This window comes from Pinus tabuliformis, chromosome 8, assembly GCF_031772625.1.
Source record: "Pinus tabuliformis cultivar Carrire ecotype Pingquan chromosome 8, CPIR1, whole genome shotgun sequence".
NCBI classification, from domain to species: Eukaryota; Viridiplantae; Streptophyta; class Pinopsida; order Pinales; family Pinaceae; genus Pinus; species Pinus tabuliformis.
Window position 1 is genome coordinate 1,765,632,582 of NC_142294.1, and position 72,089 is coordinate 1,765,704,670.

General features: G+C 38.2%; 1 protein-coding gene across 1 annotated transcript; it reads left to right on the forward strand.

Annotated features, from left to right (window-relative positions):
- Positions 1–27,736: 27,736 nt before the first annotated feature.
- LOC149243202 (CBL-interacting protein kinase 5-like) lies at positions 27,737–29,733 on the forward strand. The gene has a single exon (XM_089374452.1). The coding sequence runs from the start codon at positions 28,152–28,154 to the stop codon at positions 29,442–29,444; it is 1,293 nt and encodes a 430-aa protein (XP_089230578.1). The 5' UTR covers positions 27,737–28,151; the 3' UTR covers positions 29,445–29,733.
- Positions 29,734–72,089: the final 42,356 nt, after the last annotated feature.

Consider the following 72,089-nt stretch of genomic DNA (forward strand, 5'->3'; position numbering starts at 1 on the left):
CTGAAATCCATTCTACTCCTCCCTTCATCCCTTCACTCCCTCTTCAATCAATCATCACTCAACACCCTACCACTACCTCTAGTTCTTCTTCCACAACCCAAACACCACCTGTTACCCCAACTCCTGCCCAACCTACAATCATGGCCAATAGATATGCTCCCCTTGTGTTGCTTGCTGCCCCAGGTGCTATGCCACAGGATTATCAGAGTAAAATTACTACTTTTGATGGCACTGGGACCTACACAGCTCAGTAGCATACTAGGAAAATGACAGACTACTTTGAACTTCATGAGATTGACACAGCAGATGTCCAAATGAGAATTTTCGTCCAAAGTCTAGCTGGAGAAGTTAGAACCTGGTTTATATCTTTAGCTCCCCAAAGCATAGACAGTTTAAGAGTCCTTTACCAACAATTCTTGAATAGGTGGGAGAAAAAGAAGGACCCCCTTTAGATTTTATCTGAATATGAGAACCTTAAAAGGGGGCCTCATGAAACCATTCAGGACTATTGCACTAGGTTCAATAGTGTTTATAGTGCCATTCCAGTTGACCTTAGGCCCCACTCGGTTTAGCCCTGATCAAATTTCCTGATGGATTTGATTCAGATATGGCTTTCCAATTAAGAGAAAGGAACCCCCCCTCTTTGGAAGAAATGCAAAGTGTAGCTGTAAGTGTTGAGGCTAACCTACTTTCCAAAAGAGCCAAAGCTAGAAATGAAAGAAGAATACCTGTAAAAGATGAAAGTACACCCTTTGAACAAAAGCTTGATGCTATTGTCAAAGGAATGGACAAATTGTTCGACAGAGTTGAAATTATCGAAAGGAAATCTCCTTGGGATGGCCAACAGGCTAATTCAGGGAGAAATCCTAACTTTAGGAAAAATCAGAACCAAAATGCTGGAAAGAATATTCCTGACCAGAATATCAGACCACCTTTCCAAGAAAACTATGCAGAGGCCTCCAATTCAGAAGACCCTGAACCAGACACTCAGATAAATTTAATGGGTCTAGATGATGAGGAAGATGTCTTCCTAACTCAGGATGACCAAGAGTCCCACATACTGCAACAATTCAAAACCCAAATAGGAGAGTCATTTGATTTCAGACAGGGATATGACTCTGCTATTTTTGAGGTACATAAGCAGTATAATTTAAGAAGCAGAAAAAGTACAGATGCCCCAGAAACAAATCAGAAAACAGGTCCTAATCAACCTAAAAAGGGTAAAACAGTTCCAGTGACCAAAACACTTCAGATCCTTTCAAGAACAAATCAAAATCCCTCTAGCCCCACCATAGAAGATGTTTCTGATAATCAGCCCAACAATGAACAACCTTCCACTTCACTTCCTTCCAAGGAAACAGTAGAAGAGCCTCCAAAGATCGGATTAGAAAAATCAGCAAAGAATGTCCAAAATCCTGAAAGAGAAGAAAACATAGAAAACGCTGCTGCTAGAAATCCAAAAGTTCAAACAGACAAAGTAATCCTGCCCTTTAATCTAGGAGCAGAGGTGGCCAAGCTTAAAATTTCAGTTCCTTTGACAGAATTGGTTAAACATGATATTTACAGGTCTCAGATAAACAAATCATTAAATATTATTGAAAATGCAGATTCTATAAATCTCTTTGATGACCAGCCCAAGTTGATTTTTGGCCCTGAAGTAAATGGGAAACCACTGGAAGGAGGGATACCACCTTTCTATGTCAGTCTCAATATCCATGATAAGATTTTGCATAATTCCATGTTCAACTCTGGTGCTTCGCACAACCTCATGCCCAAGTTTGTTATGGAGAAACTCAACTTAGACATCACTAGACCCTATAAGGATTTATTTTCCTTTGATTCGAGTCAAGTGAGGTGTTTAGGGCTTATAAAGGATTTATGTGTCTCTTTGGTTTAGTACCCTACCAAAACTATACTCATGGACATAGTGGTAGTAGACATTCCACCCAAGTATGGCATGTTGTTGTCCAGATCTTGGGGTGCCAAACATCAAGGGTCCCTACAATTAGACATGTCATATGCTACCATATCTGTTTTTGGACAACCAAAGAAACTATATAGAGAAACTTTAATGAAGTATGTAGTGAGTAGTCAGGAGAAGCCTCAAAACTTTCCCATTTACTCAGTGCATTCTGATATGGATTCCTTTATTCTCTATAATGCAGAAGCTGATTTAGATGATATTCCAAATGGTATAGCAGCAGAACCAAAAGAAATTAAAAAATCTAAAGACATAGCAACAGAACCAAAAGAAATTAAAAAATCTAAAGACATAGCAACAGAACCAAAAGAAATTGTAAAAGAAAAGTCAACTATCCGAATTCAAGAGATATCAAATGAAAAAGAAAATCCAGATACCTTAGCTAAGAAAGATCCCATTACTCTTGATACAAATTATGAACATGAAATCTTATGGCATTTAGAGTTTGATGGTTCAGTAAACAAACTAGGTGCAGGTGCAGGGGTATGGATCTATAACTTAGAAAATGATCATGCAGAGGGACACGCCTATAGGTTAAATTTCAAATGCACAAACAATATGGCAGAATATGAAGCACTCCTGCTAGGCCTCAAGCTAGTCAAAGGATTAGGAGCTATAAGGGTATCAATCATGGGAGATTCTGAACTGATAGTTAAACAGATTAATGGAGTTTACATAACCAGAGACCCTAGATTAGGACTTTACAGAGGTACAGTTGTAGAAATCCTTAACACTTTTTTAGAAACCAAGCTTGCAACTATTCCTAGAAAACATAACATGCAAGCTCATAGCCTGGCTATGTTTGCCAACACCTGCAAATTGCCTTTTCAGCCCAATCACCAGTATACTGCTGAGGTTAGGCACAGGCCAGCTATACCTGATAATCTTAAGAACTGGCAAGTTTTTGAAAACGATAAGCAGATTAATCACTTTCTGACATTAGATGAAGAATTTGCTAGCATTAATATAGATGTAGACATAGTTTCAGATTTTGATCACACTAATGAGTTAGACATTAACAAATTGGAAGAAAACTCAATAAACATGCTTCACCCTACTAAATTCATGAAAATAGATATTCAGGACTTAAAGCAAATGGATATTGATGAAATAATTGATGATGAAAATGAAGTCATAAATCTTAAAGATAACCAATTACCCAAGGGATTAACTCCTTTGGAGGACTTATTTGACTCTAATGATATTCCTAAAAAGCCTAAGATGGAGCCCTTGAAAGCAGACATTGAAGAATGCAACATAGGAACTCAAGAGAATCCTAAACTGATAAAATTGTCCAAATCATTACCCCTTGATGAAAAACTGAAATATATTGAGCTAATGAAAGAATTCTAGGATGTTTTTGCCTGGAGTTACGAAGACTTAAAATCCTATGATACCAATATCATACAACACACTATCCCTTTGAAAGAAGATCAAAAACCTTTTAGGCAAAAGCTAAGAAGAATTAATCCTGTTTTATTACCTTCCATTGAAAAAGAGATCAAACAAATGTATGAAGCAGGAATCATTGCTCCCATTAGGTTTTCAGATTGGGTGTCTAATCTTGTCCCCACAAGAAAGAAAACAGGAGAAATCAGACTGTGTTGACCTTAGAAATTTGAACAAAGTCTCACTCAAAGACAACTATCCCTTACCTAAAATGGATCACATACTACAAAGGGTAGTAGGTTCTACAAGGATTTCACTTTTAGATGGATTCTCAGGTTACAACCAAATTTTAGTCCATCCTGATGATCAAGCAAAAACTGCATTCACAACACCATGGGGCACCTTCATGTATGTCAAAATGCCCTTTGGATTGAAAAATGCAGGGGCCACCTTTCAAAGGGAAATGGATATTGCCTTTGCAAAGGAAATCCATGATTTCCTGGTTATATACCTTGATGATATAACAGTCTTTTCAAAGTCAGATCAACAACACCTGGATCATCTCAGGCAAGTTTTTCTTAAATGCAGAAAATTTGGCATTTCTCTGAACCCAAAGAAATCTTTATTTGGTTTGGAAGAAGGAAAACTATTAGGCCACATTATCTCTAAAGATGGAATCTGGATTGACCCAACCAGGATTGAAGCTATTTTGCAAATACCTCACCCAAGAAACATTAAAGAACTTCAAGCATTTTTAGGAAAAATAATTTTTTTAAGAAGATTCATCTCTAATTTAGCTGAACTAATCTGATTATTAAATAACATGTTGAAAAAACATTCGACTATTAAGTGGACAGTAGTGGCTAAAAAATCATTCGAAGGAATAAAATTAGCCTTAACTCAAGCACCAATCCTCACAAGCCCAAAATTTGACAGAGACTTCATTATCTTTTCCTTTGCATCAGAACACACCATAGCTGCAGTTTTACTACAAAAGGATGATCAAAGATGTGAAAAACCAATAGGCTTTTTTAGTAAAGCTCTTAGAGATGCCCCATTAAGTATAAAATAATGGAGAAACAAGCTTTTGCTTTGGTAAAAGCTATTAAAGATTTCAAAGTATATATTTTGTATTCTCATCTAGTGGCTTATGTTCCCAATGCTATAGTCAAAGCTATACTAACACAGGATGGAGTTGATGGCAACAAGGGAAAATGGATAGCTACTATTTTAGAATATGATATAGAGATAAAACCTACAAAGTTAATTAAAGGTCAGGGGTTGGCCAAACTTATGGCAGAAACAAATTGCCAAGCCCTAGACATAAATCTGATTGCAGAACTGGATAATGAACAGGAGATGGCGACTCCATAGATCAGCCAACCCTTTCTAGATTCCCCCTGGTATGCTAATATTATATATGTTCTACAAAACTTGCAGGCTCCTCCAGGGTTATCCAAAACTAAGAGTAGGTTTTTGAAAATGAAAGCTTCGAAATTTTGCATTATGGATAATACTTTATTTTGGAAAAATCATGAAGGCATTTTGTTAAATTATTTATTAAAAGAATAATCTGACAAAATACTCCAAGAATTTCATGCAGGGGATTGTGGTGGGCATCTCTACTGGAAGTCAACTACTGAAAAAATTCTAAGAGCTGGATTTTACTAGTCAACCTTGTTTTCAAATGTTAAAAAATTTGTAACTTCCTGCCACAAGTGTCAGATCTTTGAAGGAAAAAGAAAACTCTTACCCTTGCCTTTGAAACCTATTTCCACAGAAAAACCTTTTCAATAATGGGGTCTTGACTTCATTGGAGAAATCCATCCACCCTCATCTACTCAACATAAATGGATACTCACTGCAACTGATTACTTTACCAAATGGATAGAAGCTATTCCCTCTAGACAGGGCACTGATACTGTAATAATAGGTTTTCTAGAGTCTAATATTATGTCTAGGTTTGGTTTTCCTAACAAAATTATCACAGATAATTATGCAGCCTTCAAGTCAAAGAAAATGATTGATTTCTATCACAAATATCATATAACACTTGGTCATTCCACAACTTACTATCCTCAAGGGAATGGACTTGGGAAATCCTCCAATAAAAGTCTAATGAATATTATCCAAAAACTATTGGAAGACAATAAGAAAACTTGGAACAAGAAATCAACGAATGCTTTGTGGGCAGATAGGCTTACAACAAAGAAATCAATTGGAACCAGTCCCTATGAGCTAGTGTATAGAATGGAGGTAGTTTTCCCCTCATCTTTAGGAGTTCCAGTCATGAAGTTACTTCAGGAAGCCCAAGTGGAACCAAATGATATACAGAGGAGAATTAACCAGACTATCCATTTACAGCAAACTAGGGAGGAAGTATACAACAAAGCCCAAGTACTACAAGAAAAACTTAGGAGGCTTTTTTACAAAAGGACCAAAGCAGAAGACTTCTATCCGGGAGACAAAGTCTTGAAATGGGATTCTAGAAGAGAGGACAAAGGGAAACATGGGAAGTTTGACTTCCTGTGGAAAGGACCATACATTATATATGCCTTTAGAGGAAATAATTCATATTTTCTTAAAGAATTGAATGGTGCAGAGATTGAAGGAGGACCAGTCAATGGTCGAATGTTAAAGCACTACATTGACCCAATTTACTAATTTTACAAGTTCAGTTGTACATACTATATCCTTCATAATGTTCAGTGTTGATTGGATGGTAAAAGTTTTGAAGTTGAAGCCCGAAGAGAAGGCCCTAAGCTTCAGAAGTATTATTGTCATACATACCAATAAAGCAGCAGGGAAAAGGAAATTGCAGAGTAAAATCAAAGTCTTTCAAAGGCCATTGATCTACAGTTCTTGACTTTCCACCAGGAAAAGCCATCCCCAAGTGGAGCCATTGTTATGTTCCTATACCAATAGGTGTCATATATCATGATTGACTTGGTTTAGCTCTGAAATATGTACATACCTTTGCTTGTTGCAAATGTTTTCCATATTTGTAAAAAATAAAATAAAAAAATAAAAAAAATGTAAAGAGGGTATGCCCTAAAAGAAAAATCGGAGGGCAAAAGAATAAAGAAAAGGTCAAAAAAAAGAAAGGAAATGAACCCCAAGAAAAATAAAAAGACAATGAAAGTGTGCAAGTTCAAATGCCACTGCTATTTCACTTTTTGTATAAAATATTGTGTGCAACTTGTTACTTATGCCACACTCCATGGTAACCAAATAGTTTAATCTTGGTTATTCCATGTTTTAATTTCATGTTTATAGATATAGAGAATAAAATCTGTCCAAACTGTTTAATCTTGGTAGATACGTACATAGGTAGAATGAATAAAAGGAGCTCAACAGTTTAACCTGAGCCCTTAGATGTAATAAGGATAGACTTAGATAGATTTCCATTGTAAAAGAAAAGAAAAGTTTGATAAGGGTTTGCCAGTTTAAGTGCACCCTAATAAAAGAAGTAAAAATGGTAGGATGTGTATGTGGGTAAGTAGATGATTGGTTGCAGAATTATGTATGATGAATGGTTAAGTTAAAAGCTCAAATATTTTGCTTTCATCACTTTGACAAAGCATGGATGACAATGAAGACAGTACATCAGGGACAAAGTCAAACTAATTAACTTCCTCACTCATTTTTTCCCTAAATTTTACTAATTTCCCATAAGTACTAAAGGCACCAACAACTTGAAAGTTAAAGGGGCTCAGAGCATTTCTCTGACTTCTAGAGGGACCAGACCCTTGGCCCAATAACTTGTAAGGTCTAAGTGCTAAAACCCCTTCATCAAAATTCACCCCTTCCATAAATCACTCATCCCCTTCAAATGCTTTTCCTAAGTAAAATCGTTATTTTACTTAGGAAAAATAAATGATTCTTTATAAAACCCCCAAAATATATTTTAGCCTAAGTCATAATGTTGGATGATGAATGTATTTTCAAAAACATTTACTTAGTGCATTTACTTTTCCATGGTCATATTAAATTTTAATTTTTATTATTTAACTCCAGAAACAAATTACCCTTTCCCGTATTATTAATAAAAATCCCAAAATCAATAAATATCCCTTCCCAATGGTTTGAAAAATAAACCATAATAAAGTTAATTAAGTCGGATTAATTAATTGAACCGCGATTAGTTAAGAACCAAACCCCCCGTCGTGTTAAAAAGGGATTAATTAATCACCTGGATTAGTTAATAGCCTCTCCGCCAATCATATCACCCCCGATAAAATTAAAGTCATTTTAATTATGATTGGGCCCCTCCATTAACTCTCCACCACTTCCCACTGTCGACTACCATCCGATCGGCCTTCCCACATCCAACGGCTCTCGCCCATATCGCGCAGGCCTTTGGGTCGAATGTTAAACACGCAATGCAAGCGGTTTTGACTTTCCGTCGACGTTACGTGTCAGCCAGTTTGTGGCATCATGCAACCCCCTGCCAATACCACCAACCTCCCAAAAGCGGTGCAATAGAACCTGCTTACTGCCTCCACTAAACGACAAAGTGTCCCATTGGGTAGTTAAAGCCAACTGTCATTTTCATTCACCCGCCAAAAGTCATTGACTTTGTGCATAAAAACAAGAATATGCATTGTTTTCCCTTTTTACCGAGAAAGTGACTTCTGCCTTCCATGCACGCACAGAGTACATCCAGTCCAGCAACTGACTTCCAACCGTCAACCACCATCAGTTGCTGAACTCTAGGCCACTGCAGACTACTGTGTGCACCCTGCAAAGCCTTCATTGTAGCCATTTGTCTCGACAGTCAACCAAAAATAGGTATTTACCACATTTCCTTCTCAGAAACCTTGTTTTTGTATTGAACTTCCACTAAATTGCTCTAAACCCAAATAATTCAGTACAATTAAGCTGTTTTCTTAGTCCCAAGACTGCCCCAAGCACCTATTTTATTTGAAATCCTTGAAAACCCCAACTTCCTTCCTTGAATCCACAAGAACCAAGGATGGAAACTCCTGTCGCCCTAAATGTTGCACCAATCACTACTCCCCACAAGGTTTGTGACTACCTTCCCTTGGCCGATAAAGATTTTCAAATTAAGGACCTAACTTTTGATGAAACCCCCTTGAAAATATACTGTAGGTATCGAGACAATTATCTGAACAATGTCGATAAAATAGGCCTTTGGGAGTCCAACCTCCCCAAATATCAGTTCCCCACTGTCCATGTCTTCCTAGATATTGTCCACCAATGCCATGCAAACTACAACCCTAATCTGAGAGCTGTAATGTCCCCTAACCAGGAAGTTCTTCTCACCATTACAGCTGAGTCCATAAATGAAATGTTGCAATTACAGCCTGGCCAAAACCTCACTCCCCTTTCAATTGTTGATTTACTTGATAAATCTTCAAGGCTGTCCAATGCTCAAATCAACCAAGTTAGTCAAACTTTCATTGAAGAATAATACAGATAAAAAGACCCCCCTCCCTACATGGCATGTGCCTTTACCAGTCCGGGTAGGGATATTGTCACCATGTTTGCTTGCATTATGGGTTTTGCCACTAGTGAGTATGTAGATGAAATGACCTTTGCCTACATGACTATTTTTACCCCTGGCCAACCTCCTGCATGCAAATATGACTATGCTACATTCATTGCAGATAAGATGCATGACTAGTTCATGAGATTAGAGAATGAGAGGGTATTCAAATATTCTTCAGTCCTGTATCACCTTTTCCTTTACTATCAACATTGATAAATTCCCTTTCTTTGTACAAAATCTTGACACCAAAGGGAACCCTAGGTCATTCATCTTCTGAACTTCCATTTTTCATTATTCTCCTTCTTCTCTTCATCCTTACACACATTTTATTGATCAATTTGTTCATCCAGTAACTACTATGTTGATAGGAAGTCCCCGTCCTAGAATCAATGATGATATTAAGAGAATTCTTCAATTATCCAAGAAATACAAGGTTGGGGACTGGTACTTGTACCAAAACCATACCGAGATCAAGATTTATGGGTGTGAGCTGCCTCCCTTTAAACTGCCTAAATACATCACCATGAGATTATTTTCCCTGGAGTACTATAGGAAAATGATCAATTTTGATCAAATCCACTTTATGAAAGCTAAGAAGAAAGCTCAGTTAAGGATAAAAGATCACTTAGGCCCATTTGTTTGCAACAACAGAAGACTAGAGAAAGAGGCAGAGGAAATCCTTGAGAGAATGAGATTGAAAAAGAGTTTCACCTGGCCTTATGATCCTCAAAGCTTCACCTGTGAAAGAAGGCAAAAGCATAAGCTATCCCCCTACTTCCATCATAGAATTCCAGAGATAGAATAGTATGCAAATCAAAATGAGTGGGTGGAGGGAACACTTATAGAACAAGATAGTACACAAGTTGAAGTAGAAAATGTTATGAAAGATTTGGAAAGACAACTTGATCTGGATTCCTTTGTATAGGTGCCTGGAGAATCTTCACAGGAACCAACACAAGAGCATAGTACACAGACATTAGGACAACCAGAGACTTCAAAACAGAGAAAAGATTCAAGATCACAGAGCATTTCTGAGGAAGTGACCCAGACCGATACAAATATGGGCAATCCTCCAGTATTGCAGACTCCTCTTAATGAGGAGAGAATTCAAAAAAGGAGTAGGAGTGAGGCTAGTCCCTCTACAGTGCCATTGGACCAAGTATATGCGAAAAGGCAAAGATTGAATCCTCTGTCTGAGTAGGAATATGAAGAAACAAAAAGTGACATAGTGTAGACAACAATAGCAGGAGAGACACCATCTGCTTATCAAACACAAGCACTAAACAGGCAGCCAAGTGTAGCAAGTGTAGAAGTGTCATCACTGAGGACAGTTTTAGAGCAAAGCCAAGATTTGAAAGAAAAGTACAAGGAAATTAAGGCTAGGAATGAGCAGCTCAAAGCTCAAACTTATGCCAAATATCTGAAAATGGCTCTTACAAATCAGACAAGGTTGATGTCAGCCTTTGACATCAAAGAGGAAAAAATGTAGATGAGCTTTTTGAAGCCAACAGTACAACAACCAAAGTCTATGGCTGATTATTTGAAAACAGATTTTGAAGTTCTTGCCAGAGACATCCACCCAATTGATCAGATTGAGCTCCATAAGCAAACGGGTGAGATGGTTTATTCCACATTGACCAGTAAAGCCATGATTGCACATCAGTTGCAGAATTCTCTAAGTAACACTACAGCGCAGTTGCAGTTGGAAAAAGCCTCTTCTTAGGCTAAGGACACTAGGATAAAGTCATTAGAAGACCTGGTGATTGAGTTGGGTCATAATCCCAAAGATGTTAAAGCAGCTGAGAGTTTGATAAAGAAGAAGAATGAAGACATTGTTGCACTCAAGAAACAACTCAAACTTCCTCCCCTCATACATCCACAAACTGCAGAAGTCATTGAGAAACAAAATGAGGAGGAACTTATGGACTTGGTCCTTAAGTTGAATGAACAGCTGAAAGAAACAGAGCAAGAGTTGGAAAAAGCTTTGCAGTCTAAACAAGGTGAGTCAACCACCATGCCTCAGACTGTAGTACCCATAGTTTCTACAGCAGTGCCATCTACTATTGCAGTAGCTTTGGCACCCAACATTCCCCTAACAACAGCTCTTCCAGTAACAACAATAGCAGGTACATCAGAAGCAGCAGCAACTTCAACAAAGCAAATAGAGGACTTAATCAAGTCCATGGAGGAAATGAAAATCCAAGCAACTGAGATACATAAATTAAAAGAAATGGTTACTAGCTTGGAGCATAATTATGAGATATCACAGATTAACTACACTGAAGAAGAGAGAAAGAACAAAAGGATGACTGATAGAATAAAAACATTAGAGAAGGACTTAACATTTGAAATCCCTTAAGAGATATTAGAGAGATTTTATGGACCAATATCATTGATTCCATCAATGATATTTGGTCTTCTATTCAGATCATTTTTTAACAGATTGAGTTAGTTAAACTAGCTACTGAGGCCATACAAAAGACCAGGGAAGAATTGGGAGACAAGCCTAAAGAGGCAACTCAATTGATCAACTTTTTGAATAGCAAAAGTAGGGAACAACTGGAACAATGGGAAATTGAGGATCGAACTGGTACTATCCTTGAAGTGAAGAAAGTTCTTACTAAAAAGAACTTAATGCTTAACCTAGAAAGAAGATGTCAAAGTATTCAAGAGGACATAGATGATTTCATGGTAAAATTTGACATTTTAAGGGATAAAGGACTTCCAAACCCACTGGTCATAAATGACAAGCTGATGACTCAAGTAGACTACATTGATAAACTGCACCAGCAAGCCAAAAGTCAAGCCAACTCTTCCACAGTGAAAGCACTACCAACTAGAAAAGTGTTGTATGATGGTTTAGAAAATATTTTCTATATTAAGCATGAAGTGAAACACTTGTTCATAGCGTAGCCCAATTTTGCAAAGCACACTGAGGCTAATGAAATATACAGGAAATTGACCAGGATGAAGATACCCAATGAAGAATGGTGGACCAATATGCTCGAAATCCTATAATTTACTATGGTAACTCTGAGGTAAATAGAAAATATTTACTGAGGTAAAGTCTGGTAAACAGGTAAAGAGTATTAGGAACAGGTAAAGAGTATCAGTAGGGAAAAGTAAGCAAGGATCCAACACACAATTACTAAAGCAACAGCAAGAGGCAAATTCGAGGTTCAACCTCCAGCTCTTCCATGAATAAAGGGACAGCAACAATCAATTTTACATCTGTCTCTATATTTTTGTAAAAGATATTTTGTATTCCCTAGAATAAATCTCATGTAGTTATGAGATATTTTGATGTAATTTTTGTATAAATACTTCTCCATTCGAAGTATTGAGGGTGGATTCTATAACATCTCTGTAAGCCTATGCTGTTAAGTTAAGAAAGCTGTTGTACTCAAATCTGGATTTTTGTTGGAAAAGGAATGAAAGTTGAGGACATTTCATCAGATTCTCGTGCAATATAATTGCAAATAAGTATTCTATCCTTGTGATTTTATGTGTTTTCAATATGTTTCAATGTTTCATGCATCTGAAATCTAAATGGTAAAATAGTCAAAGTATATCAGAATTAGCTTTATTGCTCTCTGCTATCAACAGTCTACCATTTAAATGTTTTCTTCTAAACTATCTCAATAAAGGAATTCTTAACTGCTCCTCTATCCCTATAGTTTTTCTCTAATAAGTCCCTGGTATAGGATTCTTAATTGCCCTTTGCTAGTTGACCTATCTTCCTTTCCTCTTTCTAATCCTAACTTGAGGATTCTTGATTGCCCTCTAGTTTTGAGCAGAACTATCATCCATTCAAGCCCCAAAGTTTGTTTTTACTCTGTTATCCTACCTGTTGAAATCCTACCTCAGCAATTTGACTTATTCCAATGAACTATCCCTATTTGACTCCATAGCCCAATGGCCTAAAATCCTAGTTTTCCCATTTGTTTCAAAACTCCACCACTCTCAAACAAAACAACCTCATTGAACATTAATACTAGCCTAAAATCCTTTCAAACATAGCTAAATCATAAAGAGAAAGCCCGCTCTGGACTAGGTGGGCTAGCACCTAAGCCTAAAAGTTGGTTTGTGGTTACCTCAGATCCTTTCCTTCTTCCAATAACTTTTAAGGAAAATCTGAGTGATAACATATCCAACAAAGTAAAAGGTTTTGGATCTAGTGTGATCCATTGTGCTATAAATATATTTACATATACTGCTTATTAGTCCCTGCCGCAGGCATGGCAGGGACTATTGTAATTGATAAAGTGATGCTAAACATTTGTCTAGTTGCTTGTTCGTCTTCCCGATCAAGTATAAACGGAGTTTAAGCAAAGTTTTCAGGCACAAACAATTTCACTATCTTATTTGGCCTCTTACCAAGGCTGACTATATATTATGTGCATTTTTGGGCCGTAGGTTCATAGTGTAGACAAATGCTAACAGACTAAAGCTAACATTAATCTACAATACTAAATGCTAAGTTATAATATTTTGGCAGCAACACTTATACTTGTTTAGGATAATTCCCACTGCCACTTGTTTAGGGTAATTCGCACTGTCGCTGCATCCCACTGCCACCTGCACACCCATGCAAATTTCATGTGTTTGGTGGCCTTCACCGCCATGGAAAACTCCGGTGGCCGCCATGGAAAACTCCAGTGGCGGCCATGGAAAACTCTCATGTCTGTCTTAGCTTTTCCTTTTGTTGCAGGGGAATTGGCTTGCCAGAAGAAGGTGGTACCTTCGGGAAGCTAATCTGAAGATGGATGAAGACCTAGTCTACACTTTAACCTTGTTCAAAAGCTAATCTGAGGACGAATGAAGACCTGGTCTACACTCTAACCTTGTTTTATTACTCTAACTTTATTTTATTCTGCGAGCTCCAGGTTCTTTCCTGGTTATTTTTTCATGGCAAGCTCCTGGTTCTCTTTTTCATGGCCAGGCTGGTGGCTGGACAAAATTCAAGCCACAGAAAAGATTATCCAGATATTGTTAAAATGGTATGAATTTCTCTATTTTTTAATCCTATTCTTGAATTTGAATTTTTGTATCACAAGATACTATTAACTTGAATTTGAATTTTTAAGCTCGAGTTAATTACAGAGATGATCTCGTTGGATAGGTTCAATGGACACTTTTGGTGCTACCATAGTTTTCAGTGATATTACAGTGAACAAGAGAAGGGATAACCTAGGAGAGAGAGCACTAGACAAAGTTTGAGTCTTGAATGGTGGAACCCCACCCCAAGCACGACAACAGTGATAACCTAGGAGAGCAAGCACTAAGCAAACTTTGTGAAGAAAGAAAAAGAACCCAAATGTTGGTCGAACCTGTTATGCGAGGACTATGAAGCCACTTTTGGTTGAACCTTTTATGCGAGAAATGCCAAGACAATGGCTAGACACGTTTTCCGATAGAGCATAGTTACCTATCACATGAGGCAAGACGCTAGACAAACAACGACTGTTACAGTATGCTGACTATGTGCAGTTTCAACTATGTGCATGCAACCGGGCTATGTGAGTGATACCATCACACTTCACCCATTGAAACAATGAAACAATGACATTGAGCAATGTTTTGATCTTAAGAGCATATCAATTGAGACATGTTATCACGAGAGAGATTAAGTTCACAAAAGAAAAGGAAGTGTGGGTAGAGAGCTTAATATTATGCTGATGTTGCTTACCATGTTGGAGTGGAAAGAGAGGATGGATGCTTGTGATTAATAGAAACACACTCACAAAAATGTGGGATTCCATGACCATGGAAATAAGGGAAATAAAGGATTTGTGGGAGCCTTTCCCGGGTGCCCTGCAGAGGCTCATGAATAGGCCCCCCATAAAATGGTGGCCTCATTTTCCTCTTCTCATCAAGATTCAGAGATTTGGCATCATCTGGAATGACGGAAGCCTGAATAAAGCATATGGTCTGCTCGCACCTTCCAAGCTTTCTTCTGTTTCGATAGAACCAAGGGTTGTTCATTGCAGCCTCCTAGCCTCTACAAACATCCATGAGATTGCGGTGGGATTTATGAGACTCTCAATAGACATTCTCACCCTATTTCCCATTGAAGACCTAGAAAAAGCTCCATATCTAATCAACAGCGGACTAGATTAAAAATTGATACAGTCGCTGGTTATAAACTAAAGTTGCAATTTGGAAAATAGTTTAATTTTCCTGTGCATGACTCGGTTAAATCTATAAGCGAGTCAATATTCCACTTCCTATTGCATCAATATATATATGTTCAATGTCTATTGCATCTTCATTACTTCCTGTTGCATCAATATATGTTCAATGCCTATCGCATCTTCATTGTTGCATGGTGCAGTCGAGGGGACGATGGTTGAGCTATGTTCCATTGGAAAAATAAAGTGCTGAAGGGAGCCAAGAGCACAAAAGATCACATGGAAACCATTCCATCACATGCTCATTGGAAAATGCTTCGTATAGTTAGTGTCATGGCGTTTCGAATGCTTCGTATAATTAATGTCATGGAATTCATACAAGTGTGGGAATTGTGGGAATTCAAATAGTTAATGTCAAGACGCTCATACAAATTTAATACATGCAGATTGAGGTCACATCTGACACAGTTCGTGATCCACCCTCACCACAAGTAAAAAACATAATCAAAATTCCATGTTCGGTGTTAAGAGCACTTTGTTCACGCTTATACGATCTAACGTCTACATACTCCATCATCACAAGCTTATGGTTCAGCTATAACTAAGACCTTTAGTTAATTGTGATATCGACAAATAAAAACCCATAGATAGAACATTTGGTATAATGCGAGAGATTGAGGGAAGGATTTGATTAGATTGGAGGGGCTCTTTTTTTCACATGAGTTTGAGAACGCGACCTTATTATTTATTAAAATCTAGTGGCCTTTACGGTTTACAGAATGTCATTTCTCTGTCCCTGAATAGTGTTATTATCCGATAGCTCCACACATGATGGAAGCCATCCTAGGTTTCAAAGTTCCCGTCCTATCCAATATAGAAAATCCCCTAAGTGTTGTCATTTTTTCTTGCATGGATTAGTGTTCAGTAATCTTGTTCCAACATACACGAGTGAAGCCTAGAAGCCTCCCTCATGTATAGAGCCAAGTGCCACTGATCCGGATATTTGAAGAAGATGGAAAGCCAGTTATAACCTTGACTAGAGGGAGGGACCTAACTAGATTGTTTGAAAGTTTGGAAGGGACCCATAATTAACGAGGGAGGCAGCAGGGTGCTTCGAGGAGCTACTGGGCCCTAAACTCCCATCTGATGGAGCTGTTTTGAAATGAGTCAATTGTTAGAACTGATGGAATGGTTAGCTAAGCGCTATGCTTCTTCCTCTGTGGGTGAATCTTCTTCTTTATCTTGTGGATATGTGTTAAATCACTTAACCGATTCAACTATATGTAATTTCAAATAAACATGAACAAAAAGGACTTAAATATACTCATGTAAAATGATCGATCTTACCTATGCACCCACACCATTGATAGCACACACCTAGCTTCCCTAGCCCCCAAGCATTCAAAAGAACCAAGCTATGTGAGCCATTACTTTCTTACCCCCAAGCAATAGATAGTTAGGTGGAAGCTGTAAAGAAAATACTCTCGAAAATTCAAAGTTGTCTAACATGAACCTTACCTATTTACTGATTCATTGTGACTAACCCTCACCCTAAGCCATTGCTCAAGCAACCTGCGCTGATATCTTTCTTAGTCGAAGAGAGCAGATCATCTTGTGGGTCTCAGCTTGTTGGTTGTCTGCTTCCATCTTTCAATTCTGGGATTCAGGTCCAGTTACAGTAGTTCAAGGAAAGGAGCCGAGGGAAAGAGACAATTGGGAGGTCGTGCTTGAAAAAATAGAAACAAAAATAGTTGACAACACCCGGTAAAATGTCCCTCATTCACAACCGATCAATGTGGTCAAGTAGAATGCTCCTAAAATACGCTATTGGGCTACTTTAGGTGGAGCAGTTAATGGGATGGTTTAGGTGGAGCAGTTTACATGCTCAACATATAGTTGAGCTTGCCGAGCAACTATGAAGACCCGCTATTGGAAATTACTCCCCTAATAACAAGTATTTATTCAACCCGCTATGGCAATTACTCCTGCAATAACAAGTCTTTGGTGGTAGGGACTTGCTGCCTCCGCAACTTTCCTTGTTTATCTTGCAAAGCAAGAGGTATAATTCATTACTTTGACATTAATAAGATTTCATGGTATAGAGAATTGATATATTTGACTAGTTAATGATCAAGACAAATGGAACTTTGGGGTTAATAATTAATGTAGTCAACTTGATTCTAAGGTTAAACGGATTATTCATTCTCATCTATTGTGATGGCAAAGAATTGTCGATATTGATGTATTTGATCATTTTTTTATCTACATGATTGTTTAAATGTTTTTTTTGGTCATAATTTATGATTAAAATTTAGTTCGAAATTATTGGAATTGTAAATTTGAGATATTGAATCTGTACAATCTAAGTGTCTTAAGATTTTACAGGGAGTGAATTTATCTATGCATTCAAAACTATATCTTAAGTAATATATAACTATAATCTCACAAAAAATTATATAGCGGAATTCCAGTGAAATTACCAAAATGTAAAACATTTAGACTCCGCCATTATTTTGTTAGGATAGTTAGGGTAAACTTGACTTGGTCAGAGCCAAATTACTATTGGTGATTTATCAACTTGAGGATTTGGTAACCCATGGTTTTTCCCATGGTATTTTAATGTAATATGGGTTATTTAAAGGCATAGGACTCCAATGTTAATTGCCTTTAGGCCATTGTGAGAGCATGGTAAAAGGGAGGAGGATATTGTAAAAATTCCAAAGAGTTTGCTAATGATATAGTAAAAGACGTGGACATTTCTCCCTGGACTTAGTCCATATTGGGTAAACCACGTAAATTTTGTATCCTATGATTTGTCATGGTTTTTGTTTATTTGTGTACCTATTATATTTTAATCTTTCTCTCCTTTTTATAAAAACTAGTATCAAAACTAGCACCTGATCTGAAGTAGTTGGAGTATGAGAGAGGTACACAAGTGTGAGCCGTGATGAGATATATCAGAACATATAAAATTTGTTAGAAGCATTGTGAAATCTAGGATCTGTCAGAGGAGATCATCTGTGTGATATATGGTACTCTCACACCATTGTGGTCGCATATATGGGTGTGCATTAGGACTTCTAGTGGTGTTTTAGAAGTTTTGGACATGGATATGAGTGATAGGAGTTATCCCATATATGTTGGAGAACTACTAGATCTACTTTAAAGCCATGAGAAAGGATATAGGGTTCTTGTAGTAACAATTGCAACTGTTGGACCTCTTAAATGTATCTGTGACACTAAGGTGGCCATGTTGCAACAACGGACACACAAAGTGAACATATTAGATTAGAAGTGGGATTTTAAAATTGATGGAGCAAAAACAATATGTGAGCTATTATTGATCCAATAAATGACATCTGGAGTGGCTGGATCAAGGCTGAATTGTGGATGAGCGTGGAAATAAGAAGAAGGCTAGGATGGTTGTGTAAGTGTAGAACAAGGAAAAAGTTGGCTAAAAGCATTGTTCCTTATTTTGGATAACATTGTGATTTGCACTTTTGGTTTAATGTAGGGGGGTGTGTTTTTGCCTACATTTATGGGAAGCAATGTCCTTAAAATGTGATAATCACTAAAGTGGCTCCACTAGTTAAATGAGGTCCAGGAGCATCGGACCTTGGTAAGAAAGAAAATCAAGAGGATACATTTTGGTTTGGCTTCGTGGCATGGTCAAGAAGGTTATAGGCCTCAAGGATGTCATTGGTTGGTGTTGACAGTTAATGATATTGTTGAATGATGGATGGATCTATGTAAGATTATATTTGAGAGTTGGGCCAAGTAGAGATCGCATAGATCTAGCAAGCACAAATATGTTGGAAGGCCATGTCAAGATGAGAAGAGCATAATGGATGCACAATGAAAAGGTGCTCAAAAGCATGGGTAGTGAGAGAAAGGTTAGGTGGCTACATGGATGGAGAACGTAGATGGATTTGATGGTGTCAAGGCTTGGTGAAGGAGCTAGCATGTTATGAAGAGTCATAGTAGTGCTTGAACACCCTAGACTGTTTATTCCAAGCTATAAAACCTAGACATAGTTAGGAAGTATTCCCCAAGGTTGTTATAAGACCTGATTTAGGCATACATATTGTAGCATGATAACATATGATGTCATCCCTCTCATGCATAAAGAGGATGGAGATTCAAGTTGTAGAATGAACCACCTAAATAGATATGAGGGTGACAACTACACTCATATACTAGCTTGAGGTTAATTTGTTGTAAGACATGTTATTCAGGTATAAATGTTGTAGTATGGTGGTGCATGGAATTGTGTAAAATTAAGTTGTGGAATGGGAAAATTGAATAGGTACGAGGGTGGCAGGTATACTCATATGTTAACTTGAGGGGGGGAATTTGAGATATCAAGATGAGAGATGGTTGATGAACCATGTATCCTAGCGGATGGTAACTGTTTTACACAAAATTCAACAAAGATATTTGGACCAAGCTCATCACCCCAAGTTAAGTTTAGTGGGAGGGGAGAGAGACTTTTAGAGTAGTTAGGGTGAACTTGATTAAGTCAAAATCAATTTACTATTCACTGTTTATGGGCTCCAGATTTCTGTAACCCATAATATTCTAATGTAATTTAACATACTTAAAAATATAATGACTTTATTATTAATTGTCTTTAAACAATTATAAAAACATAATAAGAAAATAAAAAATATTATAAAAATACCCATTTATTTATTATAATTTATATTTTTTATATGGAAATTATATTTTATTTTTCCTCTCTTTTTCTAACATTTATATATATAATTTATAATTTATAGTTAATTCCATACCGTTTAAATTATATTAATCTCATTGTCTTTTTGAAGTCCACATCATATTTTTAAATCACTTCAATTTTTAAAGATTTTGTAATTTATTTTTTAATTTTTAATATAATATATTAAAATAAATAATCTCGAATATTTTTTTTAATTTACCTCATCAATAAATCTTTTGTTTTTTTTTTTTTTTTTTTTATTGAAATCTGAGTGTTAATCCATTTTAACTAATTTGGACAATATTTTATGCTTAATTAAAATAAACCTTCCCTAACTTTGATTTTCTTATTGATGTGACCAAGTTGCGTTGTCCAACCAATGTCTCCTAAAATTGAAAAGCACCTGGCAACCAAATTCTAGATCCTCAACTAAAATGGAAAAATTGATTTATCATTTGATTCGAGCTTTTTATAATAACATTCCATTAATTAGTTAGTTAGTTTTTTGTAACCATAATTCATATAATGCAATACCATCTTTATGATAAGAATCCCAGAGGATATGGAAACCTTTTAATTTTTAAGTAACAGTATGTGATATTTTTACTATTATTTTAATATATAAAATTAAATACTCTACAATGTTGAACTATTGATTTTGATATTCCTCGTTTAAATGGTTTTGATTTTTCATAATATTTTTTTAATAGAACATACAATGACATATGAACACATTGTGTGATTTATTAATATAAATATAACAATATCCTATGCTAATAAATTTTAATTAATAAAAAAATGATTTTATTAAAATGTATGTTATCTATTCAGCAGGAAAAACAAAAAGATAACACAGTTAATTTTTACAAAAACTAACAGCACCCTCAAACCAAAAGAATAAAATAAAGAATCTAATGACATATGCATTATGTATGAGATATGAACATATTTTATAATTTATTAATATTAAGATATTATTATTAGTATAGGTCTATTTTAAATATGGATTTATTTATCATGAAGTAATAGAGATTTAATTTTTCGCGTGTAATTTTTTTATGAATTAACATTATTTAAATGTTTTGTATAGTTATTATTTTATTTTTTTATAGATATTCTTTTTTAGTTTATATAACTAAAATTTCAACTCTGATAAGGAAAGGATAGCGTTACACATCATACTGGGCTGTAGAATGAGCCTCTCATCTCAATTATAGGTTAAAAGTGGATGATTATATGTGTTTAAACTATGTGGTAAAATTGTTTTTCTGGGCAAGTTTATGGGTTAAGGTAAAATTATTTGACAAGTTTTTATCTTAGATATCATTTTTTGGGAAAGTGCTTTAAGTAAGTCATTCATCTAATGACCATTTCCATGAGAGATAAGTCGTAAGTGACTAATTTCTCATGATTTTTGAATAGTCTACATAGGGGTGAAAAAGTGGGACTGAAACTAGTGAAATAAATCACATAGCATAAATCATCACTTCCCGTGCTACACCCAGTAACAAGAACTTCCTTGGAGTTCCCAAGAGGTCACCTGTAAGACCTTCGGAATGTCGGTGCGACGGGCGCCGGGTGAGGTCGTGCACGAGGGCGCGCGGGTAGGCACGCGGGCGTGCGGGCAGGCGCACGATGCGACGGAGCGACGGTGAAAATGTGACAATATGTGACGATATAAGAAACACTTAATTCGACTAAGTGTTGAAGCAAGCTTATATGCGATGGATAAAAGGAGGTAAAGCCGACTTGTTAAGAGAGCTTATGGGCATGCGTGGAGACTTTTGGGGGTCGGCCTAAGGGCTGCACACCCCTTTGCAAATCAACGCATGGAATGATATATATAAGGGAGCTCCAAGTTCATTTGGAGACAAGCAATTCGACTTAGCATTCGCTCTTGGCATCTACGCAAGGGAAGTGCGCAGTTTGGGTTGAGACATGCACATAACTCATGCGCATTGACTTGGAGAAGTGCGCAGGTGAAGTCTTGGTTGATGGTTGGAAGAGTGTGTCGTATGTTGGTCGATGAGTATGCAGTTTTGTGCAGAACTTAAGGTGGAGTTCTAGGTGACTCGGGTGAGCACCCTCCTACCGTGTGAGGTTGGCACAAGTATTGTAAAGGTTGTTCTATGCCTTGGTTGTAAAATATTCTAAGTATAGACTTGGAGTTTTGCCAAGTATACTTGATGATTGTATTATTGAAGAAATACTGATTATAATATATTGTTGGGCAGACTTGTTCGGGAGTTGCCCCTCCCCTTTATACTTGGTTGCAATTGTTATTGTTCTTGGTTAATTGCATGATGATAATGAATGAGTATGGGCTTCATTAAGTATAAAGGATAATTGCATTTTACTTGGTTGCGAAAAACAAACTAAGTAAGAACAAGTGAATTAGGCGTAGTCCACGAAGGTGAGTATTGGTGAAAAGAAAGCGTTCGGTGGTGCCGCACCTCGCTATAAGCAGTTGGAAGACTACTGCAGGTGTAGGGGCGTGACAGTTGGTATCAGAGCAAGGTTTGCTCGTGTTCAGGTTGATGATAAAGTGCTGATCCCACTGCACTATCGTGACAGGTGGTATCAGAGCTCGGTCTAGAGCTGGTGAGCAGGGTTTCTCGTGACAGGTGCTTGCAGGTGAAGGAAACCGTTTCACACGAAGTGGAACAAGGGTTGGTTCTAATTGCAGGTGACTTGGTGAAGCTGTTGGATGGTCGAAACTAGATTGCAAAGGAGAAAGAAGCTGTTAGAAATGGCAGTCGAATCTCAGGCTGGGTCTAGTCACGTTATGAAGGATACTACTATTGGGTTCATTGAAAAGGTGTTGGAAAAGATGGAGAGTATGGAGACTTCTTGGGATAAGAAGATGGACTTGTTTGCTAAAGAACAAGAGGCCAACTTGAAGACAAGGGAAGAGCTCGATGAACTCCGAACACAACATGATGAACTCCGAACACAGTATGAGTACACTGATCTTATGTGTACACAACTTGAAGTAAGGGTCAAGGAGGTTGAAGAAGCAAGGGATCAGGGTCTTGCAAAGATCGTGAACTTGAAGAAAACTCTTGACAAAGCCAAGGACGAGATAGCAGTGTTGAAGAAGGCAGTGAGGCATAACTCAGGTGGAGGAGTACCTCATGTGAAGGTCAAGGAACCGGAATCTTATGATGGCACAAGGAATGCAAAGACTCTTGGCAACTTTCTATGGGACATGGAGCAATACTTGGAACGGTTGGGTCTATCTGATGATGAGACAAAGGTCAAGGTAGCTGCTCAGTTCTTAACAAAGGATGCTAAGATGTGGTGGCGAAGGAGGTTGGATCAGATTGCCAATGGTAGTGCTGATGACATTACTTCGTGGGATGACATGAAGAAGGCTTTGCAGACTCATTTCAGTCCTCAAGATAAAACATGGGAAGCAAGGACGAAGATTAAGTACATAAAGCAGACCGGAAGCCTACAAGCATATCAACGGGAGTTTGCAAGTGCAGCTCTGGAACTTCCCGACATGGCGGAGAGGGACAAGGTGTTCAACTTCATTATTGGGTTGAAGCCTTGGGCACGCAATGAAGTGAAGAGGCAGAAGATTAGGACACTTGAAGAAGCTTTTGCTGCTGTTGACAGGTTGGTGGAGCATTATGATGAGACTTCTGATGATAGGAAGAAGAAGTCCGATAAACCGAAAGATAAGAAGAAGGAAGATGCTTCGAAATCGGATGATAGTTCGAAGACGAAGAAAGCCTTGAAGTGTTGGATATGTGCTAGACCACATACGGTGAAGAATTGTCCTTCTAAACCAAAGGTGGCTGCTATTGCACAATCTGATGCGAAGAATGAAGGTGCTTCTGTGGGGATGATGCAGATACTTGGTGCTTCTGCTACTACGGAGGTGGTCTCTAGAAGGGATCCTGAAAGGAACAGATTGGAGTATGTTCAGATGAAGGTTGGAGGTGCTGATATACTCACTATGGTGGATAGTGGGGCTTCTCACAACTTCATGAGCGAAGATGCTACGAGAAGAGTTGGGCTGAAGTTTGTACCAACAAAGGCACAAATGAAGACAGTGAATTCTCCTCCTATTGAGATTCTTGGTATAGCTGAGAGGGTGGACACTATACTTGGTGAATGGACCGGGAAGGTGGACTTCACTATAGTGTGGATTGATGACTATGAAGTTGTATTGGGGATGGAATTTATGAAACAATTTGAGGCTATGGTTGTTCCACATTTGAGGAAGCTCTACATTTATGATGGAAGGGAAGATGTACCCATTGGTGTTCCAACCATTGGTGTGACAAGACCTGATTGTAAATTGGGAGTGATGCAAATGGAGGATAAGGAAAAGGTGAATAAGCGATTGTCTACTATTGAGGCAAAGCTTACCGAGCAGTCATTGGTCATTAGATCACTTTCAGATAGCATCTTGGACTTGACAAGAAGGCTAGAGTTGGTGGAAGATGATGATGATGATGAGGAGGTGTATGTGAGGCCGGATGTCCAGAAGGAAGACCGGGTTGCTTATCTACAAAGGATGGAGATTGAGGATCCTGATAGATGGATTGAGTTGATTAGTGAGAGAGAGCCTTCAGGCTCTACTCCCTCTACATCTTCTTATATGGATGAAGAAGATGGGGCTCATTGTTAGCTACTCATGGCAGTGAGTCCTTAAACATGTTTGAGCAGGTATGATTGATGGTGCAGGGATGGCTTGGCATCAAGCATCATGACATGTTGCAGATGGATGGAGTTTCCATGGACCTGAGCATGGATTATGGTGGTAGATTCTTGATGAGTCGAGGATGTGGCAGATGTTTGAGGAACAACTGATGGTGGCATGAGGATGTTCACTCTCATGAATTGAGCGTGATGGTTGGATTAGCTACCCAACTAGTTCAGACATGGGTCGCGAAGTGTGCAGAGATATGTTGGCATTTTGTTGGAGTATCATGACAAAGGTTCACATGATGACACATGATGCGGTCGACACGAGATGTTGCAGTGGAGGTTGTGGCAGAGGAGTCGATGATCATGGATCGAGATGATATCTAGTGGGGAACATACCATGGAGGTGCATACCTTGGTATGGGTATCTTGGTGGCAGTTAGTCACTAAGGTGAGACATGATGGAGATGGAGTACTACACATGTTGCAGGGATGTTTGCCTTATGTGGAGGAGTCGACATCATGGATGATGATGATCTTGGTGGATGGCTACCGAAATGATATGTTGTTGAGGACGACAACGATTTCAGGTGGAGGAGGGTGTAAGACCTTCGGAACGTCAGTGTGACGGGCGCTGGGTGAGGTTATGCACGAGGGCGGGCGGGTAGGCACATGGGCGCGCGGGCGGGTGCACGAAAGCACGATGCGACGGAGCGACGGTGAAAATGTGACAATATGCGACGATAGAAGCGACGATATAAGAAACACTTAATTCGACTAAGTGTTGAAGCAAGCTTATATGCGATGGATAAAAGGAGGTAAAGCCGACTTATTAAGAGAGCTTATGGGCATGCGTGGAGACTTTTGGGGTCAGCCTAAGGGCTGCACACCCCTTTGCAAATCAACGCATGGAATGATATATATAAGGGAGCTCCAAGTTCATTTGGAGACAAGCAATTCGACTTAGCATTCGCTCTTGGCATCTACGCAAGGGAAGTGCGCAGTTTGGGTTGAGACATGCGCATAACTCATGCGCATTGACTTGGAGAAGTGCGCAGGTGAAGTCTTGGTTGATGGTTGGAAGAGTGTGTCGTATGTTGGTCGATGAGTATGCAGTTTTGTGTAGAACTTAAGGTGGAGTTCTAGGTGACTCGGGTGAGCACCCTCCTACTGTGTGAGGTTGGCACAAGTATTGTAAAGGCTGTTCTATGCCTTGGTTGTAAAATATTCTAAGTATAGACTTAGAGTTTGCCAAGTATACTTAATGATTGTATTATTGAAGAAATATTGATTATAATATATTGTTGGGCAAACTTGTTCGGGAGTTGCCCTCCCCTTTATACTTGGTTGCAATTGTTATTGTTCTTGGTTAATTGCATGATGATAATGAATGAGTATGGGCTTCATTAAGTATAAAGGATAATTGCATTTTACTTGGTTGTGAAAAACAAACTAAGTAAGGACAAGTGAATTAGGCGTAGTCCACGAAGGTGAGTATTGGTGAAAAGAAAGCGTTCGGTAGTGCCACACCTTGCTATAAGCGGTTGGAAGACTACCGCAGGTGTAGGGGCGTGACATCACCCATCCTAGACCCTGGTAACAAGGACTTCCTGGGAGGTCACCCATCCCAGATCAGATTACCTCCTGCTCAAGCGCCCTTAACTGTGGAGTTTTCCCCACAATCAAGCCCACTTAGCTTGCTACCCCATTTGCAAAACCTTAGCAAGCATTGTGCCTCATGAACTATTCAACTAGAGTTCCCTTCACTCTTTTGAATTAAGTATTGGGGGTTTTCGTAGTGCATTATATTAGATATCATTTTTTGAGATTCAACTATGTTAAGTAGGTCATTCATCTATGACCATTTCCATGAGAGGTAGTGGTAACTGAGTAATTTCTCATGATTTTTTAATAGTCCAGTTAGCACTCATTACATTGAGTGACGCTCACAAGATTTTTATTTTTTGCTTACAAAAAAAATATGTTAACCATCTAAAACCAATTAGTGTTGAGTAGAAATGAAATTCTATTCCTTTATAAATAACCAATCAAAATGACATAATTTCCATTCAACAAAATTATATGATGACACATCCCATTATTTAACCATTCCGTTTATAATGAATTTCCCTACTTTATTTAATTAAGAAAGGGAAAAAATTACACACATCACCATGATTTCATGATACCATGATTCTGAAAGATGATGACACATCCCATTATTTAACCATTCCGTTTATAATGAATTTCCCTACTTTATTTAATTAAGAAAAGGAAAAAATTACACACATCACCATGATTTCATGATGCCATGATTCTGAAAGATGAAGGTGGATATGAAAGCTCTGAAGTAGATGACAACAGATTGACTCACAATTGACACACATCACTGGATGGGTAAACTAATAGCCATGGGCTCCACAGTGCCATCATGGATTCTAAGGTGGACATCATTTGGAAATCTGTTGAATGATTGGGCGACATACGTGAGTAACAAGGACCCCAGTTTTGGATTGGAGAGCTTTCGAATTTGATTTTAATAATTCGTGGAGGAGAAAAAGGATCAATAATAAATGCATGCCATGGCTGGTACGCCTCTGTTATATTGTGGCGGCACCTGGTTTTGAGAATGAACCGTCCCGTTACATCTGCACCAAATATAACTTTGTAATTTGTTAAAGTTAAAGTGTTTAATTTCTTTTAACGATGTTCTAATTTATTTATACATTAATTTTAAACAGTTAAACTTTATAAAAAATTATATGAAATTCCAAAAAACTAAATTGTATTCATTTTAAAGTGTTACACTTTATTTATACATTCGTTTGAAACAACTAAATTTCACAATTTTACTAAAATTAATGTTGCCAAATCCCTAAACTCCAGAATTTCACCAAAAATAATATCACCAAATTCCTAAACTCCACAATCCGAATAAAAACCATGTCTCCAAATTTGATAAAATTCCAAAAAATAATATCGCCAAATTCCAACTCCAGAATTTTACCAAAAATAACATCACCAAATTCCTAAACCCCAAAATCTGACCAAAAATTTGACGAAATTCCTAGAAGAAACAGAAAAATAATAATTTGACTGTTCAGTCGAAGGTCTTCAACATTCTTAGAAATGGTTAAAAGCCTTTTCCTGGAATAATCTATGAAAGACCTAGCATTTTCACTTTTCTAGAAAAGGGTAAAAGCATTTTCCTGTAAGAATCTTTGAAAAACCTAGCATTTTCATAGAATAATCTATTAAAGGCCTAGCAGTTTCGTCGAAGAAATCAATGACTCAGTTGGAAGACACCTGCCCCCCCCCACACCCCAAAAATTGTCCACTTTCTCACCATACATGTGAAGGGTCCATAATAACTAGTTATCTTCTATAAATTGGTATTGTCCTTCTTCGTTCTCAGTGGAGTACTCCTGTACACTTGGAGTTCAGTGATCCGGCCCTCTGCTTTTCCCCATTAAAGTTATATTCACAGGAAAGCTTGTATATACGCTTAGTTGAAGTATATGCACAGATTCACTGTGTATATACAGAGAATGCAGTAAGATGCCCTTGCAGGATGTCTATGCTACTAGTCGCGGAGGTCCAGCACAGATCGCGTGCAAAGAGCAGAGGCAGAAGATAAGCCGAAACACTCAGAGATATTGGAATGGAGTTGATATTGGAGAGCAAGGTCTTGGATTAGAAATTGCACAGAGAGTGGATTGAATAGGGGTAAAGCTTTAACCCACACGAGTTTGTGGTGCGGAGATGGATCCGAAGCCCAATATTCTGATGGGGAGGTACGAATTAGGGCGCCTTCTCGGGCAAGGGACGTTCGCCAAGGTCTACTACGCCAGAAATCTGAAGACAGGGGAAAGTGTGGCCATTAAAGCTATGGACAAAGAAAAAATCCTCAAGGTGGGCATGATCGACCAAATTAAACGGGAAGTCTCGATTATGAGACTGGTCCGACACCCTAACATCGTCAGGCTCTACGAAGTCATGGCGAGCAAGACTAAGATTTACTTTGTGATGGAGTACGTTAAGGGGGGCGAGCTGTTCAACAGGGTTGCAGACAAGGGGAAACTGAAGGAGGAGGAGGCGAGGAAGTATTTTCAGCAACTGATTTGCGCGGTGGATTTCTGCCACAGCCGGGGAGTGTACCACCGGGACTTGAAGCCGGAAAACTTGTTATTAGACGACAACGGGAATGTTAAGGTCTCCGACTTCGGGCTGAGCGCGCTGCCGGAGCAGTTCAGGAAGGACGGCCTTCTGCACACAGCGTGCGGCACGCCGGCCTATGTTGCGCCCGAGGTTATCACGAAGAAGGGGTATGACGGTGCCAGGGCCGACATTTGGTCATGCGGAGTCATATTGTTCGTGCTCATGGCGGGCTACTTGCCGTTCCAGGACGCGAATCTGATGATCATGTATAAGAAGATCCACAAGGGAGACTACAAGTGCCCGCCCTGGTTTTCCTCCGAAGTCCGCCGGCTCGTCCTCCGGTTGCTAGACCCTAATCCCCGGACGAGGATCACCGTCCCGCAGCTGATGGAGGTCCCCTGGTTCCGCCGGGACTTCAAGCGCCCGCAGACCGATAGAGACGTCACTGTCGATCTCCTCGATGATGTTGACTCTGCGTTTTTCGTACCGAAGCCGGCCTGCCTGAACGCCTTCGACATAATCTCCCTCTCGCCGGGGTTCAATCTCTCCGGGCTCTTCAAGGACAATACCATGAAGCAGGAGGAGGAATCGAGGTTCACTTCGACTCAGCCGGCGTCGAACATAATGTCGAAGCTGGAGGAGATTGCAAGCCTGTTCCGGTTCAGCTTTAAGAAATCAAAAGACTTCAAGATGAAGTTGCAGGGGTCGGAGGAGGGACGGAAGGGGCAATTGTCTATTGATGCTGAGATTTTTGAGGTCACTCCGTCGTTTTTCATGGTAGAGCTTCGGAAAACCGGCGGGGATACACTGGAGTACAGTAAGTTCTGCAGCCAAGATCTGAGGCCCGGCCTCAAAGACATTGTGTGGGCATGGGATGGCAATAGTCAGGAGAAATAATACATCAATTTCCATGATCTGATTTGTATCATTGGCGTGTTATTTATCTGAGAAAGCAGTGTAGCCAGAATAGAATAAAACTTTCTCCTATCGAGAAGGACTGCGAGCTATGTTTGAAGCCATGAAACCTTCACAGTATGGAAGCGAAGTATCACATTCGCTAAGGCCGTAGTGTCAGATGAAATGTTTTACATTTAAGATTGTTTTGTTAAATTTGTGAAAAACAGATTATTTTCTTGTAAATTTGTTAAAACAGATGAAATGATTTACATTTAAGATTGTTTTTTTAAATTTGTAAAAACGGATGGAATGTTTTACATTTAAGATTGCTTTCCACTTGTTAGGACGGGGTATCCTTGGGATTCCCAAAATATTTATATTTATGAATCCATGTCTAGGAATTCTCTATTGGGATTCTCAGAATATTTATGAATCCATGTTACTAAAATATTTTGGAATCCAACCGACAAGCAATTTATCTGGCCCATAATTCCACCATGTTCTAGGAATTTTCAAATGGGATTAAAGTAAGAAACATATTAATCTACCTCATACAGAAATTGAAAGTAAAAGAAAAATTCACAAAAGAAATATTTTATTATTATTCGATAATTAGAGATATGGTTTTGTAGTTGTTTAAAAAAAGGTAATTTAAGAAAACAACATAATTTAAACCTTTTTCAATGCTGCCAAATATGTCAAAATGAAATAGTTGGAAAAACATTAATCTACTATGAATGATTCCTTATTCCATTGAATACAAAATATTATTATAATATAGTGTGCAAAATTCTGTTTCAATTGTTTTTAATTAAAATATAATAATATTAAATAATTAAAGTTTATGTTCGTTTTTGGACTTATGGATTTTCACTTTTGGGGTGTCATGCTAAATGTTAGGCTTTTATAATACTAGTGATTCCCCATTACTATTGTCATTGTATCATTTGTTGTTATGATCGTGTTTTTATTGTCCCCATATTGTTATTAGAATGCCCCATAGAAACCTATTAGTGTTATTTTTGTATCTTATGTTATCATTGTTATGTCAGTTTGATTATATTATGACCCCTTAGACTCCTATATATAAAAGGGAAGTTTGGTCATTTGTATCATCCAAGAATTGTTCATTTGTGTAATGTAAAGGAGGTTGTCCCCTCGAAGAGGCTGAATTCTAAGGTGTTGATCTATCTTTTTGTGAGTTGGTTTCCTAACATTTGGTATCAGAGCTTTGAACTCTAAGGTTTTACTGCTCCAAACAAGTAATCGTGGCATTTCAGAAGCTACAAAAAAAATCCATTTGAGCCGAAATCATTCTGAACTTCGGGTCCGAATTTCAGAGCTTCTCTCGCTACTTGTAGAGATATGATCTGAAGAAGTTAGGGTTTTTGCAGACTCCCGAATTACATTCCAAATAGGTGACTTGGGGAAAATCATCATACCTTTTGTTTTGAGCATCAGATTGAAATTTCATAAGAAGTTTCAAAAAGAGGATAGCCTATAGTTTTCTATGTATTAGTTTTAGGTACTAAGGTCGAAACAATGACACGTGGCACGTCGTACAAGTCCGCTCTACTGAATTATTTTATTAGGTCACTGTGGGAGATTTGGCATAACTCTACCTTGGAGAATTCAATCTTGATCAGACTTGCGGGGTTAGAAAGAGGACTCAAAGGGCTACCACAGGACGAGATTTTAGATATTCGAGATCTGCAGTTATAGAGATACAACAGATTCAATATTGAGCCCTTACAAAGTGAAAAAAGGTGTGTAGTTTTTTTTAAATTTTGCATAAGATTGATTTGAAAAATTAGTTTAAAGGAATTCAAAGGGAATAATGAAGAATTATTAACATTAATTAATGCCCTGAAGAAAGAAAATGAAAACACCTAGTAAGAAACTTGAAAGTTATAGCATGACTTGTGAAGAAGATGAAGAAATGCAACATGATATATCAAAATTACAAGACCAAGTACAACAAATTTCACTCTCACTAAAGGTAAATGAAGCCAAGATGAATGGTGTGGAAGCTAATATGAATGGCATGCAAGTTAAGATGGAAGCTAAGATGGATGGCGTGGAAGCTAAGATGAATGGCATAGATGCTAAGATGAATGGCATGAACGATAAGATGGAAGAATTGAAGATAAATTTGAATAAATTGCTACAAGAAATGGTCACTAATGGTGAAAGGGTAGTAAAGGAAACTCATGATGAGAACAAAAGAAATTTTAGTCATGATTTTATAGACTCTAATGTTGGATTGAAGACCCAACATGTTCCAAAAATCGATATGAGGAAGTTTGATGGCAAGGATCCTGGAACATGGATACTACATATGGAGCAATTTTTCGATCTCCAAAACACAAAAAAGATACATATTGCAACTTTATATTTGGAACCAAATCAATTTGTATGGTATCGATGGCTTTGCTCTCGTAAACAAGTTGTCACTTGGGCAATTTTTACGGAGTAAATGATAGCACATTATGAAGATACAAAAAGCAACACCTTTTTTAGCCAATTGATAAATCTCAAACAAAAGGGTTCAATGATGGAGCACATTGAGGACTTCCAAAAATTGAACATAAGGGTAAAAGATATTCCATAAGAGCATATGATTGATGTGTTCATAGGGACTTTAAAGAATAATATTTAACATGAGGTTCACCTTTGAGAACCCGATTCATTGCAGAAGACATTCAAGTTAACAAAAAAATGGAAAGCAAAATTATGGCAACCAGGAAGCCTACCACTCACAACTATAAAGATGGAAGTGTTGTTGCCCCTAGCCTTCCACAACCAACAAAGTTGACATCACAACAATTGGAAAAAAAAGAGCAAAAGGGCTTTGTTACAATTGTGATAGCAAATACACTAAAGATCATAAGTGTGCTGAGAATAAATTATTCTACATAGATTGTAAAGAGGAGGAAGAAAAGGAACAAGAAATGTCAAAAGAAAAGGATATACTCCAAGAAAAAACCCTAGATAAAGAAGAAATGAATCCGACCATATCTTGTAATGCATTGGCTGGAATTACGACTCCTCAAATTATTAAGATAGAAGAACATATCAAGAAGAAAAAGGTAATAGTGTTGATTGATTCGGGAAGTACCCATAATTTTATTCATTGTAAGATAGTGAAGGAATTGAATTGCTTCCTATATCCAGCACCAAAGTTTTAAGTGATGGTTGCAAGTGGAGGAACCATAAATTGCTCTGGAAAGTGCCATAATATCAAGCTATCCATGGGAGAATATGTATTGAATAGCCCAATGCTTTCCATTCCAATAGGGGGTGTTGATGTTATACTAGGAGTCCAATGGCTACAATCCTTGGGTACAATAGCTTTTAATTTTCAAGAACTTTTCATGAAATTTTGTGCGGAAGGAAAGGAAGTTGAATTAAGAGGTATTGCAGGGAAATCAGGAAAGATAATAAGCTCTAACGGTATGACAAAGCTTCTAAAAAAAGAACAACGAGGTGTAATTTCACAATTATGTTCGCTAGAGGTTCCCACATTGAAATCATTTATTTCTCCAAATTTCCAAAAAGTCTTGGACAATCATTCCAAGGTCTTTGAGACTTCCAAAGGTCTCCCACCTATTCGTGATCATGATCATGCTATTCATTTGATTCTAGGAAGTGTTCCTCCAAACATCAGGCCATACAAATATCCCTATGCCCAAAAGTGTGAAATTGAACGTATGGTTGCATAAATGCTAGAGGCTGGTATAATTCAACCTAGTCAAAATTCTTTCTCTGCTCTAGTAGTATTAGTGCACAAAAAGGATGGATCATGGCGCATGTGTCCGGATTATAGGGAGCTCAACAAACTCACTATTAAAGATAAATTTGTTGGAAATAATACTGAGAGGGGGGTGAATCAGTATTATCATATCAATAATTGTATTTCTCAAACAGATTTATATACGTTACTTCAGTGAAGTGAACTAACGTGTATACGCAACTGTGATTAAGGAAACCAGCGTATAACTAGAGAACTTGTGATTTAGACAATTTATCATGTGTTGATCTTAAACCAATGCATCAGTAACTTATTAGACAGTGCAATAAAACCAGAATAAATCATCACACATAAGCAACACACATGAACACCAAGATTTAAGGTGGAAATCCAATGTGGGTGAAAACCACCTACTACTGTCGTCTCTGTCTTCTTTTAATAATAAGAAAATTTGTTTACAATCATGTACTGGTGCAGACTCATACCAGTACGCAGGCTTCTACCTACAGAAGGTTACACCCTTCTCTCGTTCTCCAGCTTCTGTTGGAAGTGAGCTACAACCCCTTAGCTTTTGTACTGGCCAATATGTTTACTAGTACGTAGGTGCCAGCCTACAGAAAAACTCCACTTTTCCACCAGGGACCACGTTTCATAAATTTTTAGACTCGATGTCATTGGCACCTTTCAAAACATATGAAGACCTTGATTCATCAATAACCCATCAGAAATTTAGAAACTCAAACTTCATCAACTAACATGCAGTTAATCTGAAACAATCAGATCATTGTCATCAGAACACTGCGTTGAACCCAGAAACTTGCATCAACATTCAAAACCAATAGAAACCTCAAAAATTCACATGTCAGACTGTATACGCTACTTCAATGAAGAGAACCTATATGTATACGCTACTTCCTTATGCCCAACCCGCGTATACCTCTAAAGATTCTGAATCATAAAATCTCTTAATCCCAAATTGTACTAACCAGCAGTATACTGAACATCTATTATCAACTTACAAAGTTTTACTCAGGCAAGCAACATTGATCAGGAGCTCAGTACCAAGTGTCGTAAAATGGTCAAAAATGAAAGTGCTCAGAACTGATTAGAACCTAAACGACCTGATAGAGCTCGTCTTCCTGATTCCGGCACTACAAACGGTTCGAAAAACGGTCGCCGTATGAGAAAGTTATGCCAAAAACAAAAACGCCCAATAACCCTTAATTTTTGAATTTAAAAAAAAAATTAATTAAAAAAAAAAAGAATATTCCATGGAATATTCCTTTTGGACAGCCAATCACAAGCCGCCACGTGGCAGGCCCGGAGGGCGCCACGTGTGTTACAGGGAAAAGTGTCTATTTAGAACTGCTCTATCCCACTAAGGTGTGACAGCTGCCTTAGAAACAAACAGAGAAAAACTACTTTTGTATTTCCTTTATGAATTATAGACAGAGAGGAATAGAAAGAACCAACCGGTGTCTTGTGCTAATCCTTTGATCCAATTCCTCTCTTCTTTGATAGTCTCCAGCTACCTGCTCCCTTGCTTGCCCAGCTTCACAAAGTACCTGTAAGATCACAGAAGAAGAGCACTATACAAAGACAAGGATCTATATTCATAAACAACTTAGGATCAGATTTAAGTTAACCACACAAAATGTAACAAGCATCAATGATACAAAAGCATGGAGGAAAACTCAAATAGTTTTTATTGATAAGCAAGAAAAGATCCAGGAGGAGTTACAACCAGTGGTTTCGACCCAGCATCAACCTCCCAGCAAAGAAGCCCCTCTTCACCTCAAACAAAGCATAAATCACCCAACAATCTGATGTATGTCTCTAGAAACCAACAACAATTCCTTACAATATGCAAAATTCCAGCCTCCGGATCTCTGGGATGAGGGATCCATATATAGATATGTGTAAGGAGGATGAGTCAGCTTGTGATTTGATTAGTGTCTTCTCTCTGTCAGTTCTTGCTTCCACTTGGAGACTGAGGGCCTCTTACTCATCTTTGGTCGAATTCAGTGAGGCAAGTGTCATAGGGGAAGATTCTGGAAGCTTCCATTGCCTCTCCACCTCGCGGAATGACACTGCCATTTGTCATTTCTCGCCCATCGCACCCTACAGAAGGGAGTTTTGAAATGCAACGCACCCTCACAGTGTATTTAGGTGCAATGCAACGCACTTAGCCAGTGGAGCAGCTGAAATGATCCTGTTTTGACCAATTCTGAGCAGTTTCTGGTGGAGAACTTCTGGGAGAAGCTGTAATCTGTTGACCTTGTTCCTTTAGGGTTAGAACAACACTTTTAGGGACTTAGGAGCCCTTGGTTTATGGAAATTTCATGCTTGGAGTTGTAAGGCACAAAAATGTCTATAACAGTTGCCCCCTAAAGTATGAGGCCGTTAACCTTTTGGTGTCGGGTGAAATGCTTTATTATGAGGATCTGAAGTTCTTTCAATGCCGGGAGGAGACCTGTAATAAGATACAATACAATACATTATCTTCATACTATTTTCATGATCTAGCTGAGGCGGGCATTCCCATGCTCAGCTTTATAAATTCATTTTCATGTACATAGGACAGACAATCGTCTGAGTGTAGACTGATGATTCTGATAGAGCCATCATCCTTTTGGTAGGATGATTATCTGTGCTGCAATGCTGTACATTTAATGTCTTTATTTCCTTGAATATATATCGCAGCCCGGATGGATGAAACTAGATCTGGGGTCTTCAATCTCGTCCGATCTTCACTCGAAGTACAAGTCGATCCATGTGAGAAATGTTTTGAAGTCGAACATGGAAAGACATCGCTTGATTACCAGTCAATGACGTAAACTGTTAACAAGCGCGAGAGGAATCACCGATAATGATAATGATCCTCAAGGTACTGCAGTACAATTCACGTGGTGTGAATAAAGGACTTGGCGTCGAACACCACGCAAAATCTTTCGGTCGAAGGCCATTGATGTAAACCTGTCGCCGGAAGTGAGAAACTTGCCATTGAGGCATGCAAGCTTCAAAGTACTGAATGGGGTGTTCCTAGATCAACTTCTTGGATAATGAGCTGATGTCGACAAGAAGTGATCCGTCACAGGAGGGCCTTAATGAATCCCACATCAATGACACGGAACGGAGCAAATGATTTTGATGGAGGTGAAAACGATCTGATGATATAATGTTCAGGGTGGCGGTCATGAAAGGATGGAGTATAATGTATGGTAGTGGGTGAGACACAGGTGACTTCTCTGGATGACTTCTCTTGAACATATCGGCGACACTGATGTGATGGATTGGTAGCATTAACCCCAAATGTGGATGGTATGGCGTGACCATGGTGATGTGACCGCTGAATGAAACAACCCAACCCGACTCGGACACGGAGTGGAAGTGTCATGTTCAAGAGCGACTTGCTACCAACAAAGTTTCTTTGAGTTTTCTTCCCAATTTTTCCCCAGTCATTGCTGACCAGTACCTCTTTATTTTTTTTCAAGCTTGAGGAGGATAACATATGCTTGTTTTATAATTTGCCCTTCGAGCAAACTCATCGCTATGTTTTAACGAGCCTAGCGATAGTGAAACTCGTTCTCGTCTAAAGACAAGTTTGTCGCTATTAATCTTTTTAACGAGTTTAACGACAAAGATAACTCGGTCCTTTTCAATTTTAGAGAGTCTGAAAAGGAACGTTAAGGTAACTCCAAAATTCCTTTTTCGTCATCTAATCCCTTAAGTCCGAAAAAGTATAAAACAATACAGAAGGGATGAATTTTCGATAGCTTTAATGAGCCGAACAAAACAAGCGCTCGATCTTTTTGCGTAATAATCCCTCAGGTCCAAAAAGATTAAAATCTAGAGGAGGGATGGCACTTCCTATCCCTTTAACGAGCTGGAGAGGCCAATGGCTCGGCAATCTTTTCATATTTTACGAGTCAGTTGAAAAGAGCTTAAAGGAGACTCGTCTTTTGAGGAACGAGTGATAAAACGGGTAGCAGCTGATTCCAGGTAAGGTTTGGAATTTTCCAATCACGGCAGTGTTACAAGGATGGCTAGTGAGATCACTCTTCGCAGCTGTTCCTCAAAATGGGTAAACAATCAAATGGAGGTGAATGATCGGCCAATGAAAAGTGGAGGTGACGGTGCAAACACGACCAAGGCTTTAACGGCTGAAGTACTACATTCACAATGATTATTTACCGGGGGATAGTTCATTTTTTAATGAGCTTAAACGTGGGTGGAAACATTTGCTCATGTCTTATGTTTATTTTTTAACGAGCTTGAACTATGTGCTAAAACTGCTCGATTAATCCAGTCGTGTGATAAGAATGCCTCATATAAAAACAACAACTTTTAGAGTTTTGCCCCACATCCTTTCTTTATGCAAGTTAGGAAACGACCAATCCTACGAGTTTAAAGGGTTAGAAGTCCTAAAAAATTAAAAAATAAATAGTCACTCTTCGCTAGCATTCCAAAAGGTTTGCATGCCCCCAGGTATAAAACAGAGTTTCAAGGTTACCCCTTCTTTAGTCCGTTAAAACATTTGTTTTACCGAGAGAGGCCTACCTCTTACAGGTTACCAAAGATAGTTCTATTTACGGCGTAAACAAAACACTTCTCTGGCGATGTCTACCGAAATAAACAAAGGTGAGCGGCGATGCCCGCCGACTCACATAACTTTGACAAGAGAATCTTGTTCTAGAATAACCCCCTCTTCCAATCACGGACGGGGGTACAGACTAGTCATATTCTCTCGCGGAAACCTACCCTATACCCGAAGTTTTCCTGCCGAAGCAGACCAGGGTGCATGCCCCCTGGGTTTCAGTCATATCCCTCTGAATCACTCGCGCTCATCGGGAGGACGGACTGGAGATTGAGACATTTCTTGCGTGAAAAGACCATTCAGGGATGGTATATGACTATTTGCTATGCATGATCCGGGAAATGAAAGCTGGTCCACGAGCTTGACCACTCTTCCTTCGTGCGGAAAACACATCACTCTAAAGAGTGATGAGACAATGGCTCTCATGCAATAAATATAGTCTCGTCCAAGGAGTAGATTGTAATCCAAGGGTCCTTGAACTACCATTACATTCATGTGAACGGTTTTCCCTCTCAATGTTATGGGCACATCGGGAAGGATCCCTAACGGTCGACTGGTTCCTTTATCAAAGCCTGTTAGATTTCTCATCTCAGGCAAAAGCGATGGCGAACCAAGCGCTTTCCAAGCAGTTGAGGAAAGGATACTCACAGAAGCCCCCTCATCTATGATGGTACCAGCCATAACCATTCTATATATCTGAACAATAATCCGGAATGGTATACTGGCTGGTAAACGGGGTCTGCCTAGTTGATTCCAGTCGAAGGAGACAACTAGGTTGCTTGGAGGTGGGACCGAATAGACGGCCGGGTACGACTCTGACGAACTTCCTTCCTGCGGTAAAGGAACGGGTAAATTGTCCCCATGTCCGTTGGAGTCTGTGCTTATGAAAAGAATTTGGATGGTGTCATCCTTGTTCTCTTCAGTGATTGTATCATCTGAAGATGGAACCTCTGAAGGCAAGACCGGGTCAACTACCGCCTCGACCTTTTGACTTTCGTCTGGTATGGATTCAGATGGTTCATCTTCAATGACAGATGCTTCGGCCGACCACCTGAGCGGGTCAGCCGGATTTTCAACTAGTGACGGACTCGGCAAGAGTTTTTTATATCCAGGAGGAAGTCGTAACGGTGAAACCGGACGATCATCCAAAACTCTTTTAGCTTCGTCTAAGAAGGGACAACGGTGGACGGCATGATCGCCTTCACACAGTTTACAAGGAAATCTATATTTTCCTTTTTGTCCTGGGGCTTCACTTTCACTAGTTGACGGTGTGTTTTCAACATGATCATCAGAGGTTGACGACACCGGGTTGTGCAAACGAGGAGACCAGTCCCTTAAGATCCGAGGGATGCAGGGACAATCTCTGTGAAAATGGTCTCCTTTGCAAATGACACATGGCGATTTAGGCCTGGTCGGTGCAGTGTGTGGATTTTCGTTAGACGACACTCGTTTGCCCCCATTCACTTTTGGCTCCTTCTTCTTCTTCTCCTTCTTCTTCTTTTCTTTCTTCTCCTTAGGAACTTGACTTTTGGCTTTACCAGCCCATCAAGCGAAGAGGAAGGAGGAGAGGAAGAATTAGAGGAAGTAGAAGGTTGGTGGGTAACTCTGGACTCGTCTAATTGCTGATTCGATTGTTCAAGAATAGTGGTGTTCTGAACGACAGAGGTTGAGAAGAGCCATATAGGCAAACCAATCGTCAGTCCTGGAAGCGACAATGTGGCCATATGGGGTGCACCAACATCTCCCCATGAGGAGAAAGGATTAGGATTTCCTCCAAGGGGAATTCCTTGGTTGGTAGACTCCATTTTCTCAACCCAAGATCAACTTAGGAAAGGGGTAATGAATATTCCGTTTAAAATAAATTTTTAGACGCTTTGACACAACTTGTTTTTTCAGTTTTTAAGAGTCGAGAAAAAACAAAAGATGACTCTAGTCGCCTTCGATTTTTAATGAGCCTGAAGTGAAAAGTGCTCAGATGGACCTTTTCCGTTAAGGAGTCTGAAAAGGAACGAAAGGGACTACTCTGGAGATCTAGGTAGAGGGAGTACCAAACCAATCGCAAAACTGCAGAATACTTTTTACGGTACGGCAGTCAATCTTCCTGAATGTTGTGTTCAGTGCATTGCGATCGATAGGGCAGCAGACATGGCTTCCTAAGGATAAAGGATTTAAGCCTATAGGGGTCTCCCAAAATATACTCGACGGTACGTGGGAGCACAAGTCCGTACTGGCACTTATCGTCTCAAAGTGGAGGAATCACCCAACCATCAGTGAGGACAACAGTTACCAGGCTTTACGACGCCGGAATACGTCTCTAGCCTAGACCTCTAAATGTTGTGCGTTAAGTTCGAAAGCGTTGTTAGATTCATTGAATTTATTTTAAGTTGATCTTGTTTATGAAGTTTGCCTTTCGGGTTCACCACGAGATGTAGATGTAATTCCTAAAATGCAATCTAAAGATGATAAACAAACTTTTATCTCTTTTGTGCAATGAAAATCCTAGCTACTAAGGGAAAATAAAGACACAATCTTTTCGCAAAGAGCAAAGAGCACACCGTAAATGCACTTTCCTAAATCAAGCCAAACAGACTGTCTATATGCAAATGCACATGCATGTATTTGTTTTTCGACTTTCTTAGTATTGATGCTAAAAAGAAAGTTGATGTACAAATCTGAATTTCTTTTCAAGCGACAAATATAAACAAGCTCTTTTTCGAAATCAAAAAACAGAGATGATTACGACACCTTACGATTTTGAAATGAACACTTGTTCTTGACACTAGAAAATCACAAATTCAGACCAAAAGCAATAGTAACAGTATAATCGACCATCAACAGCAACTAAACTTTCTCCTATGATCGAAATCGACACTTACGACAGATTCAAATCAAAGGACGACAGTACGACTATTCTACTTTTGCAATGGAAAACTGTAAACGACTCAACAAACACACAAAAACATCTACAGTTCTTTTGTACAAAGGAGGCGGAATAACAGTAAGGAAAAGAGGCTTCAAACAGACATATACTGATCACAGGCAGCAAAATTCAGGGATAGAACTGGAAAGAATGAAGCACAGGAACCACAGCTGCACAGAGCTAGTCTGATCAGCGCACCTGTAACACAGAGAATCTGAAATGCAGCGCAGGTTGCCCCTTCGGGAAGTGCGCTGAAATTCAGGATCTCTGGACAGTACCTGCGTTGGGCCAGAAACGAGACTCTGTCCGGGTTCTGGGTCACAGTTTGCAGTTCAGTCCTTGGTTTTTGGCCGAGTAAAAAGCAATCAGTAATGCAACAATCAGGGGTAGATCTAAGAGCTATCACAAGGGCAATCAGATAGTCTGTGAATCAGCTGTTTAAATCATAAACAGATCCAGTGAATGGATTTAAGCAGCAGTTATCTACTTTGCATTTGTTATGGCAAATGCAGTTCGAGAGCTACTTATAAGTTTATGAAACAAACAACAAAGAGTGATACACAAACAAACTAATTAGACATTCCCCAACGGAGTCGCCATTTTGTTACAGGGAAAAGTGTCTATTTAGAACTGCTCTATCCCACTAAGGTGTGACAGCTGCCTTAGAAACAAACAGAGAAAAACTACTTTTGTATTTCCTTTATGAATTATAGACAGAGAGGAATAGAAAGAACCAACCTGTGTCTTGCGCTAATCCTTTGATCCAATTCCTCTCTTCTTTGATAGTCTCCAGCTACCTGCTCCCTTGCTTGCCCAGCTTCACAAAGTACCTGTAAGATCACAGAAGAAGAGCTACAAAGACAAGGATCTATATTCATAAACAACTTAGGATCAGATTTAAGTTAACCACACAAAATGTAACAAGCATCAATGATACAAAAGCATGGAGGAAAACTCAAATAGTTTTTATTGATAAGTAAGAAAAGATCCAGGAGGAGTTACAACCAGTGGTTCCGACCCAGCATCAACCTCCCAGCAAAGAAGCCCCTCTTCACCTCAAACAAAGCATAAATCACCCAACAATCTGATGTATGTCTCTAGAAACCAACAACAATTCCTTACAATATGCAAAATTCCAGCCTCCGGATCTCTGGGATGAGGGATCCATATATAGATATGTGTAAGGAGGATGAGTCAGCTTGTGATTTGATTAGTGTCTTCTCTCTGTCAGTTCTTGCTTCCACATGGAGACTGAGGGCCTCTTACTCATCTTTGGTCGAATTCAGTGAGGCAAGTGTCACAGGGGAAGATTCTGGAAGCTTCCATTGCCTCTCCACCTCGCGGAATGACACTGCCATTTGTCATTTCTCGCCCATCGCACCCTACAGAAGGGAGTTTTGAAATGCAATGCACCCTCACAGTGTATTTAGGTGCAATGTAACGCACTTAGCCAGTGGAGCAGCTGAAATGATCCTGTTTTGACCAATTCTGAGCAGTTTCTGGTGGAGAACTTCTGGGAGAAGCTGTAATCTGTTGACCTTGTTCCTTTAGGGGTTAGAACAACACTTTTAGGGACTTAGGAGCCCTTGGTTTATGGACATTTCATGCTTGGAGTTGTAAGGCACAAAAATGTCTATAACAACGTGGCCCTGGGTGACGTCAGCAAAGTTATATGGGCGCATATTAAAATTGGGGTGGAGGCAAAGAGGTTTGAACCTGCGACCTGGTTCATAACAACCCCACGCCTTACCGTTGGGCCACAACAGCGGAACATGAAAGGAATGCGGAACAAACTTAATTTAAATTTGAAAATGGTTTTTGGCGGGAAAATGGAGGGGGCCAGCGCCTAAGCGCCAGCCCCCCATACCATGTGACCAGCGACCCATGACCAGGTGCCAATGCCTAACCGCCAAGCTATAAACGCGGTCACATGCGCCATTAATCACAACGGTAACTGCCAGTTATGATGGCGGGAATTTTGGCGGAGCGCCAAATTTGGGTGGTCCCACCATAATTGGCGGAGCTATCTGGACTTAACTAAAGTTAGCTGGAGTTTTTGTAGGGGCAGCTGGCAGTTGGGAGTAAATGGCCATAACTTTGGCTAGGAAAAGCGGTTTTGGACGAATTTTTTTTTGATTTTGGGTCTCTTCGACCTTCTGAAGCCATTGGCATAGGTTTCACAGCCATCTGAGGTCATTTGCAGGTGTTTTAGCTTCGTGGAAGTTCCAGGAGCCACTAGGGCCAAATCAGTTTGGGAGCTGCATTGGGAATTGTACAGCCATTGGAAGTGGAACGAAGGTCATTCCTGAAGGTTTTCAGCATTCTGAATCCATTTCTACAGCTCGTTTTTCCTTTTGAGGCATTCTTCTCACTGTTTAGCTTCAGGGAAGCTTTCAGGGCCACCAGGGCCATTTCAGTGCTTGAGCTGTTTGGAGGCTATGTTCATCCGTTTTGGTGATTCAAAAGGCTATGTCTGCTATTTTCGACCTTCTGAGTCTAATGGAAGAGGTTTTAGAACCAATTGAGGTCATCTTCACCTCGAAATTCTCCATGCAATTTTAAAGGGCCACTAGGGCCAATTGGGGAAAGTACTGTATAAGGTACAAAATTCACTGTTTAGTGTTTGGGAAAGAGCATGTTTAGCTAATTCCTATCTTCTGATTCTGTATTTACAGTCAGATCTGTCCTTTGAGACACTCATATTCTTGTATTAGCCTTGGTAGCATTTTTAATACAAGAGGACAAGCCTAGTTGGAGAGGCTTGGTCCAGCAGATGTAGCCCAGGAGGGGGTGAACTGCTTTATCATTTTGATGTCTTTATTTGCTGAAGATGAGATGTTAAACAAAACTGATATAAAGTTTTAAACATCAAAATAAATATAACTTGCTTACACACATAATCACCTATTCAGCTGCAGAAAGTTACTTGTCTTATTCCGCAAGACCTTAAACTTCAAGTATGTGTATGTCAAAGACTTCTAAATGTTTACTTTGTTATTTCTTTAGGCAGAGCCTGTAGAGGGCCAGGTAGCCTCTGGAACTCATCCTCTTTTTAGAGGTGACATGTCCGGTGAATGCCCCTACAGTCTATCTTTGTATAAGAAATAAGAAGTTTATACATTTTTAGAGGTCATTTGGAGTGTCTAGCTCACAGTTGAAATTATTGGAAATGGATACCTTGCACCCTTAAACAAGTACATTCCATTTTCAGATCAAACATAAAAACACTTCTTCTCACTTATACAATCAATCAAATATCAACCTCTTTATGCATTCAAATTTACATTCAGATCTGAGAAGACTTCATTGACAGACAACAGTAAAATAGCAGCATCAATAAATCAACAATACTAATCTGATAGATCAGCCATCTCTAAACATCAAGCCTTTTTTTGTATACGCTACTTGAAAGAACAGAACCTATGTGTATACGCTTTTTGGCCGAGACGAACCTGCATACAGATCTACAAATATTGACTCAGAACTTCATTGTAATTCCAGAATTTAGACAAACCCAGATCATGATAGATAACGAATAAAACAAGCGCAAAACATCATATCTAGTCTCAACCAATATCAAATCATTCAAGAATAAGTCATTTCAGGTCTCATGATCCTGATCCAATATTGAACTCAAGGTGCACATAAATATTTCAGATCTAGTTCCAAACATAACCCTGCAACATAAAATATACTTTAGATAGAAGTATTCCTTAGAATCTTATTGCTTGCTCACTTGGCCTAATGATATTCTCCTCCTTATATAGTTTTAGGCCTTTCTCAATACCTTGGACCAAAACCACTTAAAACCAATACCTTGGACCAAATACCTAGGGTTAATACCTTGGACCAAATACCTAGGGTCAATACCTTAGACCAAATACCTTGGACCAAAATACCTTGTTTTTCAACATGTACGCGCTTTTCCTTTTGTGAAAGTGCGTGTATACGAATAATCACTTTTTGTTTTGTGGACTAGTGTGTATACGTTGTTTGACTAAGTGGACCTGCGTATACTTCTTAAACTACTTTACATCAACCTTTTCCTTTACCATCTTTATTCTGATCAGTAGACCTTAGTTCCATCTTCCTGTTCCTCTATACCAGTGCCCTGCTACCTCTGAATAGACCTGTTACACTGTAATTTTCTATATTACTTATGAAATTATTTCTTTGAACTGCCGTGCATTTTGTCACATCTGAAAAAACAACTATTATGCAATCTGTTACATTTGATATCTCTCCTGTAGATTTATCTCATTACCACATACAAGTGAGTTGTTTTGCTACAAGTGGGTTGTCATCAAGTACAACACATACATCATAATGTCAACAATCTCCCCCTTTTGGACTTGATGACAACCATGTTGGTGTTGATTTTCGCAAGCTGTAGAAACTGTTAGAGAATCAACCAACACCAAAATACTCTCCCCCTTTGACATCAAGGGCAAAGGGTAGACCAAGATATTCTCCCTCTTAGATATCAAGGGAAAAATGGGTGACCAAAGTGAAGGCTATCATATCTGAACAGCTGAATATAAACATTAATCATGCTCCCCTTAGGCACATGTTGAATTTGCTGATGTTGTGACGCACTAAACCGTCCATGCTCCCCTTGAGCACATGCAGAGTCTGAAAAAATATTTTCCAAACGAATAACATGAATCTAAAATTTCACTTTTGTGAGTTTGACCTTCCTATCACCAATGACTCATACATACATCAATCTCCCAACCAAGTGGGGATATACCAAATCTGACTCATCCACCCAACCAAGTGGGGATATATCAATTATTTATACATGACAAAAATACAATAAATATTACATCATCCATCCCATGCAAAGTGGGGATACAAATTACAGCATTTGTCCAATAGGACTCATTCAAATGTATGAGAAGACATGTCACACCCTAGACTTTTACATGACTTAAGCAACAAATGGTATAAATATTTGAAGCCATAGTTGGACTCAGCAACCATAATGCCAACAATGCAGAATGCGTGTGAAGGCTAATGCTCCCCCTGAACATGTGCTACCTGTGTATTGTTAGCAAGTCATTAACCAAGGCATATTTGTCAGTCAGATAAAAATTAATGAATAAGGCATATTGTTAGATTGTAATCATCAACATCAGACAGAGCACCCATATCAGAGTTTTACCCACTGTTTTTCTTGTCAGAAAAAAAAAAAAACATATACGCTCCTTCACCCAAAGAAACCCGCGTGTATACGCGACTATACTTCATGAAACATGCGTATAATAACCTTCCTCTAAAAAACTGGATTTAATAGCAGGATGATGCAGCAACTACTTCCAGCTTTTGTCTGAGAAATTCAAATGTTTCTCTGGTCAGTGGTTTAGTGAATATATCAGCAACCTGTTCTTTGGAGGGAACATACTCCAATTTGACCTTTTGTTCAAGCACTTGTTCACATAGAAAATGGTACTTGATGGGTATGTGCTTGGCCTTGGAGTGTATGACTGGATTCTTTGAAATACTGATGGCACTTGTATTATCACATCGAATGGAGATGGGTGGAGTACATGTGATCTGAATGTCTTGCAAATTTTGCATCATCCAAAGTAGTTGTGTGCAGCAAGATGCAACAGCCACATATTCTTCTTCAGCTGTAGATAAAGCAATTGAACTTTGTTTCTTACTGAACCAAGATACTAACCTGGAACCCATATAGAATGCACCACCACTAGTGCTTTTTCTATCATCAACACTTCCTACCCAATCTGCATCTGTAGATGCATGAAGAGTAAGATCTGCATCTCTAGGATACCATAGTCCAAAGTCCTGAGTTCCTTGAAGATATTTGAAAATTCTTTTAACTGCCTGAAGGTGTGATTCCTTTGGGTTTGCTTGGAATCTTCCAACTATTCCTACTGCATGCATGATGTCAGGTCGAGTACCTGTTAGATAAAGCAGACTACCAATCATGGATCTATAAGCTGGTTGATGTACTGTTGCTAATTCTTCATTTGAGCTGAGACTGCATCCTGTTACCATTCGGGTACATACAGGTTTAGAATCTTCCATTTCGTACTTTTTCCAGGATCTGTTTGAGATATTTGGTTTGTGAAAGGAAAATACCATCTTTAGTTTGTTCAACTTGTATACCAAGAAAATAGGTAAGTTCACCAAGCATGGACATTTCAAATTTTTGTTGCATTACTGAAGCAAAATTTTGACTCATGGATTCTTCATTGCTACAAAAAATGATATCATCAACATAAACAATAATAATTAGCAATTTATCAGTTTTAATATTTGTATATAGATTGTTATCTATAGAACCTTTTGTAAAATCTTGTTAGTGTAGATATTTGTCAAGGCAGTAATACCAGGCCCTTGGAGCCTGTTTCAGACCATAGAGAGCCTTTTTGAGTCTGCATACAAGTTTTGCATCATTTCCAAGAATGAGTCCTTCTGGCTATTCAATATAAAAAATTTCTTCTAAATTTCCATTAAAGAAGGTTGATTTTACATCTATTTGGTATACTTTGAATTTCTGAAAGCTGGAAAGAGCAAGAAACATCCTTATGGCTTCAAGTCTGGCAACAAGTGCAAAAGTTTCTTCAAAATCTATACCTTCTTGTTGAGCATACCCTTTACAAACAAGTCTAGCCTTGTTTCTAATGACTTCTCCATTTTCATTCATCTTGTTCTTGAATATCCATTTAGTTCCTATAATATTTTTATCATGAGGTCTAAGAACTAATTCCCAAGTATCATTCTTTTCAATTTGTTCAAGTTCTTCATCCATGGCCTTGACCCAACATTTATCTTTGCATGCTTCATTTACATTTTGAGGTTCGGTGAAGGATAGTAATGCTAGATAGCTTGAGGTCCTTGTAATAGTTCTTCTTCTCTATACACCTGCCTCCTATTCCCCTAAAATTTGAGTTTCTAGATGATTTTTTCTGAACATACCTGGACGGAGTCTTTTCTTCTACCATTATATCTTCTTTTGGTGCTTCATTGGTTTCTTCTTCAATATAATTTTGATTTGATGTGGGAAAGTAATCCCCATCTTCCTCATTGTCATAATCTTCTGTTGATTTTATCTATTTTGGATTTTTGCATGCTTCATTAACTACAACATCAATGCTTTCAACAATTTTCCTAAGTCTTTTATTATAACATTTATATCCTTTAATTCTGGAAGAATAACCAAGAAGAATACCTTCATCTGCTTTGGGTTCAAACTTACCAAGTTTTTCATCAGTCCTTTTGATAAAACATTTGCTTCCAAAAACTTTAAAGTAGTTTATAGTATGAGTCTTACCATACAAAGTTCATGTGGAGTTTGAGTGCTATTTACCCGAATATTTTCTTTGTTGAGAATAGTCACGGCAGTGAATGCAGCTTTACCCCAGAAGGTTGCAGGAGTTCCAGATTCATCTAGCATAGCTTGAGCCATTTGTTGAACTGTTCTATTCATTCTTTCTACCACACCATTTTGCTGAGAAGTTCTTGCAGTGGAGAATTTCCTTTTTATTCCATGTTGTTCACAAAAGTCAAAGAATTCATCCGATATAAATTCCCCTCCTCGATCAGATCTGAGGTATTTGATTTTTCGGTCTGATTCATTTTCAACCAAAGCTTTGAAGGCTTGGAACTTTTCAAATACTTCATCTTTATGCTTTATAAGACCTATCCAACACATTCTGGAAAAATCATCAATGAACAAAATAAAGTATTCTTCTCCATGAGGTGACTTTTCCTTGTTCATCCACATAAATCAATATGGACAAGTTCAAGAGGCTTTCTAACTGACCCTTATTTTTCCATGAAGTGAACTCTGGTTTGCTTACGGATTTGACATGGTTTGCATATTGTATTTTCTGGAATGCTGATATCTGGAAGATCACGAACAACCATGAGTTTGCATGCTTTTCTTATTTGAGAAAAGCTTAAATGTCCCAATCTTCTATGTCACAGCTAGTTTTCATCATTTTTTTCTTAGATAGCACTGTTGTTGTCCTCCTTTGAGTATGTATAAGTTGTTTGGAGTCCTTGTACCTTTGATCATGGTCTCTCCTGTATCAATCTCACGAAAAACACATCCATTTGATCAAAACACTACTTCATTTCCTTAATCGCACATTTGACTGACACTCAACAGGTTATGTTTTAAACCATCTACATACATAACATTTCCAGCTTTAACCTTTTCTTTCAAGAAAATAGAACCTTTACCTTTTATGACAGCTGGAGTGTCATTTACAATTGAGACATTCTTTTCTTTTTCTAAGGCAATATATAAGTGAAGTTTCTCTTTGTCACCTGTCATGTGTTTGGAGCATCCACTGTCGATGTACCACTGATTTTCTTATCATTTTGCATACAAGGACTATACCGCATCTTTTTGTTTGAGATTCTTTCCTTATCCATATCTTGGGATTTAATGGTGTTTGCTCCTTGTGAGGTGTTTGCCGAAATTTGCTCTTGCATTTAGATTCTTCATGACCAAAGTTGTTACAGATTGAGCATTCTATTTCATTTTCAAGAGGAGAAAAATTATTATAGGAACTTCTCTTGATCCCTGTTACATTCCTTTGATTTCGTGCTTCTCTAGTCATGATGGTTTTGTAAGCAATGCATTGAGCAACTTTGTGCCCAAAATTATGACATGAAAAACATTGCCCATTAAAGAAGTTTATGCGACTATCAAATCTATTTACCTATTGATTTTAGTTTCTATTAATATTCATCTTTGGAGCAAATTGAGTATGATTTGCCTAAGGTTGGTTGTGGCTTCTATTGATATTCATCCTTGGAGCAAATTGAGTATGATTTACCTGTTGATCATCTTTATGCCTTCGCTGATGATTGTCATATTGTTCATTGGTCCTTGTTGCATCAAGATATCTTTTGGTGGAGGTTGACGACTTCTGTGATTGAGATGCTTTAGTATATCCAAGACCTGTCTTTATCAGAGGAAAACGCTGAATTTTGATAATGTCGTTTAAAGTTTTTGATCCTTTAGCAAATCGAAGATTGAGAGATTTTGTTTTCTCAAGATGTTTTCTTAGACCCACAATTTCATATTTTAGATTTTCATTGTGTTTTTATTTTTCAGCAAGTTGGTATGTCAAGGTATCTATGATCATATTCTATTCTTCTAAACAAATTTTGAGTTTAGAGATTTCTTCATGAATTTTTTCCTCTTCTAAAGTATCTCAAAAATGATCATCATCATAAACCATGAGAAGTCTATAATTATCACCATTATATAAACCATCACTATCCTCTTCTAAACTATCCCAAAAATCATCGCTATCATAAGCCATGACAAGTCTGTAGTCTTGTCCAGTTTCATCTTCATCACTATTAGATAAAACATCGCTATCTTCATGAGTATAGTAACTCCTTTTATTCACAACTTGTTTCCTATTCCTTTTTGCATATTCCTTTCCTTTTTCTTATGTTGAAAAGTGTGTAACAAGAAATGCTAAATTTAGAATGTGCTAAAAATAGAACTCCTAAAAATAGCACTTCTAAAAATAGCAGTTTGGCCAATGAGCATTTTGGCCACCTTGGGTGAGAGGTGAAATTGTTAAAAACAAAATCTTCTAAAAATAGCATTTCTGGGTCCCTTCCTATTTTTAGCAGACCCTGGTCTAACTATAGGAAGTAAAAACGAATTTGGTCTTAACAGCAGTTTAAAATATTAATTAATTAATCTCCATGAGTTAATTAATTATGGAAAATTAAACTTGAAGTCTTTGTGAGAACATGCAATTAGTTGTCCCACTAATTGAGGAATTTATCCTTGATTTTCTCCACTGATTGAGGAATCAAGTATGAGTTCTATAATGAGAGGATCAATTGACTTAGTTTTACTCATTCAAGTCCAGTTAGATTAATTAATGAGATATAGCTTGTTAATGCTTGTATGCATGTGACAACTATTATTTCAGATAACTGAGCATTCCCTCATGGATAACTGATGCATGTCAGTTCAGACAGAGACCTAGTTGAGATCAGATGAGGGACAATGTACTATCAGATGCTTGGATATTTCTAGTAAGTATTACTTACATGGAGAAGGATCTATTTTCAATAGAAATACGTAATATAGGAGATTGGAGGACTTGTGGCCTATATATTGAGGCCTAGGTAGTCTATGGTCTTCATCTTTTGATTGCAGAGAGTACAGGATAGCTCTTAAGCTGATTTTTTTTGTAAATAGAAGAAGATTTCCACTTGATTGATAATACAGATAGGGGTTTTATGTTGGTGCTTTCCCCAGTGATATATCTTGTGTTATGGTTGATTATTTCTCTTGATTATTTATATGTGTTTATGCTTGATGTTGCTCATGAAATCGATTATGCTTCTGCTTAATGTTTTGTAGAACTAGATCAAGTATTATGCTTTAGTACATTGCATATATCAGTTTGATCTACAGATGTGAAATTTTTACATGGTATCGGAGCACAGGTTATCAAGGAAGAACAATATACAAGCAAGAGAAATTCGAAGTTTATTATTTGGGATATAGATCTCAGTTCTTATCACATCTATTTCACCGATGGCTTTCTATGGTTTGAGGCTTGAGTATGCCCTTGATGGCAGCTCAAACTACATAGCTTGGAAGGATCACATGGAGGCAGTATTGGAAGATAATGGCCTTAAGGACTTCATTGATCAAGAAGTCCCTAAGCCTACTGATGCTACTCAACTGGCGGAATGGAAGAAGTGTGTGGCTAGAGCTAGGAGAATCATCCTGGAGGGAGTTTTAGATCACATAATTTCGAGCCTCCATGGGAAGGAGACTTTGCATGCAATGTGGAAAACATTGAAAGATTTATATCAGAATAGAAGTGATCAAATAAAGTTGGCACTAAAGGACAAACTTCGCAAGATCAAGTGTGAAAAGGGTGACACTATCTCTACATTCCTGAACAAGCTCACCACCTGCAAGGATGAGTTTGCAAGTGTAGGGGTCATGACTACTGATGATGATATGGTGATTCTAGCACTCCTTGGCCTTCCTGAGAGCTGGCATAGCTACCAGGACTCAGTGAATGGAAGGGACAAACTACCAAATTTGGAACAACTATGGTCGGATTTGATGCAGGAGGAGATTAGATGGAGCACTAGGGATGGAGCTTCTTCATCAAAACATGATGATGAAGAGAACTTGGCTTTAGCATCTAAAGCTAAGAAAGGGAAAGGGAAGGCATCCCAATCCAAGTCTTCTCAAGGAGGGAAGAAGTTTGACAAGTCGAAGGTGAGATGCTTTCATTGTCATGAGTTGGGCCATTATGCTACTAATTGCCCAAAGAAGAAGTCCAAGAAAGGTTCCTCCAAGTAATCTGATGGTGATGTACTAGCTTCATAGTTTGAGATGGATTTCTCACTTATTGCATGCATGGTTTCATCCAACATGGGATGTGTTTGGTACTTGGACAGTGGAGCCTCTTTCCACATGTCAGGTGACAAGAATATTTTCAGCACTTTGGAGGAGAAGGATCTCCAGATACGGATCGAGATGGGCGATGACGGAAAGTACTGTGTCTCAGGGGAAGGTACGGTTGTGTTTTAGAGGGAGCATGGTTCTCTCCTCACTCTTTCTAATGTTATGTATGTACCATGGCTGAAAAAAAATCTTGTGTTTATTGCTATGCTTAAGGATAAAGGCTATGTTGTATTCTTTAGTTTGGGAAAGGTTTTCCTGAGGCATATTGACACTAGATAGACCAAGCAGATAGGGATTCGAATTAAGAATCTCTATAAGCTACAGGTAGAATATTGTGCTGCATTGAGTTCCAAAGCAGAGGTGGTGCATGGCCAAGATATTGGCGAGTTATGGCATAGGAGACTGGGCCACTTGCATCATGGGGCCTTAAAGATCATGCAACAAATTTCTACTGGATTACCCAAGTGCAAGATGGAGAAAACGAGCACATGCAAAGGTTGCACTTTGGGTAAGTATGCAAAAGCTTCCTTTCATGATCGGGATAGTAGAGCAGGAGCAGTTCTGGAGCGAGTTCATTCAGATGTAAGTGGGCCCTTCTCTACAACCTCCACGGCAAAGCATAGGTACTATGTTATTTTTGTTGATGATTTTTCTCATAGATGTTGGATCTACTTCATGCAAAAGAAGGATCAAACCTTCTTGAAGTTTTGTGAGTTTAAAGCTTTGGCAAAGAAAGAATCAGGGATGAAAATAAAGGCCTTGTGGATTGATAACGATGGAGAGTATGTTTCCCAGTAGTTTAAGGACTTCTGTGTTTTAGAAGAAATTAAACGGGAACTCACGACACCTGATAACCCACAACAGAATGGGGTGGCCGAAAGGAAGAACAAGTCTATTGTGGGAGCAGCTCGAGCGATGTTGCATGACCGAGGCCTACCACTTCATCTGTGGGCTGAGGCATGCAATACAACAGTATATCTTTAGAACAAAAGTCCTCATCCCATGTTGGGGATGAAGACACCTATAGAGGTTTTTTTGGAGAAGTGACCAGATGTGAGTCACTTCTGCATCTTTGGATCATCGGTCTTATGTCATGTGATCAAAGATGCTCGGAAGAAGCTAGACCCAACAACTGAGTTGGGAATACTTGTGGGGTACATGGATACTCCTCACAACTATCGTGTGTTTTTGCCTGTCAGTCAGAGGATTGTAGTGTGCAGGGATCTGAAGTTTGATGAGCAGCGAGCCATGTGAGTGTCAGTTGAGAGGGAGCTCAAGTTGCATGGTGATAATGAGGAACTATTAGTTCCTATGAAGGAGGAGCTTCCTGATGATGTGGATCAGCCACATGCAGAGATTCTAGTAGTGGATATCACCACTGCTGGAGAGTCTTCCAGAGATGGGTGGAAATGCTCACGGGAAGCTGACAGATTGATGCAGGATGCAAGAGAGAATGTGGGGCAGCCATCCTCTTAGCACAGACAGAGGAGATCTCCTGATAGATACACTGGCTACATGGCCCTTGTTGGGGAGTGTGTAGCGACTGAGCGTTCTTCTTTTGAGGAGGCAGTGCAAAAGCCAGTTTGGGTGGATGCGATGGTAGAGGAGTATGATTCTATCATGCGAAACAGTGTGTGGGATGTTGTCCCTAGACCGGGGGACAAGTCAGTGGTTACTTCCCGATGGCTTTACAAGGTAAAGCAGACAGCTGATGGCAGTATTGAGAAACACAAGGCAAGGTTTGTTGCTCGTGGTTTCTCACAGGTGGAGGGGATTGACTATGATGATACCGTTGCTCCTGTTGCAAGGTACTCATCGATCAAATCGACTCTAGCACTATCAACATAGATGGGTTGGAAGATCCATCAAATGTATATGAAGACAGCTTTCCTCAATGGGGAGATTGAGGAAGAGGTATACATAGAGTAGCCTAAGGGATTTGAGACCTTTGATCATGAGTCGCATGTGTGTCAGCTCAAGCGAGCATTGTATGGGCTGAAGCAAGCACCCCGTGCTTGGTATACTAGGATCGACAGCTATTTCACCGAGTTGGGCTTCACCAAGAGTGAATCGGATACGAACCTCTACCACATCATGGTAGAAGGTAAGCTATTGATTATTGTACTTTATGTCTAAGCTATTGATTATTGTACTTTATGTCGATGATCTGATTTTGATAGGTGATGATGAGTTGATCAAGTCTTGTAAGGAGGACCTTGCAAGAGAGTTTGAGATGAAGGACATGGGCCTCATGCACTAATTTCTAGGCATGGAGGTGTGGCAGAGAGATGGGGAAGTATTTGTGTCTCAAGGCAAGTATGCCAATGAGATACTCAGGCGCTTCCACATGGAGATGTGCAAGCCCATGGAGACTCCTCTAGCAGGGGACTGGAGGAAGGAGGATGCTACTTCAGGTGAGGTAGTAGCTGCTACTGTTTATTGGCAGCTTGTGGGTTCACTTATGTATCTAGTGAACACAACCGGATTTGCGCTTTGCAGTGAACAAGCTGAGTCAAGCTATGGTTTATCCAACCAAGTTATTTTGGAAGGCAGAAAAGCATGTGCTGAGATATCTCAGAGGCACTACACAATATGGATTATGGTACAGGCAGATAGAGGGAGTGAAGCTCCAAGGCTTCACGGATGCAGAATGGGCAGGTAGTCCATCAGACAGGAAGAGCACTTCTGGAGGAATCTTCAACCTTGGGTCAGCTGCGGTTTCTTATTATAGCAAGAAACAGAGACCAGTTGCACTTAGCTCAGCGGAGACTGAATACATGGCTGCTAGTCAGGCTGCATGTGAGGCCATCTGGATGTAGAAGATTCTAGTGGGATTGTTTGGTCAGATGATGGATCCTACCGTGATATATTGTGATAATCAGAGTTGCATTAAACTCTTTGAGAATCCACTGTTTCATGACAGGTCCAAGCATATAGATATCCGCTATCATCATCTACGGGATTGTGTGGTCAAGAGGATCATGATGTTGCTATACATTTCGACCGAGGAACAGGATGCAGATATTTTGACAAAGGCATTGTCAAAAGGCAAGTTTGAGTTCCATAGAGACAAGATCGGGGTTGCTAATAATCCCTTTCTTGTTGAGAGGGAGGGTTGAAAAGTGTGCAACAAGAAATGTTAAATTTAGAATGTGCTAAAAATAGAACACCTGAAAATATCACTTCTAAAAATAACAGTTTGGCCAATGAGCATTTTGGCCACCTTGGGTGAGAGGTGAAATTGCTAAAAATGGAATATTCTAAAAATAGCATTTCTTAGTCCCTTCCTATTTTTAGCAGTCCTTGGTCTAACTATAGGAAGTAAAAACGAATTTGGTCTTAATAGCAGTTTAAAATATTAATTAATTAATCTCCATGAGTTAATTAATTATGGAAAATTAAACTTGAAGTTTGTGTAAGAGCATGCAATTAGTTGTCCCACTAATTGAGGAATTTATCCTTGGTTTTCTCCACTGATTGAGGAATCAAGTATCAGTTCTATAACGAGAGGATCAATTGACTTAGTTTTACTCAGTGAATTCCAGTTAGATTAATTTAACAAGTTGTTAAATTAATGAGATATGGTTTGTTAATGCTTGCATGCATGTGATAACTATTATTTCAAATAATTGAGCATTCCCTCATGGATAACTGATGCATGTCAGTTCAGACAGAGACCCAGTTGAGATCATATGAGGGACAGTGTACTATTAGATGCTTGGATATTTCTAGTAAGTATTCCTTGCATGGAGAAGGATCTATTTCCAAGAGAAATACGTAATATAGGAGATTGGAGGACTTGTGGCCTGTATATTGAGGCCTAGGTAGTCTATGATCTTCATCTTTTGATTGCAGAGAGTACAGGATAGCCCTTAAGCCGATTCTTTTTGTAAATAGAAGAGGATTTCCACTTGATTAATAATACAGATAAGGGTTTTATGCTGGTGCTTTCCCCAGTGATATATCTTGTGTTATGGTTGATTATTTCTCTTGATCAGTTATATGTGTTTATGCTTGATGTTGCTCATGAAATCGATTATGCTTCCACTTAATGTTTTGTAGAACTAGATCAAGTATTATGCTTTAGTACATTGCATATGTCAGTGTTATCTACAAGTGTGAAATTTCTACATCATATTTATCTTTATGAGGATATCTAGCAGCATAATGACCGACTCTGCCACAAGAAAAGCATTTGAAAGGTAGCTTACCTCTAAACCTTCCAGAACCCCATTGAATCTTCTTGACAAAATTTACCTCATCTTCTTCTTCTGAAATATGTCTTGATTCATTGTGTTCTTCCTTTTCTTTTCCTTTTGTTGAAGCTTTAAATGTGGCTTATCTCATATATGATGGACCTCCTTTTCTCATCTCAAAAGCAGTTAGGATTCCGTGAAGCTGTTTCATAGTGATATTCTGCAGATCCTATTTTTTTCTATGGCAAACAGTTTTGATTCAAATTTCGCAGACAAGGATCTCAAAATTTTTTCAACTAAGGTAACTTGCTTTATTTCTTCACCTAGATTCTTCATACAATTAACAACATCATCTATACGTAAGAAGTAAATAACTATACTCTCATCACTATGCATCTTAAGAGTTTCATATTGAATTCTGAGAGTCTGAAGCTTAGCACATTTTACTTGAGAGTCTCCTTCGTAGCTCTGAACGATTTTGTCCCATATCTCTTTGGCTGATTTGAGCTACGTGACTTTCACAAATTCTAATTGTGACAAACTTCCCAATAACGTATTAACAACCTTGGCATTGGTTTCATATTTCTTTTTACTTGTTGCGTCTGTAGGAATTGCTGTTGGAAATGTATATCCTCCTTCTAAAATTTCCCAGGCATCTGTTTCAAGAGATAGTAGATAGGTTGTGGTTCTTATTTTCCAATAAACAAAGTTGCTCCCATCGAAGATTGGTGGTCTGATGAATCCCATGCTTTCGTGATTATTCATCTTGATGGAACTCCCTTCAAGTGATCAAGCTTCTTCTGAAGGACCTGCTCTAATACCAATTGTTGGAAATAATACTGAGAGGGGGGTGAATCTGTATTATTAGATCAATAATTTTATTTCCCAAACATACTTATATACGCTACTTCAGTGAAGTGAACTAGTATTTACATGCAACTGTGATTAAGGAAACCAATGTTTAACCAGAGAACTTGTGATTTAGAAAATTTATCATGTGTTGATCTGAAACTAGTACATCAGTGACTTATTAGATAGTGCAGTAAAAGCAGAATAAATCATCACACATAAGAAACACACATGAACACCAAGATTTAAGGTGGAAACCCAATGTGGGTGAAAACCACCTGCTGCTTTCATCTCTGTCTTCTTTAAATAATAAGAAAATTTGTTTACAATCATGTACTGGTGCAGACTCATACCAGTACGCAGGCTTCTACCTGCGAAAGGTTACACCCTTCTCTAGTTCTCCAACTTCTACTGGAAGGGAGCTACAACCCCCTAGCTTATGTACTAGCCAATATGTTTACTAGTACATAGGTGCCAGCCTATAGAAAAACTCCACTTTTCCACCAAGGACCATGTTTCATGAATTTTTAGACTGGATGCTCCTGTCACATATCAAAACATATGAAGACCTTGATTCATCAATAACCCATCAAAAATTTAGAAAATCAAACTTCATCAACCAAAATGCAGTTAATTTGAAATAATCAGATCACTGTCATCAGAACACTGTGCTGAACCCAGAAACCTACATCAACATTCAGAACCAACTGAAAGCTCAAAACTTCATGTGTTAGACTGTATACGCTACTTCAATGAAGAGAACCTACGTGTATACACTACTTCCTTTTGCCCAACCTGCGTATACCTCTAATGATTCTGAATTACAAATTGTACCAACCAGCAGTATACTGAACATCTATTGTCAACTTACAGAATTTTACTCAGGCTGGCAACAAAAAAACACTTCTTCTCACTTATACAATCAATCAAATATCAACCTCCTTATGCATTCAGATTTACATTCAGATATGAGAAGACTTCATTGACAGATAATAGTAAAATAGCAATAACAATAAATCAGCAATACTAATCTGATAGATCAATCATCTCTGAACATCAAGCCTTTCTTTTGTATATGCTTTTTGGACGAGACGAACCTGCGTACAGATCTGCAAATATTGACTCAAAACTTTGCTTCAATTCCAGACTTCAGACAAACCAATATCATGATAGATAATGAATAAAACAAGCGCAAAACATCAGATCTAGTCTCAACCAATATCAGATCATTCAAGAATAATTGTTTTCAGGTCTCATGATCCTGATCCAATATTGAACTCAAGGTGCACATAAATATTTAAGATCTAATTGTAAACATAACCCTGCAACATAAAATATACTTCAGATAGAAGTATTCCTTAGAATCTTATTGCTTGCTCACTTGGCATAATGATCTTCTCCTCCTTATATAGTTTTAGGCCTTTCTCAATACCTTGTACCAAAACCACTTAGGACCAATACCTTGGACCAAATACCTAGGGTCAATACCTTGGATCAATACCTTGGACCAAAATACCTTGTTTTTCAACATGTACACGCTTTTCCTTCTGTGAAAGTTCGTGTATATGTATATGCGCTTTTCGTTCTGTGGACCAACGTGTATACACTGTTTTGACTAAGTGGACCTACGTATACTTCTTAAACTGCTTTACATCAACCTCTTCCTTTACCTTCTTTATTATGATCAGTAGACCTTAGTTTCATCTTCCTATTCTTCTATACCAGTGCTGTGTTACCTCTGAATAGACTTGTTACATTGTAATTTTCTATATTACTTTTGAAATGATTCCTTTGAACTACTCTGCATCTTGTCACATATGAAAACACAATTGCCATGCAATATGTTACATCTGATATCTCTCCTGTAGATTTATCTCATTACCATAATCAAGTGAGTTGTTTCACTACAATTGGGTTGCCATCAAGTACAACACATACATCATAATGCCAACAAAATTTCCCATTCCTATCATTGATGAATTATTGGATGAATTGCATGGATCAATTTACTTCACCAAGTTGGATCTTCATTCAGGATATCATCAAATCAGAATGAAGACTAAAGACATTCCGAAAACAACATTTAGAACTCATGAGGGTCATTATGAATTTTTGGTCATGCCTTTTGGCCTTACCAATGCAGCTTCTACATTTCAAGGTTTGATGAATTCCATTTTCAAACACTTAGAAAATTTGTGTTAGTATTTTTGATGCTATACTAATCTACAACAAGTCTTGGAAGGATCATGTTGAACGTGTTGACAGGGTGCTCAAACTATTGGAGGAGAAACAATTATATGCAAAAAAGCTCCAAATGTTTCTTTGGAGTACAAGAGGTGGTATATCTGGGTCATATTGTATCTCATGAAGGTGTTAAGGTAGACCCTAGCAAAATTAAAGCCATTAAGGAATGGAAAATCCCCACATCCATAAAGCATCTGTGAGGATTTCTCAGGTTGACAAGGTATTATCGCAAGTTTGTTAATAATTATGGGAGAATAGCATCACCTGTAACAACATTATTGAAGAAAGATCCAATTTCATGGACTCCAGAAGCAACAAAGGAATTCGAACATCTTAAAGAGGCAATGTGCCAAGCACCGGTCTTAGCTACGCTGGACTTCACAAAAACCTTTATTGTGGAATGTGATGCTTCAAGAAATGGAATTGGTGTTGTTTTAATGCAAGATGAAAGACCCATTTCTTTCGAAAGTAGTCCAATCAAGGGAAAGTATTTACACAAAGCTATTTATGAGAATGAAATGTTGGCAATACTACATGCACTTAAGAAATGGCGACCCTGCCTAATGGGAAGACACTTTAAGCTAAAAATGTATCATGATAGTCTTAAATACTTTTTAGAACAAAGATTATCCTCTGAAGAGCAACAAAAATGGGTCACAAAGATGTTGGGTTATGACTTTGAAATCATCTACAAAAAAGGGAAGCAAAATGTTGTGGCAGATGCACTCTCAAGAAAGGATGAGGATGTGGAAGCATTTTTGTGCGCCATTTCTATTATCCAACCAAATTGGATAAACGAAGCAAGGCAGGAATGGAAGAATGACAAAGAAGTGTGGACACTCATTCGAAAGTTACAACAAGATCCCAGTACATCTGATACATTTAGCTGGAAAAATAATTCGTTATGGTACAAAGACTTCTTATACCTATGTAAGAATTCCCAACTCAAACAAAATATTCTTATGGAATTGCACACTTCTCCCTTAGGAGGGCACTTAGGATTTTTAAAAACTTACCACAGGGTTAAGAAGGAATTTTTTTGGGATGGCCTTAAATCAGATGTTCAAAGGTTTGTGGCGGAATGTTTGGTTTACTAACAAAATAAAGTTGAAACAATTAAGACCCCAAGTCTATTACAATATTTATCCATTCCAAGCCAACATTGGGAGGAGGTTTCAATGGATTTTATTACAGGTTTACCCAAGTTCGAGGGAAAGAGTGTCATCATGGTGGTAGTTGATAGACTTACCAAGTATGCACACTTTTGTGCGTTATCACATCCATTTAAAGCCAGTATAGTTTCTACTACATTTATGGAAACAATTCAAAAGCTACATGGAAACCCAAAGATTATTGTAAGTGACAGAGATCCCATTTTCACTGAAAATTTTTGGACAAAATTATTTTCTTGTCTCGGCACTCAGTTAGCTCGTAGCTCTTCTTATCATCCTCAATCTGATGGGAAAACTGAGACAGTAAACAAATGTTTGGAAGGATATCTTCGTTTCTTTGTATCTGATAAATAGACACAATGGGTCAAATGGTTGCCTTTCGCTAAATGGTGGTATAACGCTTCCTTCCATACTGCAGCAAAAATGACCCCATTTATGGCACTTTATGGATATCATCCACCATCCATCACATCATATTTAAGAGGAAATTCTAAGGTTCAAGCAGTGGAACATCACATCGAGCATCAACAACAAGTACTCCAACTCTTAAAGGATAACCTCACGTTGGCGCAGAATAGAATGAAACAACAAGTAGATCAACAACGCAGCGAAAGAAGTTTTGATGTAGGTGACTAGGTATTCCTATGGCTACAACCATATAAACAAATGTCCCTCAAGCAAGCTAAGAAGGATAATAAATTATCACCAAAGTATTATGGTATGTGCAAGATGTTGCAAAAAATTGGTAATATGGCATACAAATTGGAGCTTCCTGCAGCTTCCTGAGTGCACCCAGTTTTCCATGTTTCATGTTTAAAGAAGGTTATAGGTGACAAGCTCCCAGTTCAAACAAGTTTGCTAGAACTTGAAGAGGAAGGAAAAATCATATTGGAACCGGAATCAATCACAGAAACAAGAACTTGACAACTGCGAAATCGATCAATTTTAGAGTATCTCATAAAGTGGAAGAACTTATCTACTGAAGATTCCACATGGGAGGATGATAATTTTATACAGAAGCATCCAAAACTACTCAAGCATTGAGCACAATGCTTTTTGAAAGGAGAGGGGCATGTTAGGCCCCTATAATACTAGTGATTCCCCCATTACTATTGTCATTGTATCCCTTATTGTTATTATTGTGCCGCTATTGTCCCCATATTGTTATTTGTATGCCCCATAGAAACCCACTATTGTTATTTTTGTGCCCTTATGTTATTATTGTTATGTCGGCTTGATTATATTATGACCCCTTAGACTCCTATATATAGAAGGGAGGTTTAGTCATTTGTATCATCCAAGAATTGCTCATTTGTGTAATGTAAAGGAGGTTGCCCCCTCGAAGAGGTTGAATTCTAAGGCGTTGATCTATCTTTTCTATCTTTTTGTGAGCTGGTTTCCTAACACTAAAGCTAAACATGTAGTGTTTTATAGACTAATATTTGAAAGGACAATTTTCCTTTTCAAAGTGTTTTTTGTTGGTGTTTGGGTTGTTATCTTTTTGGGGACATTTTAGTCCTCTATGCATTGTAGTATTTAGTTTATGAAAATTTTATTTCTATGCATTGTAGTACTTAGTTTATGAAAATTCAATTTCCCTTAAAAGGATTACGTTGAACTTTTTCAATAAAATGATGATTGATCTTTGAAGGGTTTGTCAATACTTCTTCAAGAATTGTATTTGTGTTGGAGCAACATGATTTGCATTCAAGAATAGTATTTGTATTGAGGAGCAACATGATTTGTATTGAAGCGCAAAATGAGAAGGATAATTGACTCTTCTACAAGCATAGTATTTATACTTAGGAGGACCATGCAAAAGGTATGATCCATCATTGTTTAACATCAGTATGGTTGGTATGAGAAACGACCAACCAACCTTTCCTCTTACATAATATTCACATCAGAGGGAAACCTAGTGCATTGTCAATTAACTCTTCTTTAAACATAGTGTTCATATCTAAGTGGAGCTTGAGGAGGAAGAGTAGGATCACCCTTCCTCAAGATTATATTATTTTCATAAAAAAAATGTGGGGAAAAGATCAGAGGACCCTTTTTTTTAAGTAGAGCATTCATGTCAATGGGAAGGTTGAGGAATGATTGACCATTTATTAAGCATACACTTCTTATCAAGGGGTTCCTGGAAAGGGTTGATCATTCTTTCATGAAGCATAGTATTCATGTTGTGGAGGGCCTAGTTGAGAAAAGAGGAGCATAACACAAAGGTCCATTTTTTATGATTTTCTTTTTGCTAAGCTCTATATATTGAGTTATTATACTTTTTTTGTTATATTAGTTGTCTTTTTATTAGTTGGTTAGATCCTTTCATTATAATCATATCCATGTTTGTATCATATATATATATATATATATATATATATATATATATATATATATATATATATATATATAGGAGAGCTAATTTTAGTGAGCATCTCATATTCCACATTTGTTATATTGTAAAAGGAGATTGCTTCTTTGGAAATGCTTCTCATTTATTCTTTTCCCAAATTTCTAAGTTTTGCAGTTATGTCCTTTCTCTCTTTATGTTATTTGGGTGTTTTGGTGCATAACCTTTTGTTTCATAGTATACAATCCTTACGTTTAGCTCCTTCTATAGGTTCATCTTGATATTTTTTCTATAACTTTTGTTTTGGATAATTCATACTATGAATTTTTGGGGGTTCTAAGGAGATATATTGAAGTACCTGTGGTGAAAGTTTCAAGTTTTGGTTCACTATACTTTAAGAGATATCATATGTGGTAATTAGGATTTTTTACTAGTCTTAAAATTTGTCTCAAGTGTGTCATCTTGGGATTTTTTTTTGTATAACTTAACTTTTGGGGAATTTTAAATAGTGATTATTTTGGGAAACTAAAGAGACACTGAGAAGTACATGTGGTAAATTGTCTATGTTTTGGTTCACTCTACTTTTAGAAATATAGGTTGTGGAAATTAGAGTTTTGAATTAGTCTTGAAACTAGTCTCAAACATATTTCCTTGCTAAAACTTTTATGTCTAAACTTATTATGAGAATTATTAGGTAAAAAATTAACTTCAAAATAAAAATATACTTCAGGCTATTAGAGAAATTTCCATCAGCAGAAAGATCATTAGGGAGTTATGTCTTAAAAATCCAGGGAAGAAGAGAGTAGAACCTCAAACCATTTAGTTTGTTGGTAGAGCAGCTGAGTTAATGACAAGATGCGTACCAATGGAGAAATACACAGATCCTGGAAACCCAATTGTTTCTGTCCAAATAGGTGGCATCCTTGTCGCTAATGTATTAATAGACCTGGGAGCGGCCATCAATGTTATGACCAGGAAAACCATGGAACAACTTGGGTTGGACCATATTCGTCTACACCCATCGTGCTTGAATTTGTAGACAAATCTAAAATCAAGCCTGATGGAGTATTGGATGATGTGGTTGTCTCTATAGATTCATGGGAATACCCGCGGATTTCATTGTGCTTCAGCCAAAGAATCTAGTGGGAGGACATCCTTTGATTCTGGGATGACCATGGCTTGCCATGGCCAATGCTTATATTGGATGTCGCTCTGGTGATATGTACATTTCACATGGAGACTCTAGGAAAAAGGTCACCTTATATCCACCTGCTAGATCTATTCGGGAACTCAAGGACACTTTATGGTTAGATTATGATAGCAGTGATGAGGAGACCCGATCTATTTCTTTGATTCATCATCATACCGAGTCTACCCAGGAGGGTGAATTATGAGATTTCTTGAACAATTTAGACATTATGCCTAACTTTGACACACGTCATCATATCTTTAGTCTGGATTTTCAAGAAAATTGTAATTCCCATCCTTCCTCATCCCATACTGTAGCATCATATTCCTATACTATTGATCCCAAGACCACTCTTTTTGAAATTAGTCCAGGAAAATCTCTACACATTAGCTCAGAACAAGATTCATCTCAGCAAGAGCATCTTGTTACCTTGTTGCGGGATCACTTGGATGCATTCACTTGGAGTTACGAAGACATGAAAGAAATTCCTCCTAAGACTTGTACTCATCATATATATATTCAGGAGGGAGACTGACCGGTCCGACAACCCCATAGGCGAATGAATCATGCGCTAAGAGATATTGTTAAAGAGGAATTACAAAAACTCTTAGACGCTAATTTCATCTATCCCGTTTCTGACAATCAATGGGTCTCTCCACTAGTGATAGTCCCTAATAAATATGGGAGATGGTGTATTTGCATTGATTACCAAGAATTAAACAAAGCCACTCTCAAGGATTACATTCCCCTTCCTTTCATCGATCATGTGCTAGATACCCTTGCCAGTAAAAATTACTTTTTATTTTTAGATGGCTTTAGTGGGTATAACCAGATCCAAATCGCACCCTCAGATCAAGATAAAACTACTTTTACATGCCCTTGGGGTACATTTTCTTATCGAGTTCTTCCTTTCAAGTTGTTTAATGCACCCGACACCTTTCAGAGGGTTGTACTGGATATTTTTGCTGATCTTGAATGTGTTGAGATTTATATGGATGATTTTTCTGTGTTTGGTAAGTCATTTGATGAAGCTCTTAAAAATCTAGAAAAAGTTCTTTTACGTTGCCAAGAGGCTCATCTTGCTTTGAGTGATAAAAAATGTAGATTAATGTGCAAAGGAGTGGTTCTTGGTCATTTGGTTTCTGACAAAGGTATGGTAGACGCCGCTAAAGTTGAAGTTATTTTTTGTCTACCTGCACCCAAAACACAAAGGGAAGTGAGAGGATTCCTGGTACATGTTGGTTATTACCGAAGATTCATTGAGAATTTTTCCAAGATTGCTACCCACCTTTTTCGATTATTAGCTGAGGATAGTGAATTCTCCTAGTCCACAGCTTGCCAATAGTCGTTTGAGACATTGAAGGAAAAATTAGTACAGGTGCCAATTTTAAGAGGACCAAACTAGTCCTTGCCATTTCACATTTCCTTTGTTGCCTCTGACATTTCCATTGGCACATCTTTAGGACAAGAGGAGAATAAACAATCCTATGCTATTTAATCCATTAGTAAAAATTTGTCGCTTGTTGAATTTAACTATACAGTGACTGAGAAAGAATTTTTAGCCGTTATTTTTTCTATTAATAAATTTAGACATTACATTATAGGATATGAATTTTATGTGCATATTGATCATTCTGCTGTAAAATATTTAATGAATAAACCTTTAACTAGCGGTAGAGTGACTATGTGGTTGCTTTTATTACAGGAATTCAATGTTACAATTATTGATAGACCATTAAAGTCTAATGTTGTAGCTGATTATCTTTCTAGATTAAATAATCCCGGTGAAGTAATTCCTGTTGATGATGATTTCCTTGACGAACTTCTTTTTGCTATGTCAGCAAAATCCCCATGGTTTGGTGACATAGCTAACTATTTAGTCACCGGGAAAATGCCACCTCACTTATCCACTCGTGAAAAGCGGAATATCATTCAGAAAAGTGCTTCGTATTCCTAGATACAGGGAGACCCCTTTTACACTGCACCGGATTTTGTTATTCGCAGATGTGTGAGAGAGGAAGAAATGTTTGATATCTTAAAATCTTCCCATGATGAACCTTGCAGTGGCCATTTTGCTGATAAACAAACTGCATATAAAATTTTATGCACAAGCTAATTTTGGCTTTCTTTGTTTAAGAATTCCAAGCAATATGTTAGGCGTTGTGATAGTTGTCAATGGATGGGTCAACCTGTTCAAGCTAATGAAATTCATTTATGTCCTCAAGTTATGATTGAGCCGTTTTAAAAATGGGCTACAAATTTTGTAGGACCCATAAACCCTACATCTTTAAATAAAAATCATATCTTGGTTTGTATTGATTTTGTTACTAAATGGGTAGAGGTTAAAGCTGTTTCTTTTGCCAATGAGAAAGTAGTTGTTGATTTTTTATTTAATGAAATTTTTACTATATTTGGTGTTCCTATAGAAATTGTTCCTGACAATGGACCGCAGTTTGTTTCTAACTTGGTACAAGAATTCATGAATCAATATAAGATTTGGCATAGGAAATCCACAACGTACCACCCGCAAGCAAATGGCCAAGTGAAATCTACGAACAAGGTGATCGAATCCATCCTCACCAAAACAGTAAACATGCACAGGAAGGATTGGGCCAACCGATTGCCTAAAGCCTTATGGGCTTATCGAACCACTTGGAGGAATAGCACGAGGCATACACCATATGAGCTGGTGTATGGAAAACAAGTCCTTTTGTCGATTGAATTTCAGATAAAGACTTTCAAAACTGTAGTTCAATTGGGTCTAGATCTCTCAGAAGCACATCAACAACGTCTATTGCAGTTAAACGAGTTGGATGAATTTCAGAGGGATGTTGTTCAACAGAATATTTTGGTGCAGCAGCAACGCAAGAAGTGGCATGACAAGTTTATCAAGAAGAAACAGTTCCAACCAAGTGATTGGGTACTTCTCTATGACTCTAGATTTAAATACTTGAAAGGGAAGTTCCATACTCATTGGATGGGACCATATGAGGTAATTCAAGTTTTTGATAATGAGGTTGTAGAATTCAAAACTATCTATGGGCGAAATTTAGTTTTCCTTGTGAATGGGTATAGGCTTAAAGCATACTTTCAGCCCATCAAAAAGAAAAATTTCATGTATCAAGTGCACCAATAGCCTGAACTTCTATTGGTAGGTGGCTATGCCAACTTATTGTGATCTGATTTCTTCTCTCTTGAAATGAAGTTTAAAGAAAATCCAAAAAAAAAAAGGTAAAGAAAAAAATATTTTCCTGTGATTGTGAAAATCAGTTTTACTGACATGATTGCAGAAGGATTAACCTGAAAACCAGCTTGCTGGAAGGGAGATCAAATTATAATAAAATGGGAATGTTGCTTGATTTTTAGATGCATTGACTGTCACCAAGAAGAAGAAGGTTCAAGCACAGGAACCGAGCCCCTATCCAAGTTTGGGATAGCTGGCACATAAATTTTTATCCAAGCGACACTCAACTCCCATTGCATTTATTTTTCGGATCAACAATATACAGGCAGATTTTAGGTGAAATTATTCCCTTCTTCTATTCCCATTTTTGTTAAAAAATCCCCTTTATTTTCTTCTTTTTATCCCATGAATTTTACCATCCATTTCTTCAAAGAAACTTTCCCTATCCGATTTCGTATTTCCCTCTTTTCACCTTAAATGTTTTTCCCAAAAATCCTTTTTCGATTTGTCCTTCTTGGTGGTCTCACTCTTGAATTCCCTGTCGTAATTTCCTTCCCATTCTAGAGTTTACCCTTTTTCCCACTTCTTTTTTCCCTCATGAATCGATTGCAGGATCTAATGTGAACTCACAAGTTAGATCGGAAGGCATATATCAACACCAAAGACTCGCGAATAAAACCTCCCTTCTATATCCAACAAAATTTTCAAACCCAACCTATGAATTATATCCTATCAAATTTTTTTTGGTTCCCTTTCTCTTTCCAAATATGCTGCAAATATCCCTGGTGCAGGAATGTGTGTTCAAGTGCAAGCATGTTCAAGTGCAGGCGTGTTCAATGCAGGCATGTTTAAGTGCAGGCATGTTCAGCACAAGCATATTCAGTGCAGACACATTCAGTACAGGAATCTTCACCGCTGAGCGTGCCCAATTATGAAAACACATGTTTTGGTGCAGGAACAATGGTCTCAATGCAAATATAGTGTAGGAACATCTGGTGCAAAAAATGTGTATTGAAAAGCTTACCTTTGTTTCGTAATTTTTTTTGTACAGGTAAAATGACTGCACCACCTATAGACCATGACATTCAATAATTTGTATTTTTGTTAACACCTTGTTTTATCATTTACTAAATTAAGAAGAAATCGTTTAAGTACAAAGATATTTTATGTTGTGAAATCTCATCTTTTTAATGAGTACTGAGTACACCTTATGTGAGATCATGAAGTGAATGTGTGATGGTACGATTCTCTCGAAATCTAATACTTAACTCTTCTTGAAAGACTCATCAACTGTCAATGATGGCCTTACTTCATATCCGACCTCGCATGACCATTACATTGAATCATTATCTAAACCGTCGCCTTTCCCAATCATCATCGCTTGCCCATACTTGGACCAATTCGTATTCACATCCGTCCCAAGAGTGTAATCTTAATGATGGAGCATTACCATTTGGGAGTTGGCCAATAAAGCGGTGGATGTATAGCTTGACCATCATAAATCCATCAACAAATCTTTGAGTTCTTCATTTGTAATACTCTTCCAAAGTTTTAGACAAATTTTGGCTAAATTCAAATAGATAAATGGTGCCTATAAGGATTGAACCACGGTTCGTGAAAGAGATGGAGCAAACAACCGAGTATAGAAATAGTCTTGCAATATTGCAGGAATCCAGGTTCCTCCTGTTTCTACAAAAATTTGATGGATTCGACTCAGCCATGGTGATAGCATTCACCTGGAATTTTGATGGAAGCCGAGCGAAGGTGGGTTCACTGTAGTTTGTGGTCAAGAAGGAGTCCATATATTAGGCTATAGGTTTAGCAGTGGTGGGTGAACAATGGTTTAAGAAGGAGAAGACTGAGAAGAAGCTGTGGCGCTAATTCGTGGTCAACCCAAAGCAAAATGTGGACTAGAAGAATGGTCTCCAGCGTAATGCTATGCTTGGGAAATGGAAGGACCTCCTTTATGTATTGCAGAAGTTTCTCACCTGCGAGAGTCATTATTCATTGACCTTCCTGTATCACATACGATTTCTCGTGCATTTTGAGTCTGGTAAGCTCATTAATTTTCCCTATTATCTGTTTAGGAGCTTAGAGAAAATGTCAAAAGGTATTCAGAGAGAGAATTCAAGCCAAGTTGCATACAAGTTATACCACCACGGGTTGTTGGAAATCTTAATAAAAAAGGAACTAGAGATTAAAACCGTGACCTAGGAAGAATTTCTAAAGGAGTTTCAAGGACAAGGTGCAGGGAAGTTATCCAAGAATATAAGTGCAAGCAAGGAAGGAAAATCAAAAACCCTGACCCCGCACCATACCAAGACCAGGAGATCTGCCAAGAAAAGGGTTTCCTCTTAAGGGCAGGTCATGTTCAGTTGACCTCCTCGATACTATTGGATGACTCACCATGTGCTTCACCAGGTAACAATAACCTCTCAGTCCTCACTGAGGTGGTGGCCCATACAGTGGTCAACGAAGACTATGCGGAGAAGGAAGATGACACACCCTTGTCAGTCCTCTTTGGTAAGATGAAGAAGATAAAAATGATGTTGAGCACAAGCAAAGACCTGGCGGAGGGTTAGATGGATGATGGGGTGGGGGATACCAAAGCCCTGGATAATTTTGAAGTTCTAGGTACTCAAACCCCTGCTAAGGTGAATATGTAGGGCACCAAAGCCCTAGATAATTTTGAAGTTTCGGGTACTGAAACCCCTAGTAAGGTGAATGTGTAGGGTACTGAAGCCCTTGATAATTTTGAAGTTTCGGGTACTAAAACCCGTGGTAAGGTGAATGTTAGGGTACTGAGGCCCTTGATAACATTGAGGTTCCGGGTACTGAGAGCCTTAGTGACATTGAAATTTTGGGTATTGAAACACTTGACGATGTTGAAATGTAGGAACTAGGTAGCCAGGATAACCTTGACCCTGATGATGTCAGCACATGTTTGGAATCGACTGCCAAGAAGTCTGCACTGGAGGAATTTGGAGTAGAAAATTCCACCCTCTATCTGAACAGTCGAATAGAAAATATCAAGCAGCATGTTTACAGCTTGGAGATATTAAACCAAGCCATGAAATAGCAGAATACAGTGCAGAAGAAAATAAATGTAGAGTTGGCAGGAGAAGTGAAAGAGTAGAAAAGACAAGTCAAGATATGGAAATTTTGGACCTAAAAGTGCTATAAACGTCTTAAAAAGGTGGCCAAGCAACTCAAGAAGGCTCAAGGTAGGAAGGTAAAGACAGTGAAAGCAGGGATCAACATACGAGTTCAAGATTGAAGGGAGTCTCCTTTGTTTTGGTTTTTTTGCAGTAGGTAAAGGTTGTGTGAAGACACACAATATCATAGGGAGGGGATGATGTTGGTAGGCTAAATTTCTTCACTTTTAACCCCTTTCCTACTTCAAATTCATAACCTTAGACTCATGTTTTAACCTCACAACTTCCTTATTTCTGCACTATTCCAAGAATCGTGCATTTTCCTGCACTAGCTTTATATTTCATATTTAAGGGTTACAAATGTACTTAATTAATTATTTTTATAGATTTTATACCTTTAATATTCCTTGCAACTAATATCTTCTTTCCTAGAGTATTTGGTAAGAAACGTATTAATCATTTCTTTAGCATGGTCGAGTGCAGGTAGGATTCCTGCACCGTTGGCGAATCCTAGACTTTTGTGACATCTCATTACCTAACGCAGACATCTCATTTAGATCGATCATCTCGAGTTGGGCTCAGAGTGGAGATAAGTCAGGGATATGATAGAGATCAGGTCATCGACCGAATGCTTAAGTTTATTGTTTTGTTACAGCTAGAAGGCTTAAAATGTAATATTGTTGTTATTTCATTACAACCGAGAGGCTTAGATTGTAATGCTAAATGTAACTTTGTTACGGTCGTAGGCTTAAATGGATGTATATAATGTAGGTTTCATATAGAAAATGGTAGCGAGCGATAGCGATAGCAATGCTATTATAACTGTGGTATTTTTAAATTTTGCTGGTATTGCCCTAGTTCTGGGTTGGATTCAATTTCATCATGTACATTTTCTGAATCTGAAATTTAATATAAAGGGACTGCACCATGTTATTTCAATCCTATATTTTAATTCTATGTTGATTCATTGTTGAGAGCTGAGTTTCCAACTTTCCTAAATAGGGAAATGAGCTGGTTGGCTAGGGCCCAACCAACCCAACTCGTTCTCCCTCACATTCTTCTTTCTTGTTAAAGGTGTGTTGATTTTGTTTTAATGCAAGGCATGAATTAAGTAGATGCTTCTATTCTCTCACAAAGTTCAGGTTCGATTTCATTTATAGCCATTGTGTGATAGATCCGTGGGGTGCATGTTTAACTAAGTTTGATCTTTACCTTTTTGTAATCTTTCTTTTTGAAGCTTAGTATTATTTATGCCTGGATTGTGCAAGCACGTTATTCCTGCACTAGTGCATTTACAGTTCTGCAATTTGATTTCTTTGGTTCATTACAGCAAAATTATTTCGTTCTTTTCTGTCATAAGAATCTTGATGTGTTTCTGCAAGTGAGTGTTCATCTTTTAAAAGTATTCTTGATATTCTGAATTGAATATTGTTTGGTAATTAAGGAATGAACATCGTTTTAACGCATTAATTTGTACTTGCACTTTACACTTTTAAGGAAAGGATCGAACTCCACATCTAATTATTTCAAATTGAACCTTTCTGGATTAAGAAGATTAAAAAGGCAGATCAGATTTATGTGAATAACTATTACAG

Excerpts from the sequence above, each read along its gene's own strand:
- LOC149243202 (XM_089374452.1), top strand. The coding sequence starts at position 28,152 with ATGGATCCGAAGCCCAATATTCTGATGGGGAGGTACGAATTAGGGCGC.